Source organism: Xyrauchen texanus, chromosome 37 (genome assembly GCF_025860055.1).
Source record: "Xyrauchen texanus isolate HMW12.3.18 chromosome 37, RBS_HiC_50CHRs, whole genome shotgun sequence".
Taxonomy (NCBI): domain Eukaryota; kingdom Metazoa; phylum Chordata; class Actinopteri; order Cypriniformes; family Catostomidae; genus Xyrauchen; species Xyrauchen texanus.
The window spans coordinates 4,789,500-4,861,588 of record NC_068312.1 but is presented as its reverse complement, the minus strand read 5'-3'; the positions used below and the strand labels follow the sequence as shown (position 1 = coordinate 4,861,588).

Sequence of the window (72,089 nt, the reverse complement as noted above, 5' to 3'; positions counted from 1 at the left end):
ATACGTTAGGATTGATCAGCCCATCCCTACTTTCTTTAGACATATGTTTCATGTTTGTGTAAGTTTTTGTGGCGTGTTTCAGAAAGATATTCAGCTTAGACAAAGAGCACCACGGTTTATTTTCTTTATTTTACAACAAATAAAAGTACAACTTTCATAGTTTGTGACGATGTATTAAATGTATCTGTATGTGCAAAAATAACGCAGTATTTTGTTTAAGCTGTTAGCAGCTGTTTGAGAGAAAAATCTTAACAGGACACCACAGCGGCATCCGTGTTGTTCACAATAATTCATAATTAAATATATTGATACCCAATTTCTTTATCAACTGTTTGTTCACTTGATACATAACAGACACCCCAATATATCATGTATTTTGGTGTATGAAATTGTCCGTTCAAACGCATGAAGCTGTGGCGAACTCTCATCGGCGTCTGGCGTTAGTCGCTGACGCGGCTCGCTTCGCTGTGTCACACAAACTGCTCGAAAACATTTATTTGAGTTGTTTTGCCTTTGTTGAGTTGAATAGTGTAAAATCGGCTTGAATGTTCAAGCAGGCAACCATTGTACACAACCAACAAACCTTCGTGAAGATCGCGAGCAAAAATGATCTGCGCCTCGAGGATTGCGTGTTGTCAGAGACAATTAAACAACATCATACTCGGAAGTTTTGATACGTTAGCAGCTGTCTCGATAGAGAAAAATCTAACAGGACATCACAGCGGCATCACTAGACCCCTTCAATAATTCATAATTCAATATATTGATACCCGATTTCTTTATCAACTGTTTGTTCACTTGAGATATAGCAGACACCCCAATATATCATGTATTTTGGTTTATGAAATTGTCCGTTGAAGCGCAAGAAGGAAGCGAACTCTCATCGGCGTCGCGAGCGTTAGGCAGCGGCTTTCGCTTCGCTGTGTCACACAAACTGCTTCGAAAACATTTATTTGAGTTGTTTTGCCTTTGTTGAGTTGAATAGTGTAAAATCGGCTTGAATGTTCAAACTGGAAAGCATTAAGACACACAATTGATTTGACATACCTCCATGCAGGCATAAAATGTCTTCTGTAGTCTAAGTCTGGAGCTCCACCCACTAGGAGACCGAAATGCTTCATTAGAGATTGCTACAGAAGAGCTGCATGTGGTAGACAGAGTTACTCCAGTAGAGGAGCCTCTTTGCTCAGCCAATGTAAGTGAATGGGATTTTACATGTGGACCATATTTGTCCAGTAGAGGGAGCACTTTTGCTCAGCCATTGTAAATCAATGGGATTTTAAAAATTTTGATCATCTTTTGTGTGTACATTTACATAAACACGTCCATTTCAGCCATTTTGTATTGTATTCATTTTTGCTAAGTAGCGTTTGGAAAGACATACATACTACACCGTGTGCCAAATTCCAAGTCAATTGGAGCTGAGGTTCAGGAGAAGAAGAGTTTTGTAGGTTTTCCAAAATTTTCACTGTACAGGAAAATCCATAATGGCAGAAGTATGGGTCCTTGAGGCTTTTTGTTCCCCATGAGAAATGAGGCATGTTTACAAAGTTTCAGAAGATTTGGACAAATGGGGTGGAAATTATATCACTTTGAATTTTTGTTTTTGGGCGTGGCCTGTAGCGCCACCTATGGGCGAATGTTGACCATTCTTGGTTTGGGGGTACCCGTTGGCATGGAGTATCAATGTGCCAATTTAGAAAATTTTGACCAGTGACTTTTTGAGCTATTGGGGCTCAAGGAGAATAATAATAATAATAATAATAATAATAATAATAAATATAGCTGCAAGCAGCAATGCTGATTCCTCCTCAAAATGGCAAATCATTTCAAATTGATCAGTAGAGGGTTGGGGTTAAACCCTCTCAATGGATGAATCCAAAAAACATGTATTTCTGTCTGAATCCTAAGCGAAACATTTTCAGTCTACAGGAAAATCCATCATACCTTATGGATCCTTGAGGCGTTTTGTTCCCAATGAGAAATGAGGCATGTACACCAAGATTCAAAAGAATTGGTTAAATGGCGTGGAAATGGTATCACTTTGAAAATATTTTTTGGGAGCGTGGCCTGTAAGCGCCTCCTATGGGCAAATGTGGGTCATTCTTGGTTTGTGGGTTCCTGTTGGCCTGTAGTATCAATGTACATAATTAGAAAATATTTGACCAGAAAATGGGACTTTTGGGAATTACCTGTAAGCGCCCCTAGGGGTGAATGTTGGCCATTCTTGGTTTGAGGGTTCCTGTTGACCTGTAGTATCAATGTACCAAATTAGAACATTTTTGACCATAAAATGGGAATTTCAGGTGGCCTCTAGTGCCCCCTAAGGGCGAATGTTAGCCATTCTTTGTTTGTGGGTTCCTGTTGGCCAGTAGTATCAATGTACCATATTAGAAAATTTTTGACCAGAAAGCGAAATTTTGGGAGTGGCCTGTAAGCCCCCTAATGGCGAATGTGGGCCATACTTGGTTTGTGGGTTCCTGTTGGCCTGTAGTATCAATGTACCAAATTATAACTTTTTGACCAGAAAATGGGAATTTCGACTTGGCCTCTAAGCGCCACCTAGTGGTGAATGTCGGTCATTCTTGGTTTGTGGATTCCTTTTGGCCTGTACTATTAATGTACCAAATTAGAACATTTTTGACCAGAAAATGGGAATTTCGGCATGGCCTGTAGTGCCCCTAAGGGCGAATGTTAGCCATTCTTGGTTTGAGGGTTCCTGTTGACCTGCAGTATCAATGTACCAAATTAGAGCGTTTTTGACCAGAAAGCGAAATTTTGGAGTAGCCTGTAAGCGCCCCTAAGGGCGAATGTGGGCCACACTTGGTATGTGGGTTCCTGTTGGCCTGTAGTATCAAAGTACCAAATTAGAAAATTTTTGACCAGAAAATGGGAATTTTGGCATGTCCTGTAGTGCCCCTAGTGGCGAATGTCGGTCATTCTTGGTTTGTGGATTCCTGTTGGCCTGTACTATTCTTGTACCGAATTAGAACATTTTTGACCAGAAAATGGGAATTTTGGCTTGTCCTGTAGTGCCCCTAGTGGCGTATGTCGGTCATTCTTGGTTTGTGGATTCCTGTTGGCCTGTACTATTAATTTACCAAATTAGAACATTTTTGACCAGAAAATGGGAATTTTGGCATGGCCATTCTTTGCACAGTACTTCAGAGTGATGTCATCTTTAAGCATGTTAGGTTTGAAAAACCATCAGTCAAAATTACATTTGATTTATTGACACGTATATATTGTTAAAATTTGGACATTTACATAAACACGCCCCTTTCAGCCATTTTGTATCGTATTCATTTTTCCTAAGTAACGTTTTCAAGGATGTCCATTCTACACATGTGTACCAAATTTCAAGTCAATTGGAGCTCACGGTTCAGGAGAAGAAGAGTTTTGTAGGTTTTAGCAAATTTTCAGCGTCACGGGAAAATCCATCATGGCGGAAGTTATGGGTTCTTGAGGCTTTTTGTTCCCCATGAGGAATGAGGCATGTACACCAAATTTCAGAAGATTTGGACAAATGGCGTGAAATTGTATCACTTTGAATTTTGTTTTTTTGGGCGTGGCCTGTAGCGCCACCTATGGGCGAATGTGGGCCATTCTTGGTTTGGGGGTACCCGTTGGCATGGAGTATCAATGTGCCAATTTAGAAAATTTTTGACCAGTGACTTTTTGAGCTATTGGGGCTCAAGGAGAAGAATAATAATAATAATAATAATAATAATAATAATAATAATAATAATAAAACCATCAATTACAATAGATTCCCTCCTACGGAGGAATCTAATAATAATAATAATAATAAAACCGACAAATACAATAGATTCCCTCCTTATGGAGGAATCTAATAATAATAATAATAATAATAATAATAATAAATATAGCTGCAAGCAGCAATGCGGATTCCTCCTCAAAATGGCAAATCATTTAAAATTGATCAGTAGATGGTTGGGGATAAACCCTCCCAATTAAGGAATTCAAAAAAACATGTCTTTGTCTGAATCCTAAGCGAAACATTTTCAATGTACAGGAAAATCCATACCGGACCTTATGGATCCTTGAGGCTTTTTGTTCCCAATGAGAAATGAGGCATGTACACCAAGTTTCAGAAGAATTGGACAAATGGCGTGGAAATGGTTATCACTTTGAAAATATTTTTTTGGAGCGTGGCCTGTAGCACCACCTATGGTCGAATGTGGGCCATTCTTGGTTTGTGGGTTCCTGTTGGCCTGTAGTATCAATGTACAAAATTAGAAAATATTTGACCAGAAAATGGGAATTTTGGAGTGGCCTGTAGCGCCCCCTAGTGGAGAATTTGGGCCATTCTTGGTTTGTGGGTTCCTTTTGGCCTGTAGAATCAATGTACCAAATTAGAAAATGTTTGACCAGAAAATGGGACTTTTGGGAATTACCTGTAGCGCCCCTAATGGCGAATGTTGGCCATTCTTGGTTTGTGGGTTCCTGTTGGCCTGTAGTATCAATGTACCAAATTAGAACATTTTTGACCAGAAAACGGGAATTTTGGCGTGGCCTTTAAGCGCTCCCTAGTGGCTGAATGTCGGCCATTCTTGGTTTGTGGGTTCCTGTTGGCCTGTAGTACCATTGTACCAAATTAGAACATTTTAGACCAGAAAATGGGAATTTCGGCATGGCCTGTAAGCCCCCTAAGGGCGAATGTTAGCCATTCTTTGCGTAGTACTTCAGAGTGATGTCATCTTGAAGCATGTTAGGTTTGAAAAACCATCAGTCAAAATTACATTTGATTTATTGACACGTATATATTGTTAAAATTTGGACATTTACATAAACACGCCCCTTTCAGCCATTTTGTATCAGTATTCATTTTTCCTAAGTAGCGTTTTCAAAGACTTCAATTCTACACATGTGTACCAAATTTCAAGTCAATTGGAGCTACGGTTCAGGAGAAGAAGAGTTTTGTAGGTTTTAGCAAATTTTCAACGTCATGGAAAAATCCATCATGGCGGAAGTTATGGGTTCTTGAGGCTTTTTGTTCCCCATGAGAAATGAGGCATGTACACCAAGTTTCAGAAGATTTGGACAAATGGCATGGAAATGGTATCACTTTGAATTTTGTTTTTTGGGCGTGGCCTGTAGCGCCACCTATGGGCGAATGTTGACCATTCTTGGTTTGGGGGTACCCGTTGGCATGGACTATCAATGTGCCAATTTAGAAAACTTTTGACCAGTGACTTTTTGAGCTATTGGGGCTCAAGGAGAAGAATAATAATAATAATAATAAATATAGCTGCAAGCAGCAATGCGGATTCCTCCTCAAAATGGCAAATCATTTCAAATTGATCAGTAGAGGGTTGGGGTTAAACCCTCTCAATGGATGAATCCAAAAAACATGTATTTCTGTCTGAATCCTAAACGAAACATTTTCAGTCTACAGGAAAATCCATCATACCTTATGGATCCTTGAGGCGTTTTGTTCCCAATGAGAAATGAGGCATGTACACCAAGATTCAAAAGAATTGGTTAAATGGCGAAATGGTATCACTTTGAAAATATTTTTTGGGGCGTGGCCTGTAAGCGCCTCCTATGGGCAAATGTGGGTCATTCTTGGTTTGTGGGTTCCTGTTGGCCTGTAGTATCAATGTACATAATTAGAAAATATTTGACCAGAAAATGGGACTTTTGGGAATTACCTGTAGCGCCCCTAGGGGTGAATGTTGGCCATTCTTGGTTTGAGGGTTCCTGTTGACCTGTAGTATCAATGTACCAAATTAGAACATTTTTGACCATAAAATGGGAATTTCGAGTGGCCTCTAGTGCCCCCTAAGGGCTGAATGTTAGCCATTCTTTGTTTGTGGGTTCCTGTTGGCCAGTAGTATCAATGTACCATATTAGAAAATTTTTGACCAGAAAACGAAATTTTGGGAGTGGCCTGTAAGCCCCCTAATGGCGAATGGTGGCCATACTTGGTTTGTGGGTTCCTGTTGGCCTGTAGTATCAATGTACCAAATTATAACTTTTTGACCAGAAAATGGGAATTTCGGCTTGGCCTCTAAGCGCCACCTAGTGGTGAATGTCGGTCATTCTTGGTTTGTGGATTCCTTTTGGCCTGTACTATTAATGTACCAAATTAGAACATTTTTGACCAGAAAATGGGAATTTCGGCATGGCCTGTAGTGCCCCCTAGGGCGAATGTTAGCCATTCTTGGTTTGAGGGTTCCTGTTGACCTGCAGTATCAATGTACCAAATTAGAACGTTTTTGACCAGAAAGCGAAATTTTGGAGTAGCCTGTAAGCCCCCTAAGGGCTGAATGTGGACCACACTTGGTATGTGGGTTCCTGTTGGCCTGTAGTATCAAAGTACCAAATTAGAAAATTTTTGACCAGAAAATGGGAATTTTGGCTTGTCCTGTAGTGCCCCCTAGTGGCGAATGTCGGTCATTCTTGGTTTGTGGATTTCTGTTGGCCTGTACTATTCTTGTACCGAATTAGAACATTTTTGACCAGAAAATGGGAATTTTGGCTTGTCCTGTAGTGCCCCCTAGTGGCGTATGTCGGTCATTCTTGGTTTGTGGATTCCTGTTGGCCTGTACTATTAATTTACCAAATTAGAACATTTTAGACCAGAAAATGGGAATTTTGGCATGGCCATTCTTTGCACAGTACTTCAGAGTGATGTCATCTTTAAGCATGTTAGGTTTGAAAAACCATCAGTCAAAATTACATTTGATTTATTGACACGTATATATTGTTAAAATTTGGACATTTACATAAACACGCCCCTTTCAGCCATTTTGTATCGTATTCATTTTTCCTAAGTAACGTTTTCAAGGATGTCCATTCTACACATGTGTACCAAATTTCAAGTCAATTGGAGCTACGGTTCAGGAGAAGAAGAGTTTTGTAGGTTTTCGCAAATTTTCAACGTACGGGAAAATCCATCATGGCGGAAGTTATGGGTTCTTGAGGCTTTTTGTTCCCCATGAGGAATGAGGCATGTACACCAAATTTCAGAAGATTTGGACAAATGGCGTGGAAATTGTATCACTTTGAATTTTGTTTTTTGGGCGTGGCCTGTAGCGCCACCTATGGGCGAATGTGGGCCATTCTTGGTTTGGGGGTACCCGTTGGCATGGAGTATCAATGTGCCAATTTAGAAAATTTTTGACCAGTGACTTTTTGAGCTATTGGGGCTCAAGGAGAAGAATAATAATAATAATAATAATAATAATAATAATAATAATAATAATAAAACCATCAATTACAATAGATTCCCTCCTACGGAGGAATCTAATAATAAAACCATCAATTACAATAGATTCCCTCCTACGGAGGAATCTAATAATAATAAAACCATCAATTACAATAGATTCCCTCCTACGGAGGAATCTAATAATAATAATAATAATAATAAAACCATCAATTACAATAGATTCCCTCCTACGGAGGAATCTAATAATAATAATAATAATAATAATAATAATAAAACCATCAATTACAATAGATTCCCTCCTACGGAGGAATCTAATAATAATAATAATAATAATAATAATAATAATAATAATAATAATAATAATAATAAAACCATCAATTACAATAGATTCCCTCCTACGGAGGAATCTAATAATAATAATAATAAAACCGTCAAATACAATAGATTCCCTCCTTACGGAGGAATCTAATAAAACCGTCAAATACAATAGATTCCCTCCTTACGGAGGAATCTAATAATAATAATAATAATAATAATAATAATAAAACCGACAAATACAATAGATTCCCTCCTTACGGAGGAATCTAATAATAATAATAATAATAATAAAACCATCAAATACAATAGATTCCCTCCTTACGGAGGAATCTAATAATAATAATAATAATAATAATAATAATAAAACCGACAAATACAATAGATTCCCTCCTTATGGAGGAATCTAATAATAATAATAATAATAATAATAAAACCATCAAATACAATAGATTCCCTCCTTACGGAGGAATCTAATAAAACCGTCAAATACAATAGATTCCCTCCTTACGGAGGAATCTAATAATAATAAAACCATCAAATACAATAGATTCCCTCCTTACGGAGGAATCTAATAATAATAATAATAATAAAACCGACAAATACAATAGATTCCCTCCTTACGGAGGAATCTAATAATAAAACCATCAAATACAATAGATTCCCTCCTTACGGAGGAATCTAATAAAACCGTCAAATACAATAGATTCCCTCCTTACGGAGGAATCTAATAATAACTTGAGGCAATCTTTTCACTTCACAGGTGGAGAATCAGGAGAGTGGACACCAGTAGTGTGTGTAATGTGTACACACACTTATATACTGTTACTCTTAATGTTATAAAATACACACACATTTATATTTGTTCCTTTTTTTATATCATTAAACCATTTTGTTTTTTAAATGTTTTGAAAATTAAAAATCTGTTGTGAAAAGTTTTAATAAATGTTTCATATAACATAATTGTACATGATTTCTTTATGACATAGAATGCAGTTTGTAGGGTTGTTTTTTTATTTATTCTTTTTTTTTTTTTTAGCAGGAATGCTATCCTTCAAATGTTCTATTCATGGTAGGAAGTACTTGGAATATTACAAAGAAACATTCCAAGAATTATATTGTGAGGGATATAAAGTTTGCAAAATGTAAAAAAAACATTACTCTAACCTTTCAATGACATTCTAAGCACAACAAGAACAATGTAACATTGTTTAAATGTTTATTTAAACATTATATTAGTGTTATATTGTGAGGGAAAATAAAGTTTGAAAAGTTTTTTTTTACCTTTTAATAATGTTCTAATCACAATAAGAAAAACTGACATTTTAATGCTCATAGAATATTAAAAATAAACGTTCAACGTACGTTTTATTTTGGGTGAAATTAAAGTTAGGAGAACGTTGTTAGAAACGTTTTTGTAACCTTTAAATAACGTTATAATGTAAAAAAAAATGGACATTTTAATGTTCTTAGAATATTAAAAATAAACGTTCAAAGAACTTTTTTTTTGGGGTGAAATTAAAGTTAGGAAAACGTTGTAAGAAACGTTTTTTAACCTTTAAATAACGTTATAATCACGACAAGAAAACTGGACATTTTAAAGTTTTAGAACCTAAAATTGTTACCTGGGTTATTGCTTGTCCTCTGCTTTGTTTGTATTCTGACGGCATTTTTAATACATTAGACATGACACATACCTCCATAGCGGTAAAGAATATCTTTAATTGGTGTGCAGCAAAACTAACAGGTTGACTGCAGATAGGTGACAATGAATTATAAGAATAAATGGAAGTGCAGCGTAGTTCTAGCGGGAAGACTAGCAGTTGTACATAATCACATCATTAGCTGGGTAATTCAGCAAATAGACATGTTTCAACCTCTCCAGGCCACAGGAGAACCAGTGCACAGAACATCTCTGGAAGCCCGCCTTCCCTTTCCAACGACGTCATTGCTTCATCTCAACTTCTGCCAACAACAAACCCATGGGGAGTAAACAACCAGCAAACCTTATCTTCACCCATATCTCATTCATTTAGGAGATCTCTCTCAATCGGATTGCACGACCCGAAGGAGCACGCACCACGCCAAGTCCGTTAAAATCATCGGCTCAGGCAGCAGCTGGTTTCCATCAGAAATGAGCTAAGTCATTTTCATATCCATCAAATGCATTCAGATTTAGTCATGGGTCTAGGCCTTCCGTTGCCATGCTGCCTGTTTATTCAAGACATTCTCACACCCCAACTCGTCACATACGGACGCTCGGGCAGGACCCCTTGGTGTCACTTATCGACGCGCTGGGTGTACCTTTGGCGTCATTTTACGACGCGTCCGGTTTTGAAACATAAGAATGTGTTGGTTTATTATAAAGTGGCAATGCTGTCTGTTCATCATAACGCATCCGCATCAATATCAAAAGCCAGTATTTCATGTCAACCGCGCATTCACTCACATAGTAATGGCAGGCAATCGCGCAATCTCATGAGGGCAACTCAGTCAAGGTTCATTCACATGCCATTCAACATGCGCATGCCCGAGCATTCCACATCGGGGAATTAAGATAATAATTCAGGCATATCATCATGTACAGTCAGTGTTTATTGTACGGGGTCCCATTACTCCATTCAGTAAGATATCCCCGTTTTGCTGGTCGCCTTCGACCAAATCACGTAATGGGTGCTTTCCAATACAATTTATCATCCCTATGCCCTACTTACTAGGAAAGACCAAGCCCATGATGTGGGCATTCCGAGGGAGCATGGCATCACAGTTTAACCCTTTTTCAGTACAAAAAAGGTATGAAAATGACATACCTGAACTTAAATGGTTGTATTTACTGAAGCCTTTGGAGTATGGACACAGTTGTAGTATCATTTGAAAGAAGACACTTTGGGCTTCACTTCTCAAGTTTCAGAATTAATATATGTTGTTAATTTAAAGCAAAAAACTACAATCTCAAAAAAAAAACGTTTTGGACTTTGAGATGGGCTCATTCTGTTTAGAAGACTTCATATATAAGATAATATACAGTTTTACAACAGGAATGCTGCTCAGATTGCATAGTCTGTCGAAGAACGACGATGAAGTGTAATTCTTCCAGGTGAGATCTCATGTAAACATGGAGAACATATCAAGATGTATAATTACGTACAAAAGTGCTACTGGACGTTATAGAATGAACTGTCACGGACAATTGACCCAAGCAGGCTGAACTGGATTCATCTGGCGATCGCGATTTCATAATAAGGTATGAAGTCCCGTTTTTGATATTGCATGCTGTCATCCGCACTTCCGGCACAAATAAACAAATTGCTGTTTCTGGAGGACTGCTATCATGCAACAGAGATCGGATATCAACGTCGAACACTTAGACCTTCGAAAAGACGTATAATCTGTTAACCTTAATCGCATATCCATGCATGCATATATCAGAATGCTAATATATTAAATGTAAGCAGAGTGACGTCACTCCCGAGTGCAAACAAATACATATCAACGGGTTAATATAGCCTTCACCAAGCCTTGCAAAAGAATTTACTTTGTTTGGTACAACATTCTGTGAGGTTCCCAGTGCGCCTCCAAGGGCGCATTTTCGTGATCCATAATACGCAGCACTTTCTTACTCCAGATGTACTTCAATGTTCTCATCGCTAGCACCACTGTTGCGGCGCGCCTCTGACACCTAGCAGTAGGCTCCGCACCGCTTCCCCTATTCATCAGATTATCTACCACCAGCGTAAGGCATTTCGCTATGATCAGGTCATACAGCGAGCAATTCCCATCTCATGGCGTACTTCCATTTTATTATCATTCAGGCATCATCAAAGAGCAGAAATTTGTTGGCATGTCTTCACAAATCATTCACTCATCGTGGTCAGAGCACTACAGCAACAACTAATCAGAACCAATATGATAAAAATGCCGGAATTCAGCCATACATGTTTAGGCGTGCGTGTATCTGGTCTCCGGAATATGTCAGAGACAATGGTAACTTGGCACATCAGCTGTCGAATCAGCTATCAAGCACATTCGGAAGGAGATTTGCAAATATTCACAAAATATAAAGTGCGATACTGCATCTTCAGGTCGTAAAGGTGGGACATGAACAGCCGGAACTGATCCATGCTCGAGAATCACATTCTTGAAGATCCCGATTCAAGCTGTCTCGTGCAAGATGATTTGCACAAAAATGCACACATTTTTGTATGTTTTGGGGCACACCTCCTTCAAAAACGAAACTGTCCACTGTATCTTTAGGGCTCTATGTCGGGAGTACAAAAAATAAAATAAAAAAACGAGCCACGTCTCTAGAATTCAAGACATCACACACATTCTCTAACCATGCAAGCTTCCCCCCTAAAGAAACATGACAGGATCAGGTCTATTTTCACGTCGTTCCCTGGTCAGTTTGGGTCTCCAACGCAATCTCCAGCCCCATCAGGCCATCAATTTTGCCATGCTTATCATTCCTCAAGGCCACTCCGCCATTTATCTGCCTCCTCACACTAGCTCATTCCATAGACAGCCAATCGATGATGGCTGGCGAGAATCTCCGGATGACATGCCCCTATTTCTCGGACATGGCTCCCTCCATAGGATTGCCGTCTAGAACCATGGTTCACAGGGGAATGGCCAGAATTATACTTTCTTCAATATAGCTTCCTACACTCCAGACGCTCTCTTCGTAAGTAATCCCATTGCTAGATATTTCATAATTGAATGTATTTAACAAATGTTCTCAATCTACAATCCCAGTCTCGATGCGGCTTAGCGGAGTGAAGAAAGAAATGACACCGAGACCCAAGCTTCAAATCCTTCCTCGCAATTCGTACAGCACTTCATCATACAGTCCAGCAAACAACCTTCCCCTCTACCCTCCAATGAAATGGTTCTTTAACCTATATGGGGTAAAATACGTTTGAGTTCAGAAATAGGAAAATAAATTTCCAGAACCACTGCATCCGTGATGACACAGCATGCTACATCTACAAAAGAAGTTTAAAATAGGCCTTTCTTATTCCACACCCATCATCACAGCCAGCGTTGGTTCCCTCCAGAAACTCAAATGCATCGTAGTCATGTGACAATTCCGCAGTCGTTACTACAATCAATATAGTCTGGCCCTCCTCGAACCATCATGTCCCCTATGAGACGTCTGGCATGGCAGAACATTTCCTGTAACTTCATCATCCCAGCCAGACACATTCCCGGGTTTTTCAACGTAGTCTCTGACCCCCTTCCTCGCTTCGCAGGAGTTCCACAGACCAGCTCGACGGGCACCCTTCAAGGTATACTGGAATCTACAATGAAGATGCTTGGCCCCTGCTCTCCCCAATTGTACCTGAAATAGTCAACTTGACTCAAATCATCAAACAAGCTCAACTCTCCATCAGCCATAAGTTCTCATGCATATCTGGTGGTGGTTGGTGGCTCTTCCCCAGCTCATCCTTACCTACACAATAATTCAATTCAAGCAAGCTCACCGTTCGCAAGGACAGCACATAACTATGTCAACCCCGCCCCCTTTCCGGGCTTCCATAATCTCAAGCACAGTTCCTTCGCATAGGTATTGCTCAAACAAGCCGCCCTAGCCAGAAGCTCGCACCATAACAAGATGGCTTTCAACAAGGTATGGCATCGCCATTATCGTATGGCGTTATGTATGCTGTTCACTCTGGCAAAGATAACCATCAAACAACTTTCCCTCATCAGAGGGTTTTCATACCAAATGTCTTTCAACGAAGGGACTGCACGCAATGTCGCCATTATCGTATGGCTCTACACACGTTGTCCCCTACGGCAAAGATACCTCAAACATCTTTCCCTCGCCGGAGGGTTTTCATATCAAATGCCGACACTGCACAGCAATGCCGGCCTAAAGCAAAGATTCTGATCAACCAGGGGCTCTCGTCGGAGTGCCCAAAATCACACTCAAGGACAAAGAGGAAATGCACAGGGATGAAATCAAACTCGGGGAAAAAAATTTAAAAAATCTTTCCCATCGCAAAGGCTTCACACAACCACGCCAGAGGTATTACAAATTTCACGTCAATCTGACGGTCGCATCTCTTAATTCCTCCTCCAGAATGAACGCCCAACACAAGACCTGGTTCGTACCAAACTGGATCATCTCTTTTGGGGGTACTATACTACTTTCTCTCTTTTTGGGGGTAAGCTCCTCGCCCCTGCCTCCTATCTCCGGCAGGACATGACGGTTCCGGGTACAACTCCCTCGGACTGCCGGACGGATCCTACGCCAAAGAGAGAGACATCACCTCCCATTTTACATCTATCAAATAAATGGCATCTCAAACTTCACTCAAGCCTGCGTGTCTTCCCGATAGAAATGGAAGTGGAGCGTAGTTCTAGCGGGAAGACCAGCAGGTGTACATCACATCATTTGCTGGGTAACTCCTAGCCAATCGCACGTAAGCCAATGCTTTATAAGTCCGCTCACAATCTATCACATTGCTGTTTCGGTGTGCTAACACTGCAACCTCCACCTCCCCACCACCACCAGTTGAGCCCTGTCCCGCAGAATTTAACAGCCCATGCTGCAGACTGAAACGAGTATAAGAGAGGAGGGGAGCAAAAACGATCACCTGTTGCTTGTAACCGTTCTCGTTAATTGCCAGAATTATGTTCTACTCTTGCTTCTCCTCGAAGAGGCCTATCAACGGCTCAACATTTTGGACCATAATAAACATAAATTATATAATAAACGTCTCTCAGAGGGCTGATGGATCATCCACGATAGGTCAGTTTTTTATTTAAACCACAGGATTAAAGTTAACTCAGATTTACTGTGAAATTTAAATGAGGATTAAATCGATGATTAAAATGTAACCCTGATTATTTTTAAACAAGGTTTAAGGTTTGGTGCACTAAAATTATCAGATGAACCTTGATTTAATCTAAATTTAAGATTAATCTTTGTTGGCGCAACCCATCCCTAGTCCAATATTCTATCAATATTTCATACCCACATCGACATGCTAAATCTTTCCTAGCATTATCACCCTTCTTGACTTGTCTACTGCCTTCGATACAGTGAACCACAAGATCCTCCTGTCCACCCTCTCTGACCTGGGCATCACAGGAACAGCGCTTGGATGATTTGAGTCATACCTCACTGGCAGATTGTTCAAGGTCTCCTTGAGAGTAGACAATTAAGAGAAACTCATTCTGCGGTACAAATGGGTTGAGAACAGCATTCGACATGAGGGCATAGGTAGGCTATGTTTGAATGAAACTGATTGGTGCGAAGATGCAGGCTTATGGTGAGATGTTTCAGGGAAGACCTGAAACAACCACAAGATATTTCAGGGAAGACCTGAAACAATTCAATTCAATTCAATTCAATTCAATTTTATTTGTATAGCGCCTTTCACAACACACATCGTTTCAAAGCAGCTTCACAGAACATCAGCATTAACAGACGACAAAAACTGCAACGTCCATAAAGTCGATTAATCATCATTGTGTAATTTAGACAAAATTTGATTTTAATGGTTTAAAAATAATTAAATGATAATTATATTAACTCTTTCCCTTCCAAACACGGAATTTTCCGGGTTTTATGAAAAAAGCTTCCCGCCAAACACGGAATTTTCCTGGTATCAACCACATTGTTGTCAGTTGCTAGGTGGGTGATGGTTTGTTTGGTATGAGTGGCATAATATGGGTAACGTAGCCATGGAGGCTGAGACACATGGTCTGAATGACGCGCTACGGTTGTGCGACGTGAACAGTTGTGGTGTTTGGAAAGGGAATGTGTGAAATTATGTCAGGAAACATGCTTGCATATGCATACAAACAATATCATTTAAAGTTGGTTTGTCATGAAATTAGAAGGTACCTGAAACTGAGTGTCCAGTAAAATACTGTTGTCTGTGGGCTATGTAGATTTGTTTTCCAATGTAATGTGAGTCATTTCATGACTCTGCATAAATAGCATAGGATGACTCATCTCGTTTTGGCAAGGATGTATGAAATCATGGGAGTTTGTGCCTGAGAGTTGGATTTATGGCAGATGTTGAACTCTTTTAAAATCATGCAGCAATTAAGTTGTATGGTCAAGCTTGTAAATAAGAGTTTGTAATCCAATGATTATGAATGGGTTGGGACGTGGCGCATGATCCGCCTCTTACAGAGCCAACTTTGACTTGTGTCTGCTCGGATAGAGGCTGTGTTGTGTGTACTGTGGAATGGACAGAGCGAGTGTTGTGTGCAGCGAGCTCACGTTAAAATGTCTGCGTTGGTTTGAAAAGAAGTTGTAATTAGTATATCGGTCGATTGGATGGAGTTCATTGTGCATTATTGCCCCCATTTTCCGAAGGGGATGAATCGCATTCCAGATGGCATTTTTGAAGTGAGAACGATCGTGATATTCATGTTAGAAGTTGACAAACAGAATCGCTGAATGGATCAAGCCCTAAATGAGCTGCGCGGTGAGGTAATGAGGCTGACAGGAATCAGCTGTGTGGGAGAACCAGATTGAAATGATGGGGAGCATTAGAATGGTGATTGAATTAAATAGTTAATCTTTGTTTCCCTCGTGTTCAAATGGAGCTGGGATAGAATTTGAGTAGCCAGATCAGCACCCGTTCGAGGAGGCAGCTTGTGCAATGGTCCGCTCCAGGTGGAAAGTTTAGATAAGAGAACATATAGCAGTCATTGAGAACTGTTTCACATTTATTCAGTGCCGAATCAGCTAGTTTGCTGAAGCAGCTTCATACTATGCTTCATAGAAGGAAAGACAGAGTAAAATTATAACACTTAACTTGATATCAGTCAATCCTGTAAAAACAATTGATCTGCTGTGGTAGCTTCTGTTAAATAACGAGATTGTTTGGATGGAAGAGCTGTTCTGATGAAAGTGAATGCCTTGCAATGTGATTGGTCGGATTAAATGACCTTGCTCCTCCCGAACCTTGTTTATAAAAAACATTGCATTTCTGATCTTGTGTTTTCTTATTGCAATTTTTTGTAGCTACTTACTGTAACTTACTGTAGGTTTGTCCTTTCATATAACTTTTACTCTTTTTATTAGTGTTTCTAAAGGTAAAGTCAGAGACTGGAAAATTTACTTCACAATGGCACAAACATTTCATGAGGTCTACAAACAAAAGATGAGGACTACAACTGTCAACGTCCGGACAGAAATTGCTTGTGTTCTGGACATTGTTCTATGTTCTGGAAATTGCTCCATAATAGTCTCAAAATAATTATTAGGCACTCATCTTAATTGTTTGAGAGAAAGCTATTCCTAATTCTGACTTATTATTATTTTATATTATAGTAATTTTATATTTTTAAATGATCCCTTGGGCCCACCACCCTTTGGAGAAACCGCAGGAGTCGGGTGCACTGCCATATGGGTAGCAGTGAAGGCCGGGGGTCTCGACGGACCAGACCCGGGCAGCAAAGGCTATCTCTGGGGACGTGGAGGGGACATCACTAGGGGGATAGGAGCCGGAACTGGTGATGGAGGTGGAGCGCTACCAGTTGGATCTGGTGGGGCTTACCTTGACGCACAGTCTTGTCACTGGATCCGTAATCCTGGATAGGGGATGGACTCTATTCTTCTCTGGAGTTTCCTAGGGTGTGAGGCAACAGGCGGGTGTGGGGATATTCACAGGAGTCCCTGGCTGAGTGCTGCTACGTTGGAGTTTTCCCTGGTGGACTAGAGGGTCACTGCCAGCCAACCATACATGGTCTGTGGGGTGATCTGAAGAGAGCTGTGCACAGGAGATTTTCTCACAATCTGACAGATTTGGAGCGCTTTTGCAAAGATGAGTGGGCAAATATTGCCACGTCAAGATGTGCCATGCTAATAGACTCCTTCCCAAAAAGACTGAGTGCTGTAATAAAATCAAAAAGTGCTTCAACAAAGTATCAGTTTAAGGGTGTGCACACTTATGCAACCAGGTTATTGTGGGGTTTTTTTGGGGTTTTTTTCCACTCAAAGATTTCAGTTTGTTTTTCAATTGAATTGTTCACGTTATAGGTCATATTAAAGGTGGAACAAGTTCTAATTCCAGTGCTGATTCTGTAACCAGTTCTTATGGCATAGGCACATAGCACTTACTAAGAACATAAATGTAATAAAATGTAAATGCTTTTGTAAAATGTTTCATTGAAAAATTGTAGAGACAACACATGTTCCATCTGTTTTATTCCAAAGCAAACAGAACAGTACACAGAGACATGAAGCGATATCATGTTTTCTACTATGGCACTGATTTATTTATTTATTTTTGGAAAGAAAGAAAGCTACACAAACAATATTACAGCTGTCGACAATGAAAGGCCAGCCCAAATAAACATTGGGACACATTAGGAAAGAACTTTGTTTTGGTTACTGGGTCACAGCAGTCTATAAATGATTCACTACACTGTCACATGACCACAATTTTAACATTTATCAGCCTCTTTGCTGGCAACTCTGCATAGTATACAGTATTTTCCCCTTGCCAGCCAATAATACAGATATTTTTTTTTATGAAATTGTTCTTATCCCACCATTTTAAACATTGTAAGGGAGGCAAAAAAAGATTTTGGTTTCCAGCTAAGCAATGAGAAATAGGGCAAAACATATATAAATCACTTCCCTTTCATGTCACACTATAACATTATTTAAGATGTTTACCTATTGTATTGTACACAAATCTGGAAAATCCAAGTCTACTTTCAGTCCTTATTCCATCAGGACCAGAATATTCTTACAATAGGGAAGACTGTCATTTACAGTAAATGCAATTCATTATCAGAATATCTCCTTATTTACAAACAACAAAAATATAGAATTTACATTGTCTTATTTTTTATACTCACAGCTTGAATTATTGCTCTGGACAGGAATAATTATACTGTTTTGGATAAAGTAGTGGTGCGGGAGCATCCAGCTGTGTTGAAATCTTGACCATACTTCTGAATGATAACTGCTATGGTAATATTTTGATCTGTTTCAGGTATACTGTATTTCAGGAATGATTGGAAGTACAATAAACAATGTGTTCCTCTTCCTTAAAATTCCAAAACACTTTAATTATGCTCTGCAGCTAGTAGCAACTAAGCCCTTAAATTAAGGAAACCCTTAGTAATAATATCCTTACAATTAACTTAAGGGGTTAGTTGCATCTTGTCGCTGTTTAACTCAGATTTTTATGGAATATGTGCCACAACAAACAACTTCAAAGTTCAATAATGTCACTACTGTAGCTGGCCAAGTCATCCTGATGACTGACTTTCAGGTAACTGCACCGACTTCTGCTATTCGATTGTGAACTGTCAAGGTCAGGGGTTAGAAACGGCCTAGTGTTTTCCGTGCTTGGCACCAGGGCATGGCCAGTGCTTGGAGATGGATGCAGTGAGACAGGGCAGGACATTGAGGAGGGTACTGGTGCCTCCGAGACCCAACGGAAGCCCTGATGGGTGGGTGTAGGGGGGGCTGTGACCTGTCGGCTAGGCACAGCACTAGGTATGGAGCGATCCAGACCTACGTAGGACTCTGTGAGCAGTGTGTGTTCATCACTACTCAATGACATTGTGATCTGTGGTTCACTATTCCGTCGCATCCACACATCTGGAGATGGAGGAGGTGATAGTGGTTGCAGTGGCTGGAACAGGCTTCCGCCCCTTAACAGATGCTCACGATGAAGCGCCTCATCAATACTGCGGCTCAGGTCAATAGGGGTTGGAGGGCGCAGGTCAAAGTCATAGAGCGAGATGGCTGACTCCTTGTCCCTGTCCAAGCTACTACTTTCAGATCGCTGAGGTGGCAGCACAAGTGCCTGCAGCCTTAACCCTGCTGAACCCCCTGCAAAGATCTTTAGATTGCTGTCTTTGATTAAGCCATGATTTCGTATCATGCTGTTGCTAATATCTGCCCCTGATCGCTCCTGTCCTGCCCAGTTATTGGACAACTCTCCATTCCCATTGCTATCAGATTTCGTTTGTTGCCTGACCTTCAGACTCTGCACAATCTTTGCCCAGCAGGTATGTCTGCCAGTAGAGTTTGATGGGTGCGAGGATGAGGGCTGGTTTTCTGAGGCAGCTTCTTCCTGTCTTGGTGCTCCACATATTTGGCCTCCACTGGGTTTCCAGAAGACCCAGGAGGACACCAAAAGCAGGCAGAAAGCCCAAGCAAGCTCCAACAATCTTGCCCAAAACTGGCAGAGCCACCATATCCAACAAAAGCGCCTCCAGTCTCCTAGAAGCCCATATAACCACAGGCAGGAGTATATGTGCAACAGACAGCACACTGCCCCAAGAAGAGCACAAACTGCCACTACCCATACCAAAACTCGCACCCTCCCTTCACCCAGGACCTTATTTCCAGCCCGAGGTGCATGTGTTTGTGAGAGGCATGGCAAAGCCAGGAAGAGGTACCCTAAACACAGTGCCAGGCCTGCAGTCAGTGTGAGGCTCTGTAGGACGATGGGAACAGCTGGCGAGAGCGCAGGTGAAAGTAAGTCAGCAGCAAGTAGCAGAGTGCATTGTAAAACAGCCAACACTCCCAACAAAGGGGGGCTCTGAAGTGCTGGAGGTAGCAAAGTTGCTCCTGTTTCATTTAGTGCAAGTATAACCAATGCAGCCTGTGCCAAAATAAACAGCGGCAAGGGGAGCGTGTATAAAGCTATTATGACAGGAGGTGGTAGAAGGAGTCGTGTCCCATAAGGGTCGATCAAGAAGTGTCCAGCCCTAACTGTACCTGCAACTAGCAAGAGGCTGTTGGCAAGCACCAGTTCACCATGGTGAGGGCAGTGCATGCTGGGAACTAATGCTAAGCCAAAGACAGCGCCGGCACACAAAAGAATGAAGAGGGCAGCAGAACCAAATACATGCAGCTCCCATGCAAATGACAGTGTGCGACGCAGGTCCGCCCACACTAAAACACTCCCATTTGTGGCACCAAATGTATTAGGATCATTGAGATCTTTCGAAAAAACACAGGGGTCTGCACCAGTAGAACAGGGGGCCTTGGGTAGGGCAGGCGTTGGGGAGGCAGTGCTTGACTTCACAGGTAGGACTACTCTCTGCGAGACTGATGGGTCCATCTCTGTGTATTTTGCATAGTTTTCAGAGAATATGAAGCGGCCACGTCCAATCGGGCGAGAAGATGTAGTCCTCAGAAATGTGTTTGTACCTGTAGAGAGCAGCAGATGGAAAAAATATCTGAGGTAACTGTGTTAAATGTATAGTAAGATCAAAAACATAAATTCTTTAACATATAAAAATATACAATTGTTTTTATATCATTTTCAGTGAATCACTATACAATTGAATGATTCTGACTCAACATTCTGGATGACTGAACAACTTTCAAAGCTTTTGTAAAATACCTGCCTGTGAATGTGTTTAAGTAGAATTCGATATTAGTGCAGCAAGCTGAATTGTCATTGCTTTGCAAATGAAAACAGCCAACCTAACTTTATTACTTTGTGGAAGAATTGTCTATTATACTTTTTCTTAATAATAAATGTAATTATTTATTTAAGACTGGTGGGTTTTACCATACTGCTGTTGTTGCTGCTTTAAACTACCATTTATCTGATCCAAAGCATCCTGCCATACCTCATCTGCTGTACTCCCTCCTAGCTCTTTTTGCCAATCTGCCTTTATCTATATAAATGTGTTTCAATTTAGTTAGTCCCACCATATGCAATTAATATAAGTTATATTAAAATGTCTCCCTGGCTAAAAAAGATAGTTATGATATATGTTTTCGACAATAGATAAATCATTGAACTTAAAATGCGATTGAAACTGATTCCTTAAAGTAGAAATAACCATAGCATTTCTAGTAAAATGGGATAGAGATGAATGGAGTTTTGAAGAAACTAAAGCTGAGAACCAAGCAGTTTAATGGAGTTTAACCCAATGAATTATTTTCTGTATATTTGCTGCCCAAAAACAGAACTGTAAGTTTGGTAGCGCAAGCCCACCCTCGCTTCTACTTCTTTGAAGAATTTCTTTCCGGATTCTTGGTTTCCTACCTCCCCACACAAATGCTGTTATAAGCCTATCCATGGAATAGAAAAAATACTTTGGAAGGAGAACTGGAAGGCACTGGAAAGATACAAAAAACATGGTAAAATATTTATTTTAATATAACTAACTTTACCAGCCATCATCTGCATATAAAGAAAGCTAGTATTCAGTATACCAACAAGTTATGCCCTGTATATCTATAGATGTTTTAAGTGCAATTAAGAGAGGCTCAATTAAATAGGGCAAATAATAATGGACTCAGTGGTCAACCCTGACTTGTCCCTCTTGTTAACATAAAGTATTGAGAACTCACTCTAAACTCAGCAAAAAAGAAACGTCCTCTCATTTTCATCAAACTTTTTTTTTATTTTCGTCAAACTTAACATGTGTAAATATTTGTATGAACATAAAAAGATTCAACAACTAAGACATAAACTGAACAATTTTGACAGACATGTGACTAACAGAAATAGAATAATGTGTCCCTGAACAAAGGGGAGGTCAAAATCAAAAGTACCCATCAGTATCTGGTGTGGGTAACAGCTGCATTAAGATTTGCCAGTTCTTGCTGTTAGATGTTACCCTACTCTTCCACTAAGGCACTTGCAAGTTCCCAGACATTTCTGGGGGGAATGGCCCTAGCCCTCACCCTCCGATCCAACAGGTCCCAGACGTGCTCAATGGGATTGAGATCCAGGCTCTTTGCTGGCCATGGCAGAACATGACATTCAGGTCTTGCAGGAAATCAAGCACAGAACGAGCAGTATGGCATTGTCTTGCTGGAGGGACATGTCAGGATGAGCCTGCAGGAAGGGTAACGCACAGCGTTGAGATTGCCTGCAATGACAACATGCTCAGTCCGATGATGCTGTAAGTCCGACCATCACCCCTGGTAAGACAAAACTGCGACTTGTCAGTGAAGAGCACTTTTTGCCAGTCCTGTCTCATCCAGTGAATGTGGGTTTATGTCCATAGGCGACGTTGTTGCCGGTGATGTCTGGTTAGGACCTGCCTTACAACAGGCCAACAAGTCCTCGGTCCAGCCTCTCTCAGCCTATTGCAGACAGTCTGAGCACTGATGGATGGATTGTGCATTCCTGGTGTAACTTGGGCAGTTGTTGTTGCCATCCTGTACCTGTCCCACATATGTTATATTTGGATATACAGATCCTATGCAGGTGTTGTTACATGTGATCTGCCACTGTGAGGACAATCAGCTGTCCTTCTTGTCTCCCTGTAGCCCTGTCTTAGGCGTCTCACAGTACGGACATTGCAATTTATTGCCCTGGCCACATCTGCAGCCCTCATGCCTCCATGCAGCTTGCCAAAGGCACGTTCAGGGACCCTGGGAATCTTTCTTTTGGTGTTTTTCAGAGTCAGTAGAAAATTCTCTTTAGTGTCCAAAGTTTTTATAACTGTGACCTTAATAGCCTACCGTCTTAAAGCTGTTATTGCCTAAATGACGTTCCACAGGTTCATGTTTGTAAGGTATGGCGGAGGATCAGTGGCTTAACAGATTCACGAACAAACAAGAACTTACTGTTAAAAACTCCCCTAATTACTGAAATAGTGCCAACCAGTCTCCACAAGCACAATAAATGTATTGACAAAGAGACAATGAACTATTGACAGAGAACCGCATGTGACATCTGCATGCTCACCACGTGCTTATCGTGTGGACAGGAAGGGGGAAACTTTGAACGCAACAATGTGTGTGTGTGTGTTTTTCAGTTAAACACAGAACTGCATATTGCTAATGAAATACGTGTAATCCCTGTATGTTGTGTATTTCTGAGGTATATCAAACTCGTTAGAACTGTTTCGTTGTGTGTTTTAAACTCTGAGGCCTCATATTTAATAGCCTCAGAGTGTATATTCCCTTTTAAGTGTACTAAACACACGTTTCTTGGTATCAAATTAAACCTTACGATTTGTCCGAGCTGAATTCGAATATAAGATCTCTGTAGAATGATATTACGCGATGTTTTACTATCTTTTGAGTCATTCAGCCCAAAATCTCTTACTGTCATAAACATGCAAATGAGCCTTGACAAAGGAACTCTCTCATGCCCAGAGTAAGGGAGACTTTTACGACCTCCAAAGGAATGTTCAGAGAAGTGCTGACCCTCACTTCATTCTCTTACTGAGAAAGAGAAATGAACCCTGTTAATCCTATATATATATTCTATATATCCATGTGATAAATTCATTGACATGTATCTAATGTTCCATCTCATAATTTTCCTAAGTGTTGTTGATCTATATTTTCTTTCAAACTCTAATGGGTTAATGTTTCAGACTTTGCATACTATGGTTAACCGAAATCATATGTGTGGCATATTTGGTCTCTATAACTTGGTATTTTGAAGATCGAAATGACTGTGTACATGATATGTCGATAACAACAACATATTAGTATTACAAGTATATTTCCTAGTTTCTTTCTTGCTCATGCAATGAGAAATGTGAGAACAAAGAGCAATAAACCAAATTCCCGCCTGGAACCCAAACCCTTCTCATTGGTCGAGCCAATGAGAGGTGGGACATGTTTTCTAAGGTTATAAATGCTCTCTTAGCCCTCTCTTAGCCCTCTCTTAGTCCTCTCGTCTCTTCGCTCTCTTAGCCTCTCTTGCTTCCTGCCTCTCTTGTTTTCTGGTCCTCTGAGCCTTGTGCTCTCTCACTCTCTTGCTGAATGATGCCAAACTAGAAGGCCCCAAGGACTCCCAAGCGTGCACCAGGCTACGGCCTTGTCTCTGACTCCCACTGGTTCTCTCTCTCATCAAGACAACATCATCAAAGATCAACTCAAGCCATCAACAAATTGCATCAGGACAGTTTAATTCAAATGGGACATGCAAGTATCAAACTTAGTCTCATTATTTGATACATTAAGTATCCTTAACCCCTTTCTAAAAGGGCGTGTCAGAACTAATATGATGGTTTGCTCAGGCTGTTGATCTGCTGAACTTCAAACAATGCTATAACTTCTTGCCTTCCTGTATTCTGCTTCAGCCCTCTTTCCCTTGGTAAACTGTATGAATGTATGTATATGTATGTTAGAGTAGTTTAAATGTTTAGTCTAGTTAATAAAGTCTTGTTCATGTCACATGTAAAGTTGTCTGTGTCTCAAGCTCATATCTAAAGTCACTAATCATAGATTTTGACTACTTGCTCTTAATACTTAGTAAGAAAGACATTTCCCCTGCCCCGGAAATGTACATTTCTATTAATTAATTAATTAATTAATAACCAATATTGAGTGTTCACGGGATGAACCGAGTATTTGGTTGTAATGTTAATGTAGCTACATCAAGTTAACCGATTAACTGATCCAAATATTCATGATCGATTATAACAAGTTATGATTGATTATTAATATTTCATAGAGCTGATTCGCTACATGTTCATTCATTGTTTATGGTTCATTGAACAAGCATGGAACACATTGTTTAAACCTTTTACATTAAAGATCTGTAAAATTATTTGGATTTTTACAAAATTACCTTTAAATTACAGTGTCCTGAAAATGGGACGTTTCTCTTTTTGCTTTTGTTGAGTTTCAAACAAATACTCCCACTCCACCCATTCAAAAGCCTTCTCAGAGTCCAACTAAATAACTTCAGGAACATCAATAGATTGAGTGGATAATCTCTTAATTTCAAGGGGTTTTCAGACTGCTTTCTGCAGTGTTCAGTAATTCTTGGTAAGTGAAGATTTTTTAAGAAATCAAACATGGATACAAAAGCTTTAGGTAACTCTGACATACAGTATATCATTCTGAATAGTAGGATTTAAAAAATGACTTAATTTGCATAGGGTCAGTAGTAAAATCCTGGGAAATATTTGTAATTCTAGATATAATATGTGATGAGGATATACATTTCATTTGGTGTGATAAGAATCAACCTGGTTTTTCTCCATGTTCATAAACCATGCCATTTGACAAAAAAACATGGTACTTCAGTTAATACAGTTAATAATCATCTGAAGAAGTGAAATTGATGCTGCTGCAGGTGTTTTCTCTTTCTCTTGTCAGCAATGTTTGAAATGGTTTAATTGCACCAAAGTGCTTTAAAAGCAAAAATTCTCATGTAGAATTCAAATGTGTTGCATGCGCCGCCACCATTTAGATGGAAGCCAGATTTGATTGTGTATGTGAGTGGCTCAGCACTATCCTGTCACTGGAGCTCGCAGCCCTGTTGATGAGCATGCACAAATAGAGCAGAGCGCAACTTCAATCACTTCAGTCACACCGTGCACATCCATGTCCCACATAATAGTATTTTAGGGGTGCTATGGCGCTAAATGTGCTCCTTAAGCCAACATGATTTTGTTGGCTTAATCTTCATCTTGGCCCATGCCAAAAGCTCTTCCAGCCTTTTCAAGAGTCTGTTCGTATATGCAGCAGTCTTGAGGATTCTCGTTCTGTCATCTATATAGCTGCGCAGAACTGGCAATCTCACTCCAGACTGTGCACGGAACACTAAGGTCATCTGTCTGACACCAATTAGGATGATCTCAAATGCAGCTCTAAAGAAGATGGGAGAGATTGCACATCCCGTTACAATTCCTTTTTCCAGTTGTGTACTCCTGTGTTAAATTACATATTTTAAGGTCCACATAGTAAATGTCTTCCAAGCTTCTAATACACTCAGGTACATGAATAAACTGCAAAGCATAGCTGATGAGATGGTATGGAACCAATCCATAGGCATTTACCAGGTCCAGCCAGAATACATGGAGGTCTTTCTTGTCTCTCTTGGCAGACTGGATCTGTTCCCATATTTCTGAAGCATGCTCCACACACCCCGGAAAACCTGGTATGCCTGCCTTATGGCAGCTTGTCTATGTATCCATTTTTTTAGGAAGCAGTTAAACAAACTCCTTGCTACCACTGAAAAGAAAATATTTCCCCCACATTCAGTACAGCAACACTACTAAACCGACTAATGTTTTATATATATATATATATATATATATATATATATATATATATATATATATATATATATATATTTTTTTTTTTTTATATATATAGATGGCCACTGACCTTCACCATTCCAAGGGTTTGCTTCTTCCAAACTTACAGTAGTCTCCATAACAATTTAGAACTGTCAGGCACCTCCTATACAACCTATACGGTATTCTATTTGGGCCCGGGGCTGAAATTGGCCTGGATTTTTCTAACCCCTGCCTAATCTCACTCAATTTGGGTGGAGCTACATGAAATCCCACTATTTGCTCTGCTGGTCGTAGGACATATCCAGGGGAGCTGAGCGAGCTGTGTTTCTGGGGATCACCAAGTTTTTGTTTCAAAAGGTCTTCTAGTTCTTGCTTTGCTATTACTAGTTTTCTGTGCCTCTTCTCTTCCAAAAGCTTTTTGGCAAATTTAAAAGGATCCTTGATTAACTTTCTCTCTGCCCTCCTCTTAATCTCTAACCTAGCCCTTATTACATCCCACAACACCTTCAGGCCCTCATTCTCATACTCCTCTGCTCTCCTCCATGCCTTGTGGAGCTGCCTCCGGTCTTTCCCCAGCTGCTACCAATCTCTATGGGACCACTCTTTCTCACTAATGCTTTACCAAATGTACCTGTGCATTCATCATAAACAATATCACTAAATATGTTAAGCTTGGCCTCCACCCTTCCACTGAGTGTATTTTTCAAATTTGTGTTAAAAAATAAACATAACAAAATAATTGTGGAAAAAAACGTCCGGACACAATTAATTAATTAATATTAATGCTCATTAGTCAGGTATAACATAAGTCAAGACGTCATTTTTATTTGTATAGCGCTTTTCACAACATGGCAGATTTACAGGAAATCATGTATTAACAAAAATTAAACTAATATTTATAATGTCTTACAGTGATCCTGGTGTAGTTTGATTAAATATGATTGTAAAATGTGTATAGAAATTAAATAATAATTGTATTTAGAACCCCTGTGAACAAGCAGAAGGCGACTGTGGCAAGGAACACAAAACTCCATAAGATGTTGGTTAATGGACATAAATAACCTTGGGAGAAACCAGGCTCTCAGTTCCTCTCTGGCTTAACAACATGAATATAATGCCAATATTAGTTATTTTTGTGCAGTGCAAGTCATGGTTTTAAATCCATAAATGAATTAAGAGTTAAGGTCAGGTGTTATAAAAAGAAAAAGAAAAGAGTTTTTATGAACTTTAAGAGTAATGACTAATGTTTTTGAAGTCCATCTTGGAATAACTGGAGAATTTCAAATAGATGCATTTCAAACCAAATGACAGTATGTATTCCATTTCAAGAGTGTAGTCCATAAATAGACAAAGGGTAATGCAGGCAGAGATAAATGATGAGGTGCATTACATTTCAACCTGCAGGGCATTTTGGTGATGTTTGGTGGGGTCCATCTTAAGTCCAAGGTTCAGGCAGTGGCATATGAATATATGATATGATTCCCGAGGTTGAGACAGGGAAACAAACAGAACTAGATAGGTACATTTCCTGAAGAAAATGTGAGTGGTGCTTGCTATGGCAAAATTTCTCACCACAATGTCCCACCAACTGTCTCAAGTTGAAATAGGCCACCCCCATGACGGTAGGATATTCTTGTCAGATATATTGGTGGTGTTCCATGGTTAATAAGGTAACCCATCTGGTTAGTAGGCAGATACCAGAGTGAATGCCATTCTGAATGAAATAATTCAACCTTGAAGTCTCTACAATGTTCTGTTGCTGAAATATGTGATTTGTTACTTGGTTGCTAGAGTAACCCCATGTGGTTGCTAGGCTGTTACCAGGGCGATACTTATCAAGAGTACATTCCATCCTGAGTGAAATAAGTCAATCCGGAATTCTCTATGATTTTCTGGTGTATAGATATGGGATTTGTTGCTATGGTAACCCCACATCATTGCTAGGGAGTTAACAGAGGGATACTTAATGAGGCTATCCTAAGTGAAATAATTGAACTCAGAAGTCTCTACAATTTTTTGGTGCAGAGTTATTTGATATTTGGTTGCTATGGTAACCCCATCTGGTTGCTATGCAGTTATGAGGGTGATGCGTACCAATGCTCCTTGCCATCCTAAGTGAAATAAGTCAACCTGGAAGTCTCTAAGATGATCTGGTGCAGAGATATGTGAGACTATTCCATAGTTTAGCAGAAAATATGAAAAGGATCTTCCTCTTTTAGTGGATTTTGGTGTTCTTGGAATTATTTACAGGCCAGAATTTTGTGAACATGATGTAATATAGCGTGTCAGAAGGTCACTTGAGTTCTTTGGAGCTAGATCTTTCAACGCTTTGTATGTAGTTAACAGAATTATAAAATTATACATAATTAAACGGTAGTCAATGTAATGGCTATAAAATTGGGCTGATATGATCATATATTTCGGTTCTAGTCAGCACACTCTCAGCTGCATTTTGAACCAATTGAAGTTTATTTATTGATCTTGCTGGACATCCTCCCAGTAATGCATTACAATAATCGCATATACATGCTTCCCCTGTAATGATGTAAAGGAGAGGTCCTAAAACTGAGCCTTGTGGCACTCCATAATTAACTTTTGTTTGATTTGACAATTCCTTGTTTACACACACAAAGTGGTAGCGGTCTGATAAATAGGACCTAAACCATGCAAGTCCACTAATGCCAAGATAATTCTCCAGCCTATTCAAGAGAATGTTGTGATCTATCGTGTCGAAGGCAGCACTACGATTTAAAAGCACTAGAACACAAATGCAGCCATGATCAGATGACAAGAGCAAGTCATTTGTAACTCTGATAAGTGCAGCCTCTGTACTGTGATGGGGCCTAAATCCTGACAGAAATTCTTCATGTATTCAATTTCTCTATAGAAATGAATATAGTTGGGAGAACACTACCTTTTCTAGTATTTTTGGCATAAATGGTAGATTTGAAATTGGTCTGTAATTAGCCTATTCTCTAGGATCAAGCTTTGGCTTCTTAATAAACTGTTTGATAACTGCCATTTTAAAGTTTCTTGAGACATGTCCTAAGGATAGCGAGGAGTTAATAATAATGAAGATTTTTTTAATACGTTTTGTTAGCTCTTCATGACCTATGGCAGTGAACGATTGAAGTTGCTTTTGAACAAAATTATGAGACCCTGTTTTCTGAGTTTCTGTGACAGTTGATTGTGTAGTTAAAATTTTTTTTCTGATTATTTCAATTTTATTAGTAAAGAAATTACTGAAGTCTACACTAATGTGCGACAATGGAATGTCTGGTTCAGTCGATGATTTATTCCTAACTAATTTAGCCACAGTACTGAATAAACACCTAGGTTTGTTGTGGTCATTTATTATGAGTTTGCTAAAATATGCTGACCTGGTAGCTTTTAGTAGCTACAGACATTATCCTTCCATGAAGTGAGAAATACCTCTAATTTTGTTTTCTTCCACTTCTGCTCAATTTTCCAAGCTGCTCTCTCAGAGCATAAGTGTGATCATTGTACAAGTTCTTCTAGGCTTTTTGGCTTACTGAGTATGAGACAATTCTGGAAGATTAATTGTGAAGCTATATTTAGTGGTTCAAAGAATAGTTCTACCTACACCATAGTATGGTGTAGATTGAGTGACATTAGCTGATCACTACAAACAAGAGATGAGGTTATCTGTCATCGCTCTGCGGTAGAATTTCTACAGCATCAACATCAGTAGTTATAACCTATACTATGTGTCAAAATGTCAAATGTATTGATTTATGTCATGTGATTTGTGACCCCCCTGTCACCCTTGAATAACAGATGACATGTTATTTATGAGCCCCCTCTGTCAGCCCTGATTGTCAGGTAGAAGGTAGTTTGGACATGATCTTCCAGGGATGTGTTGGCCAGTCGTCAGATGTCAATGATTGTTTATGGTGTGTTCATGTTAATGATTAAGTGTGAACCATGCTTTTCACAGTTTATCCCCCCAATGCATACATGTGGTGTTTAAAACAGAGTCAGTCACAGCAGTCAGTACCAAACCATGCAGTTGTTTTAGTGTCTGTGAGGTATAAGTGAATCTTCATTCTCAAATTACTTTTTACAGCAAGTTTTGTTATTTTGAAAATTAATTGTACTGCAAGAGATGTCTGTCTATCTTAAAAGTATGTTTTATTATCTTGTATTATTATTATTATTATTAAAAACATTTATATGTGTGTCACGGCTCTGATGCTATGCTACACAGGATCTCTAACGCTCTGCTGTGGATGATGTAAACTTTTCCAACATTGAGGAAATTAAATTCCTGAACCATGCGAGTGGTGCGTATATCTAAATATATACTTCCATGTCTACGTATAGTGTGTAGAATGATCATATTAATTATATTTACCAGCAGGTCAGAATCTGGGGCATAGTTCAACATCAGAGCGTGCATCTCCGCGAGACAGTACGAACATCCATGATCATATTTCTTATATTTACCAGCAGGTCAGAATCTGGGGCATAGTTCAACATCAGAGCGTGAATCTTCGCGAGACAGTACGAACATCCATGTAAGTGTTTGAAATGCAGCATTATTTACATGATTTGTTGGTTTTGTTTAAAATGTTTTTATGTGTTTTTTAATGAGAATGTTTTAGTTTGATGTAATGGAATTTATGGCCGCTTTACACATCCTGAAAGACTGAAACCACGCAATGCTCTATTTGGTGGTCGTACTAACAAGCTGTATCATGAAGCTGAAACTGGTGAAAAAATATGCAATTTTGTACCCCTTTTGCCAGGCCAAGAAATGCTATCCCATAGGAAACCCCCAAATACTTTTCAAGGATTTTGAACCTCTTGAAAATTATTATGGATTTGTCAAAGCCACAGTACTGCCCCTATGAAAAAAGCTTATAAAAAAAAAAAAACCTATAGGACTGGTGGCAAGCTTATGTTCCCACTCTGCCGCACATGTGCGGAACAGCAGAATCGGACCACCCTGTGTAGACACACTGAGGAGGAAAGGGCTATTTCAGGCTGCTGGGTCAGTATCGAGCTATTAAAGGCTGTGGAGAAGGGATATGATGTAACAAAGGTGGACAAGGTAGGGCATTTCTCTCAACGATCAGAAACCTTGTTTTGTGATTTGTTAAAACATTTTTACAGCACAAACAAGAGGCCAGTGGATTCCCTGTGCACGTTGTGGCAGATAGGGGATTAAGCTGAATCTTGACAAGATAAGCCTTAACCCCGCACACCGGTCTATTAATAAACTTCTGCTGAACTCACTTTGGGGGCGGTTCTCTATGCATGAAAATTTGCCGTGTATGGAACCACTTTCAGACCTTGAACAGTTTGCCCAACACGTTTTTGGCAATGTTATGATATTATACACTTCTCGTTCGTGTCAGACACTGTTGCGCTAATACAGTGGTGTTACGCGGATGGGAAAAGCGGTCAGACCGGTGACAATAATGTTTGTCTTAGTGCGTTTACAACTGCACATGTGCGTCTAGAGCTGTATGAACTAATGGGTAAGCTGGGGGATAGGCTGTTGTACAGTGACACAGACAGTGTCACCTTTACTTCTAGAGATGGTGCCTGGGAGCCTCCATTGGGGCCTTACCTCGGTAATCTGACTGATGAGGTTGGGGATGAGGATCACATTGTAGAGTTTTGTTCAGGGGGCTCTAAAACATATGGCTACCGCACTGCTATATGTAAGGTATTGTAAGGATCTCCTCTTTGAGTTGCTGTTCTCCTCCAGACCAGCAGAGGGCGTTCGCACTGGTCCTCCCGTGCAATGCTCCTCTCCACTCCTGCAGATGGCACCAACACCCCTAACCTGCTTCAACCATCTGCTCATCAACCCTCATTCCCTTCACCTGTGTTTTGCCCTATACAAGTCTGTTTGTTTCTCCTCTTTGTGTTCAGTCTTGAGCCTTTGTTCTGTGTTTTTCCTGTTTCCAGATCTCTAGTTGAGTCTCATCCTTGTTGTACCTTTTTGACCCTTGTGTCTCTTTTGTTTCTCGGTTTTGGCGAAGCTCGGCTCTCCCAGTTTATTTTGTACTTTAAACCCTTGTGTCTATTTTTGTTTCTCTGTTTTATGGAAGCTCGGCTTTCCTGTTTTATTTGTGCTTAGTTTTTTTCTTCAATTCAAAGATAATTTATTTTTTGGTAGAAACGCAAGTTTCCAGACTCTCTTCTGCTCTCGGGTTCAACAATCGGGGCGTTAGCTCAGTGGTAAAACACCATACACTTGAGTGCTACAGACCAGGGTTCAATCCCCGCCTACGGCAGCCTCGCCACAGGTATACTTGAAAGTGAAGGGTATCACTTCATGCTGTAAACTCAAAAGCCATTAGGTTTGACACTCTGATTGAACTTGTTGATCGCTATGTCATGGGGGAAGATAATAGTTGGCATATACTTACTGACACTATTGTGAGAAATAAAAAACACTTCACACTACACAACAGGTCAGTTGTTAAAAAGTTTAAGATGTTGTACAACAAATGTGTGCTGCTCCCTGATTTCACCACACTCCCATTTGGATTCTGAAAATCTTTTTTAACACAGGGGTGTGTGAGACGCAGACGGTTTTCAGATTACAGCAATCATTTTCTTGCGCAATAAACTTAGGAGTGGTGGTGGCGTAGTGGGCTAAAGCACATAACTGTTAATCACAAGGTTGCTGGTTCAATCCCCACAGCCACCACCATTGTGTCCTTGAGCAAGACACACTCCAGGTTGCTCCAGGGGGATTGTCCCTGTAATAAGTGCACTGTAAGTCTCTTTGGATAAAAGTGTCTGCCAAATGCATAAATGTAAATGTAAACTTGGGAAAGTCATATTTTGTAAAAATGTTGTTGCAAAATACTGTATGGTTGATTTCTAAAAAAAAATTATTGTTTGCAAACATTGTATGAAAATTTACTAAATTAAATTTGTTGATGGACTACCAGAGACTCTGAATGATGATGATTTATTCTGTGTCAACAAAACTAATTTGCTGGTCCTTGATGACCTGATGAAAGAGGCCCTTAAACACAAATTATCTGCTGTTGTTTAAATATCCCAGAGACACCAATAAGGTCAATGTACTAGGAAGGCAAATGTATCCCGGAAACACAATTTTTTATGGAATGTTATCAAGATGCAAGCAACAAACCTTTCGGTTACCTGATGATTGATTATAAAACAAAAACATCCTACCACTATCAGCTCAGAACTGATTTACTTTAACCACATCCTGTTGTATACCTCCAGAAAAGAAATTAGTGAAATAAATGTTGGACGGTGAAAATGTCAGCTAGACTTTTTGTAGAAACATGCCTCTTTTAAAAATATGATTAAAAGCAACACCCAAACAGAGACAGGATATTTTACAGTCTACCACAGATGAGTTCATTGTGTCATTGTGTGAAGTAGCTCTTAAATGTACACTACGGCAATATACCACTCATGTTACAACAATACCAGAAGCTAAGGAGGAGGAAAAGCGAGATCAAATTCGGTGTAGATAAGAAGATTGGTGTTAAAAGAAAGAGACGGCTGACAAACCAACAGGGTGGATTTCTTCTTCCCCTTTTAAGCATCACAATCCCTTATATCTCCAGCTTGGTTGCTTCTAGATAACTTTGGGGATGGAGTATGCAGAGATGTTTTTTAGTTCCACAGGATCAATTGGATAAACTAAAGACTGGTACCCCAGTGAGTTTATTCCACAGGTTGTGGAGAATGATTTGGACATGACTATAAGAAGTATTTTGCACAAATCTGATTTGGACAATTATCAAAAGGCAAAACTGTACAGAAATACTATGCGATTTTTAACACTTGCTAGACAAGGGGACAAGGAGACCAACATATTAACCCTTCCACAGCCTGACCATGTAGAAAAAGAAGACCCACCCGTGATGGTCGGTGTAAGTGTCCAGGATGTTTTAGATTATGTTGTGGATGACATTTTGAAGAATGTTCCACAGAGGAGTGTAAAAAACATCTGTTACATTTTAGATAAAATGTCTAAAACTAAAGATGTCACTTCTTGGGATGAGTCGGACGAGTTTGTTTAAAGGTAGAACAATCCCTGGTTCACACATGCTCGATTTAGTTAAAGGTATCACGGCTCCACAAAAGATTGCTGATGCACGGAGATCTGTTGAATGGAACGAGTTTCTGGAGGCTTTTGCTACTTTAAACATACCATACTCAACGGTGCCAAATCATTATGTCAAACTCTTTCAAAACCAAATCGACACGGTCTATATCCAGCCCATCTAAGAAGAGTAAAAAACAGAAAGTGCACCTGAGTTTGCCATCAACGCATTCAAATTATTCAGATGGATATATACTCAGCCATGGACTCTAGTGAGTGACTTAAGTTTTTATTCTCAGAGATTTGTATGTTCTATGTTCTCAGCCTGTTCTGTTTTGATCTTTGTTATTATCTGTATTGTTGCATGTGACGTGTAATAAAGAGTCAAAAAGAAGAAATTTCTGTTCTTTAGTTGTTTATTGAATTAAGCATAAGACATCAACATTTCACCTGTCTGAACACACTTAAACTAAAACATTCTCATTGTAATGAATATGATTTTGAGTTTTTTCACAAAAGCTGACACCTTTTTGACATTTTTAATAAAATCATTGGTATACAGATTCAACACAAGCATAGTCATACCCTTTTGCCATGTGGTAGAGAAAGAACACACAATGCTGGCCACAAGTCTCTGATGAAAAATCTTGGACTTGCATGAATGCTGTACCACACTAGAATTACACTTTAGAATGTTTTTGATAATCTGAGAACAGAGCGTGAAATTGCGATGCTACTGCCCGGATTAGGCAAAACTGAATGGAATCAGACTAATCCGGGCAGTAGCATCGCAATTTCGCACTCTGTTCTCAGAAGTCCTTGGAAGGCGCGTATGTGCAAACCTAGTTGTCATGGCAACTGAATAAACAAAACCTCGCCTGGTCAATATTTACTCGTCGAGTGCAAGTCAGACAGAAACTAGAAGGAAAGACATTTATTTTTATTCAAATTTAACGAAAGTACATTTCATTTTTGTGCAATCTACCAGCGTTGCCTTTGCAATGGACTGGTAGATCGCGATCAACGTATTGGGCACCCCTGATCTAGATAAACGAGCAAAAATTCTAGGTCATAGTTTTTAAATGCAAATGTGTTTTTATTATAGGTTCCTGTAAAGGCAGCATTATCAACCATCGCTAGAACCATAGATTTTGGTAGAGTTCCTAAGAATAGGTTTTCTTGATTACAGACATGTGAGCCTGCAGGAATTGAGAAGTTTTTCAGGCACACCCTGTCGATGGGGTACTTGGCAGTTAAGAGCAGTGCTTGTGCATGGCCCAATCTCACAGCTGGTGATACAGACATCTTTTTCACAAATAGTGAGGCTGACAGGATGTTTAGTTTATAGGCTATAGCGTTGCTCCTCATCAAGCAAATGCGAATTTTAATGTCCACCCAGTTAAGCATCAGTTTTTCTTGAAGGAAAATATCACTGTTAATGGGTGTGAGTAGCTCAACCACATTACTGGTGTTGGTCGCTCACTTTGTCAGACCACGATTACTCCCAGCGGAGTCTGCCACATCCATATGTCCAGCCGTGTCTTTGTAAAAGAGACCTAAAGCGGTTTCAATAGCGGTTTGAGTCAATGGCACTGTGAACAGATCCAGTTCGGTTTTTAAACACTCTTCTGACATGTAGTAAAGCCATTAGCTAAAATATTGTTTTAACAGAGCTCTTTGGTCTTTTTGATGCATCACATTTTGTTTTCTTCTTGCACTTGTGTTTTATGACTGATGCATTCTTAGGGGCATGTTTTGTTTTCTTCTGTGTTTGGCCACTCCTCCGCACACCTGGTGGCCTAGATGCTCTTTTGCGAGCCATCACAATTAGACTGGATCCGTCTTGAGCACAGTTGTTATTAAAAGACCATGATAATGTGTTGCGAACAACGTCACTTAGTATGTTTTTGCAGCTGATTTAAGATGTGGCTTGGCTATTCCTCGTTTTAGCCATTCTAAAGAGTCCTCTAAACACCCCCCCCCCCCCAAAACCAGCTCCATACATAACCCCGGCATAGCCTAGGAGCCCATTGCCAGCCTGCTTCTGGTAATAGGTCACATAACGCATGGGATTGGCATTGTGATTGTTGAAATATGCCATTTTTAAACAAACTGTTTCACAGGTCTAAAGTGTAGCTTAGCACAAATCTTCCCGTAACTGAAACATATGTCTTGATTTTGATCGTCTTTCACTTGTATGGTTATTTCGGTGATGTACGATTTATTAACTGATACGTAAAGTGGTCTGTCGTATATAACACTAACAATCTTGTTATTCTCACCATCTATACGTACACACCTTAGTAGCGGAACATGATCACCAACTGATTGATATCTATTATATCCGTGTAGATGTACATGGTGTAGATCCCACCATTTATGTCTGCTTGATAGGGCGCATACGTCACAGGCTTGTACCCAACACGAGTTTCTATAGCAACCCCTGGTTTTAATACTAAAATATTAGTCAACTTTCCGTAAAATGTCAATGACGTTTTCGGAGGGGCTTTCAGAAATATGTTTTTAACATGGTCATAACCAAGACTTACCCACGATGGCAGGTTTCAGTTGATCTCCCTGATCAAAAAAACTGTGTCATCATAATATCCAGTCTTTAACCTGTAAGGTATATTTGATATCTTTTGATCGCTCTTTGCCTTCAACAGGATATTCTGTGGATAACTATCTGTCACCGTTGTTTCACCATAGTTGAGAATGAATGCTGCATCTTCCTCATTAGAGGGGATAGAGTCTTGTATAATCAGGCCAGGAACACACTGAATAAGGAAATCAGAGTGGCTAAAAGAAGCTACTCTGAGAAGCTGAAAAGCAAGTTTTCAGCTAACGACCCTGCATCAGTGTGGAGTGGCCTGAAACAACTTACTAATTACAGGACTCCTACCCCCAACCCTGTGGCGGACCAACGACTGGCTGACCTGAATGTGTTTTACTGCAGATTTGAAAGGCCCGATTTCACACCCCACATGCACTCGGACCTTCATTTCACACAACCATTAACACCTCCTGCAACCCCCCTCCTCCCCCCTCCTGCTACACTACCTGCACTCAAGATCTGTGAGGACGATGTGTGCCGTGTCTTTCGGAAGCAAAGGACAAGGAAGGCTCCAGGACCAGATGGCATCTCACCAGCTTGCCTTCGTTCCTGTGCTAACCAACTGGCCCCCATCTTCACTCAGATCTTCAATAGATCACTGGAGCAGTGTGAAGTCCCATGCTGCTTCAAGCGCTCAGTTATTATCCCCGTCCCTAAGAAACCTAAAATCACAGGACTTAATGACTACAGACCTGTCAGCCCTGACATCTGTGGTCATGAAGTCATTTGAGAGACTGGTGTTGGCCCACCTGAAGGACATCACTGGACCCTTTCTGGACCCCCTTCAATTTGCTTATCGAGCAAACAGGTCTGTGGATGATGCAGTCAACATGGGTTTGCATCATATCCTGCAACATCTGGACAGACCGGGGACATACGTAAGGATCCTTTTTGTGGACTTCAGCTCGGCTTTCAACACAATCATACCAGATATACTCCGGACTAAGTTAAGCCAACTCCCTGTTCCCACCTCTACCTGTCAGTGGATTACCAGCTTTCTGACGGACAGGCAGCAGCTTGTGAGGCAGGGAAAATTCACTTCCACCACCTGTACCATCAGCACTGGTGCCCCCCAGGGATGTGTGCTCTCCCACTACTCTTCTCCCTGTACACCAATGACTGCACCACCAAGGACCCCTCTGTCAGGCTCCTGAAGTTTGCAGACGACACCACTGTCATCGGCCTCATCCGAGATGATGATGAGTCTGCATATAGAAAGGAGGTTGAGCGGCTGGCTTTCTGGTGCAGTCAAAACAACCTGGAGCTGAACACGCTCAAAACAGTGGAGATGATTGTGGACTTTAGGAGGAACACCCCAACATTGTCCCCCTCACCATTCTAAACAGCACTGTGGCAGCAGTGGAGTCATTCAGGTTCCTGGGCACTACCATCTCACAGGACCTGAAGTGGGAGATACACATCGATTCCATTGTGAAAAAGGCCCAGCAGAGGTTGTACTTCCTTCGCCAGCTGAGGAAGTTCAACCTGCCACCAGTGCTGCTGAAACAGTTCTACTCAGCAGTCATTGAGTCTGTCCTCTGCACTTCAATAACTGTCTGGTTTGGTGCAGCTACGAAATCAGACATCAGAAGACTACAAAGGACAGTTCGGTCTGCTGAGAGGATTATTGGTTGCCCCCTGCCCCCCTTCAAGATCTATACACTTCCAGAGTGAGGCTGGCACTTCAGAGCTCTGAACACCAGAACCGTCAGACACAGGAACAGTTTTTTCCCTCAGGCCATCCATCTAATGAACAATTAAATTGCCCCATTGAGCACTAATTATGTGCAATACACAGTTTAATTTTAATTGTAATTTATATTATCCAACATATCCACTTCTGCCATTACTTACATTGCTCTGTACATAATATACAGGTTTTTGTTCTTTATATAACAGATTGTATTAGATTTGCACTACGTGTGTGTATGTGGGTATGTATGAAGGTGAGTGTCTGTACGTATATGTATAATTATTTATTTTGTGTTCTTTTTTGTTTTTAATTACCTATGTCTTGCTGCTGTTTTTGGTATTGTTTGTATTGTTGTTGACTGGAAGCTCCTGTCACCTAGACAAATTCCTTGTATGTGTAAGCATGCTTGGCAATAAAGCTGATTCTGATTAAATGTGTACCATGACACAGGATATTCAAATTCGATCAATCCAACTTGCCATTCTCCTTTTAGGTTTATAGTTCTCGCTAACCTGGTTGTATAACTAGATATGCGGTTTTCCAGATAAACAGATAACGAGGTGTTGCAGGGCAGCGTGACGTAATATCCACCCTTGATGATTGGTTTTTACATGAATGTGTGTGACCTCTGTAGGTCTTTTGTTTTTATGGCTTCTGTACATCAACCAATTCTTTCTGGTCGATCCATGACACCCGTTTTGCAGGCCATCCAAGCCAGCGAACCAACACTAAAATTTTCCGGCCTTGTTTCTTCTGGTCTAAATTTTTTAAATATGCCTGGAACTGCATATCAATACCATAGACAAAAACCTGATTCCTCTTGTATTTTAGAGGGGCAGTTCTGTGTAGTGTGTGAGCATCTTCACCGGCGAGCCAGTCCGAAACTTGTTTATCGGTTAAATGAACATCAGTTTCTTTTAAAATAGCATCTTTAAAATGTTATTTACCTCCTAAAGAACCCGGGTTAGAAGGTGTGTAATAAATATTCGTAATTTCTTCTGACATAGTCACTTCAGTCTCCACAAACGAATAATGCAGATGATTGAAGTAACAGCATCGAGGTACTGAAGAAATGTTATACACATGACAATGTTTTTTTCAAGAATGTAATCAACTAGTTCAATAATTTCACAAACATCAGTCTCATCATTTCTTGACAATGTCATTACACATAAATCAGCCACACATAAATCAGCCACATATGTACACACACATTATGTCAGCAATTCTAATCGAACTGCCACATTCAGTCACCAGGTCTAGTTTTTTTATGATAGTTGCACAAATTGGATCATATTAATACACATATGCATCATATCTGTCCACTCATTTGACATGCCTCTTACAACATCATTTGCTTCTTGAGGTTTGTTAAACGTTTGGGATCAACCCCACATCCGTATACAGCAACGGGTACATCAACACAGTCATTAATGATCTTGTACATAAAGTTGGTCATCTCACATCTAATACGTATATTTAAGTAGACACTTTGTCAGTCCTGTTGCACAGCATGTGTTCCCCATTTCAGTATCACACTCAGTCAACTTGTGCGCCACCTTTCCAGTTGTCCATGGCATCATAGACAATATTTTTGCTGCTGACATCCACAACTTTCTCTCTGACTTCATGAAGCTTTTCCACAATGTAAACTCCATGCAGTTCATGCATAGTGTCCACTGCCCCCTGAATCCTCTGGGGGAGAATTCTCAAACCACATCGGATCAATGCTTGAGCTACTATGTGTGCAAGTCCAGGTTTAATCAGATAACGAGACAGTTCCTCCAAGTATGCGTCAAAGAAATAGGCGTCAGGTTCAAACAAGCAAGAATGTCTAATCGGATTCAGATGGTCCACCTCGCAGCCAAAACACAGTTCTTTCAGCTTTTTGTTGACGAGATGTCTTGGTATAGCAGTAGACCGTCTTAGATTCTTGAGACATGGTGAATGTATGTAGCGAATGTACTGAACTGCTGCCGTTTTTAATGGCTGTAATATGGGCCGGACTTAAGAGGTGGTCTTCGGGGTTGGTAATGCCCTGCTCAGGGTGAAACAAGATCGTCTTTACAGAACTGTACCGATCATACATGTCACACCATCTAAACATCTTGTCAATACAGGTAAAACTGTTGTCAAGCATACGAACATCTCTCCGCTGAAACAAAATTTTCATATCATATTACATGTGATGCTCAGACTCCGGAATAGGCCATGCATGTTTGCGGAGCATTTTCTTGTCGTTGCAGCTGAAAATATAAGGGGTCATGCCGTCCCACTCACGTGTACAACGGCTCATTGACACTCATTCAAATCTCTCTAAACCTAATTGTAAAACATAAACCAGTCTTTGGCAGGGAAAATCAGGCAGGGTTCCTGTGATGTAAAATCATCTCCAATATCCACAGCATAGAGTTCTATAGTGTGCATCACTTTGTCGAACACACATTTTCCTACACGATTACCAGATAATGAGAAATCACATTTTGTTTTTTCCTTGGTGCAAGGGCAGTGGTGGCTCAGTGGTTAAGGCTCTGGGTTACTGACCAGAAGGCCAGGGGTTCAAGCCCCAACACCACCAAGACACCCCTGTTGGGCCCTTGAGCAAGGCCCTTGAACCTATCTGCTCCAGGGGCGCTGTATCATGGCTGACCCTGCACTCTGACCCCAGCTTAGTTGGGATATGTGAAAAATAAATAATTTCACTATGTATATGCAGAAATGTATGTATAATGTGTGACAATTGACCAATTTATTATTTTATTATACAAAAGTCAGTTCCTCTCTCATTTCAATAAGTCCTCTTGTTGGTGAAATACACATCACTCTTCAAGGAGTTTTAGGAGATCTCAGAGCAAGTATTTTAGCAGAAAGTTGTCTTCTGTGTTTAAACTATGGCATCTTAAACCATTATTTAAACAACAAATTTAGGATGTAGGTAGTGAAAAGCAGGGCTCACACTTAAAATCATTAATATAAACACACCATAAACAATCATTGACATCTGATGACTGGCCAACACATCCCTGGAAGATCATGTCCAAACATGTTCTTTAACATGTCCAGACTACCTTCTACCTGACCATCAGGGCTGACAGAGGGGGTCAATCAATTTTACATTTTGACACATAGTTTAGGTTATAACTACTAACATCAACTCCATATGACAGAATTAAATCTAGCGTACAATTATGTCGATGAGTTGGTCCTGTCACATTTAGTCTGACTCCAAGAGAGTTGAGAATATCGATAAATGCTAATCCCAATGTGTCATTTTCATTATCTATGTGAATGTTTAAGTCACCAAGAATTATAGCTCTATCTACATTAACTTCTAGATCTGAAAGAAAATTAGCAAATTCACCAAGGAAACCAGAGTAAGGCCTGGGTAATCTATATACTGTGGGAAGGACAAAAGACGATTACGGTGTCATATTAAGCATTATTAGTTCAAAAGATTTAAACTTCTATCCTGTCCTCTGAGTAACACCAAAAACACTAAATTATAGTTCTTCGACCCTTCAGATGAGGCTCATGTTTATAACAATAACCTGTGGGAGTAGATTCATTTAAACTAAAATATAAGTCAGGTTTCAGTCAAACAGAGCGTATCCAAACTATGATCTGTAATAATTTCATTTACAATTAATGCTTTGTTAGAAAGAGAACTAATGTTTAGTAGATCTACATTTTTATATGATGTTTATCATCAATTTTATAATTTGTTTTTAAGTTTGACCTGCATTCAATTTTTTCTAAATGATTTAGTGAGTTTTGTGTTTGGTAGTTCGGGAACAGACACAGTCTCTATATTATATCTAGGTGATAGTCTCTTTGTGTTGTAGTTTATGTGACCTATGTGACGTCTCAAGGCATCTAGCAGATGTTCAGAATAACCAGTTTGTCTGTTTCCTTACCTGGACCCCAGTTAGTCAAATACTATCATTAAGATTATGAGCCAAATAACTAGAGGAGAGCGCCACCTTCCCTGGAGGGATGGAGTCAGTCTCTCTTTAACAGGTCAGGTCGACTGTTGTGTGTTACAATCTTAATCAGTATATATGTGTGTGACAAATCTTAATGTATGCCTGCTAACAAATGATGAATGATGTGTGTAACTAACTAGAAAATATATGTTCAAACCAAAAACGCTAAAAGGATAATTGAATGTGAAGGTGTGATAAACTGCGGCATAAACGAACCAACGGAATGATTGAAACTTATCTTAGAATATTGGAGATGCCCCTACGGCAAAAATAAGCCAATCAAAAGAGTAAAAATATGAGAACAAAAAGGAATACACCCTGGGTCAGAAATGTAGAAAAGAAGGGAACACAGGAGAAACGGGGTCTTTCGAACAAAGCTTACGAGTGAAGCAGACAAGATCCCCAGCTGGGCGAATGATTTTTGTACTTAATCATGTTAATAAATAAAAAATTTACATTGAAAACTTGACTTCGTCTCCTCAAAAATGAACACGACAGAATTTGGTGACCCCGACGTGATGCGGAGCGATTGAAACCGACATCAGGAGGCAGTGGCTGATCGATACTCATACATTTAAAAAGGTAAGCAGATCCTGTTAAATCAAAATCTGCATAGCTTAGATGAAATTTTTGTTAAGTGTGGGTGTCAACCAACACCGCCCCCTGTAAATAACTACATTTAATCAAGAATACAGTAAACTAATGATCATTATGTTATATGTATAAGAATGCAAATTGTTACATATGAAAGAATAAGTACATTAAATTATTTGTATGAATGCTACGTGTTATGTGAGATGTTTTATAAGACCTCTGGGAGGCCCAGTTTTACTGGAATAAATTTATAGTGTAACTAAGACCTGGGAGGCCTGCTTTAAAGGGCAGAGTGGTTCACGGAGACAAAGACCTTGGAGGCCTGTTTGAAACAGTGGAGCCAGGACCGTATTATGGGTGGAGTGTCTGACGAGTGCCACTTAGTCCCGGGACACTGAGTTTCAGTCTCCTTGAACGCACTTAGTAATAAAATATATTAAATTGATAGGGACATTGTGTTGTTTGCGGTTGAAGAGTGAGTGGAACGCTCACTAAGCAGTGTGTTTTAAACTTAGGGTGTCTGTCACAATAAATCCCGGGAGCAGTAACCTAACGGTGTAAACAAACTCAAGGGTTGCGACAGATTGAGTCAGTTGCTCGGGTGTACTCCATACAAACTGACTGGCCACAAGTAGTGAAGGGAAATGTGGGAGGAATTATAAAAAGATTCTAACAGAAGAGTGTGGTTGAGGTAAATAATCCCAATTTATGACTGTCCGCTCACTTGCGATTAGAAGCTTGGCTGCTTAAAGAGGGATTTAAATACATGAAACAAACACATGCTTGGAATCTACTGATTTACGGGGAGGGAATACTCAAATAGTGTGAATCTGGGGACACCAGATAGAAGTTACCTTCTGGCTCCCCCCATATTATCTGAGGATTTTTCCTCACAACTGATACTCAAAAACCTTCAAACTCACTTAGATTAAATTCCCCAGCTGAATTAAAATATTGAGCCTCCAGAGCAACAAAACCCCCCCCCCCACAAAACAATACAATAAAAAAAAAAATATATAAAAAATGGCGGAGAAGGTGAATGAGAACAAGAGTGCCAAACAACTTACCATGGCTGAAGTAAAAGGCAAAACACTGGATAGAATGGCAACAATGACAGACCCCAAAAACAGGAAAAAGATTATAACAAAAATGCTTAAAATCATGAATGACTGGCAACTAAATGAGCTCTTACCCAAAGACTCTGAAGACTCTGAAGACGCGCCCGCTGGGGAAGTGCGAGTGAAAATTATACAATTTGGAAGAGCAGAACTAACCAAAGCTAGAAACTTATGGGAACAGGGTGGTCAAAGGAAAGTGGGAAGAACAAAGAAAAACTAGGAAAGGTAGAGAAAAGGATGGCAAGAGAGACTAATATCCTGACAAATATGAAAACAGTGACACCAGCACCAGTTTCATCCCCCGAGAAAAAGGACTACATACAAAAGAAACAACAAAGTGAGAAAGAGACAGTTACAAGCGCAACCCTCTATTCCTGTTAACCCTCTGCACCCCCAGTTTATGAGCTTAATCAAGCAGCTAACATCACACAAGCACAGATATTCAAAATAAAAGGAGGACTTGTGGAAACACCCAGGAAATGATGAAAGGTGGTGGTGAACTTCTCACAGAAGTGAAGGGCATAGAGGAAGCATACCCGATGGAAAGGGGTCACAGATAACCAGCTTAATGCCTTAACAAAATGTGGAGAGGGTAACCATAGAGAACAGGATATCAGGAAGAAAACCTAATCGCTCATGGGAGGAAATTAGAACAGGATATAAAAGCAAAAGCATACAAAAAGAGAAAACGACCAGCAACTGTGAAGGCAGGGAAGAAGAAGAAAGTGAATCCGGAGAAGTAACGCCAAGTGAATCTGATGAGGATAGAGCAGACACCCCAATGTTGGTGAAAGTGTTACAGGGGAATTTAACCTTGAAAATGGCTGATGGAGTGGCAAGTAGAACCAGAAGGAAATTAAGGGAAAGGAGGGGTTATAGTCAAATGCCTCTGATACCTGCACAAAATGGACGTTCTATCTATCAGCCCTGGGGACACCAGGACCTGGAAGCGCTGGTGGGAAAGCTGACTCCCTTAGCGAATGGAGGACAGAAGTGGATAATAGATGTAGAAAAATTTACATCTGGAGACCGATTGTGTCTGGGAGATTTAAGGGCATTACTGGGAAGAGTCGAGGGACAATTAAAGATGCAAAGAATTGAAATTATGGCAGCATGCACCAAACTGGCTGATGACATCCCTTTTAATAACGTAAGGAGAGCATATAGGAATACTGTGAGAACCACATTTCCCACCACATGCTCAATGACTGCTTTAAACAGCTTGAAGAAGGGACTAGATGAAGAAATGCATGCGTTTCTGAAACACTGTGAAGCATGGCTAGAAAGCACTGGTGAATTGCACAACAAGAGCAAAAGCAATGGTATGCTTTGGAGGGCTGCCTTTGTGAAGGCGCTGCCCCAAGCTGTCCAACAAAAACTGGAAGATATAGTTGGGCTGAATGAAATGGATTAGAAAGTATGGCAGGTGTGAGACGAGGAACTAAAAACCCTTACCAAAAGGTTACTGAAGATGAAGAAAAGCCAGGTGGCAATGAACACGCCCCAGAGCTATAACCAAGGACCCGGTGCCCAAATACAAACTTCACCCCCTATACTGCAACAGGATGAATGGCAAACATGGCAAGGGCTGCCTGCTGGAAGTGGGCCCCCTTACCTACCCCAACCAATAACTCCCAGCAATCTACATGTCTATAGAGGGCAATACAGAACAAGAAGAGGGAGTATAATGCAAAATGCCTGTTTCAATTGTGGGGACCCTGGACATTGGGCCAGAGAATGCCCGGGAGGAAACCAGCAGTTCAATAGACATCAAAGAGGTGGTTTTAGGGGAAGAGGAAGGAGAAGCCCTAACCTTAAATGGTTATGCTTACCCACTGCAGGAACACATCCCTTCACATACTCATCAAATGATTGTGGAAGAGTGGACGCAGAGCCCAGGGACGGCCCAGGGACAATGAGGAGGCCCAGAGAATTTAAACACAGGTGCAGCAATACCAGCAGAACAAGAACCAATGGTCACCTGTGAAATAGAGGGGGAGAGAATGCAACTTATGGCAGATACAGGTGCAATGGCATCATGCATTACAGATTTGAGAGGAAACATTCTCCCCCTCTCCAGGGAAAGAAAGGATTCTCTGGGAAAATTGAAGAGCAAAAATATACAAAACCATTGGGAATGAATATTGGCAACCAGAATTCATTTTTATATGCACCCAAATGCCCTGTGAACTTGATGGGAAGAGATTTATTGATTAAAATAGGAGCTAAAATAATATGCTCCCCTGAAGGGCTTATTCTAACGCTCCCAGGACAGGAGATGGTGAGAAAGGAGGGACAGCGGATAATGTATATGGGAACAGATATGACACAAGGAAATAAATCTGAGAGCACTAGAGTGTTTGCCACAATTACTGTTCCCAGAAGTGAATAGTGCAAAAGTGCAACAAGTGTTTTTATCATGGAAAAAATGGCTGCAGTCACTAAATGCCTATGGCCCTCATATAGATCCCTTGCATTGCATGTACAACTACCTTAGAGCTCCCAATGAGCAATACGAAGAGGCATGGGAAGAGAAGAAACAAGAACACAATGAAACACTCAAAGTTGGTGACATATTCGCAGGACCCCAAGGGGTAGCAGCACATGTGAAAGTGGGACATGAAGCACGGACATTGGGGCCAATGATTAAAAAAAGCTCTGGGAATACAATGGCAGCAAACTGCATCACCTGCATTACAAATTTCAACAGACGGAACCATGTGGAAAATCATTCACGCCAGTACATGCATAGGTCACCTTGAGAGTGTGGACCTGAACCGGGACCATGGAAGGGAACTAACTTATCACCCTAACACAGAAGAATGGCTCAAGTGTGTGCCTCACCACCTGTGGACAACCGGTCCATACGATGTGGGCTGTGTGACCTCTAAACCTGTTACTGTAATACTGAAAAAAGGAGCTGTACCCTGCTGGAGGCCACAATACCACCTTAAACATGAACAAGTAGAGGGAATATCTGAAACCATTGAAGGACTTCTGAAAGCAGGGGTGTTAAGAACAACAAGCTCGTCATGGAACACACCCATCCTCCCTGTACCAAAAGCTGAAAACAAAGGATGGCGCATGGTACATGACCTAAGGGCAAAAAATGATGAGACCGTGACAGAGAAGGTGCCAGGGCCAGACCCATACATAGCACTACAGAACCTTAACCCTGAGCATAAATATTTCACCGTGATTGACTTGGCAAATGCGTTTTTCTGCCTGCCCCTGCACCCATCTGTACAAGATATTTTTGCATTTACCTATAACGGCACCCAATACACATACAACTGACTGCCACAAGGGTATAAAGATAGCCCCAGAATATTCAACCAGACGCTCAAGAAAGAGCTGGAGAGATTACAACTACCAGAAGGGTGCGTACTTATACAATACGTAGATGATTGCTGCTGGCTGCTCCCTCGGCGGATGATTGCATAAAAGTGACCCGTGAACTCCTCCTTTTACTTGCAGATATTGGATACAAAGTTAAAAATGAAAAAACACAAGTGGCACGAAGAACAGTTACCTTCCTGGGAAGGCTAATTTCTGCAAACTCACTAACCCTCACTGCAGTGCATACCTAAACTCAGCAGCCTTCACATTTTCAACAGTAAGAAAACTAAAGATCCCTGAAATGTTGAAACATGACAACAGGAATGAACTCTTAAGGACAAGAGCCACATGACTGTGAATTCAGGGCAGCAAAAGATCTGAAGATAAGAATGGAACTACACACAGAACCCCTGGAGGAACCAGACTTAACCCTGTACAGCGACGGATGTTGCTATAAGGGAAATCATGGGAATATGGCCTCCTATGCAGTGGTTAAACAAGGGGAAAATATCACCATAGTGGACGTTCAGATTACCCCACAAACGGCCTCAGGTCAGCTGGCTGAAATCACCGCACTCACCAAAGCACTAGAAATAAGTGAGGGCAAAAGAGTAAATATCTACACCTAGATATGGAGTTCCCAGGTGTATAAGGTCTGACAATGGCTCCATTTTTACGGCACAGAAACTAGATGTAGAAAAGCATTTAGGGATTGAACACCGATAGCAAAACATGCCATTGAATTGGGTAGATGCATTACCGTTAGCTTTGAAGTCTATGCGCTCTTCAAAGAGTGGAAAGACACACCTCTCACCGCATGAATTGTTGACTGGAAGGCCCATGCCTGGGCCACCCAGAGAAGGGGGTCACGGATCTGTGGCAAATAGAGGAAGATGGATATATCGGGGCACATTACACGAGTACTGTCTTCACAGGTGAGAAACACAGAGGAACCTGAGGAAGAGACCACGGAGCCTCCTGTCAAGCCTGGTGACTGGGTACGGGTGAAGGTCCACAAGAGAATGTGGTCTGAACCCAGGTGGACAGGGCCGTGGGAAGTGGTGGAGTGCACCCCCCATAACCTAAAAGTAAGGGGTAAGACAGGAGCTAATTGGCACAACCTGACACATTGTGTACCCTCACAGGCCCCCTCACGCACAACTGCGGAGGTTAGAACTGATTTGGCTGGGCTTCATGAAAAGATAGATTTGCCTAAATACCTTAGAAAAAATAGAAGCAGCAATAGGGGATGATTCAGAGCCCCCATTTACTATAGTAAGTAAGAGCACATCCACATCACCACCTACAAACTGAAAACTAAAAAAGGGACTGGGGCTAGGAGTATCATCTGCTGCGTGTTCTGGGTGGGAATCAGCTTAGCGGTAGTGTTAATACTTGCATTCGCCGGAACAGCTTTGGGAAATTGTTAAGCTTATAAAATGACCCAACTATTTGTACAACTGCTGATCCTAGTGTCCCTGCACTAAGCTACAGGGCTCTAGGAACTGGTCAGCAAAGAATATAGTTTAAAAGGAACAACAGTGTCATTAAAATGTGGGCCCTTTATAGGATGGGGCAACAATGTCACTTACATGGAAGCATACAAAAATACATATGTAAAGAGCCATGTAACTGGGATATGTGTCTACCTCACCCCCCTCAGGGGGAAGATATTCACTGATTCCTGCACGCACAGACAAAACTGCAACCTGGGTAATCCGACAAGTTACAATAAAAGATGCGGGACAGTACCAGTGCGCCATCGAGCATAGGGGCAAAGATACATACCAGCAGGTGAAGGTTAAGGTAAACAGGAAAACAACTCCCCAAAACTCACCTGAAAAAGCTCCCGTGTATCAAATACCTACATCACACACAAACCAAATGAAAATCTATACTAATCGCACTAGCATCAGAGAAGTAATGGTGGTAGAGACAGGTTTTGATGACAAAAATAAGTGGCTAGAATGGATGCTCTATATGACTAAACAACACAGAGCGTCATGATGTGTGGCATATGTTATGGCAAGACCAGCTCTGGGAACCACCCCGTTCCCCTTGAATACTAACAATGACCCAGAAGGTGAAAAGGGCTTGCTAAAATTATATGTAAAAACGTCCCCACCCAACTGCACCTCTCTCAGCCTCCTATTCCCGAACACTATGGCCTATATTTTGCCCCCACCCTTTGTTTTTAACCCCGGAAATTACTCGTGCATTACAAGCAACCACCCTACAGGCCCCAAGGTAGGAAGCCTTACTAGCTGCCACACAAGCAGAACTATAGGACAAACCCAGATAACCGGTCTCCTTAATATGAAACACCAAGAGCAGATGTTTGGTGGTTCTGTGGAGAAAAAGTAATATACCCTAAACTACCCCTGAACTGGACAGGAAGTTGTGCCCCCATACAGCTAATGATGCCATTTTTTTCATTGCCCTTCACAAGTGACTAATTATTATCAGAAGCAAAGGTGGCAGGTAAACCTCCACAAGAGAAGACAAAAGAAAAGTTATCCCTGGTGAAGCCTTTGATAGAACGGTGTACATTGACGCTATAGGGGTCCTTAGAGGAGTTACGAGTGAATTTAAAGCTCGTTGCCAAATAGGTGCAGGATTTGAATACATTTTTGTAGGGCCCACGATCAACAAAAACATAGATTGGATTAATTACATCTATACAACCAGCAAAGATTAGTTAATTATACCCGAGACACTGTGGAAGGACTGAGTGAACAATTAGATAAAACCAGCATCGTGGCAAAATAGGATAGCAATAGATATGCTCCTAGCTGAAAAAGGATGTTTGGTAAGATGTTTGGATCAGCATGTTGTACATTTATTCCAAACAATACTTTCCCAGATGGTACAGTGACAAAAGCACTGAAAGGATTGACCGCCCTCAGTGCCGAATTAGCAGAAAACAGTGGGGTGGAGGATATGTTAATTCAGGGGTGGGGAACCCTGCTCCTGGAGGGCCACTGTCCTGCAGAGTTTAGCTCCAACCCTAATCAGACAAACCTGAGGACACTTATCATTATTACTTCAAAAATTTAAGGGCAGGTGTGTTTGCTTAGGGTTGGAGCTAAACTCTGCAGGACAGTGGCCCTCCAGGAGCAGGGTTCCCCACCCTTGTGTTAGATGAATGATTTTTGTACTTCTACTGTCTTGTTAATAAATAAAAAAATTTACCTTGAAAGAACACGACACAACCCCAAAAGCTCTTCCTATTATATATAAATCTTATGCTATTCTCCAGACACCACTTAGCCTTCCATTATTCAGTGACACTAATCTATTATAAACCTCATCACTACAACGAATGCGAGGGGGCCAGTGCATATTACAGTCCCTCCAGAACAGCAGGACCCAGACAAATGTCTTTGTCTTTATTTGTTATTTCCTCAAATCCTTATTTTGCCTTTCTTTTCCATTTGTCCTGAACTAAACATTCTTATTCCCATCTTCTCATGCATATTCTTTACTTCTGGTCTGTCATCTCTCCTTTCCAAACATATACCTACAATTTCCATCTTGTTTCTTTTCCTGTCTCTCTCTCTAAAGGCCCTCATTCTTTGAGCTTTCTCCTACGTTGTTTTGAAACAGACCAGCTTCAAAAATAACTGAATTTTGTGTTAGACTCATTTGTCATTAGCAAAGCTAACCCTGTACAAAACCCTGTTCAGCCAAACCTTGACTCCTTTGGTTTACTAAGGAGGTGTTGTTGGTTAAGCTAGTTATGAATCCTTTTGGGTATCGGATAAACATAAAAAACACAACATATCCTAGTGAATAGCTTTACTTGTCTTTTTAACAGGGAATGTCTCCCAAAAAGCAGAAATTATTCCTTCAGGCATATAAATAACTCATACCGTTAATGTTTTGTTGATCCATTTTTCCTGACAGCTTTGCAGTTAAGGTTGTAGTTTCTCTTGTCCTATTGGTTGCACTTGTCACTGTTCCTGTAGTTCCTGTCCCCGTTGACAGGTCGATGGGTATTGTTGTTGAAGTTGACTGTGTTGTGCTAATTGGTTGTGAATTGTTGTAAATAATGGTGTGCACCCCTGGTAATGGTGTCTTTAGTTGAAGATTGACTGTGCTTGTGCTAGCAGTGGTGGTTTCGCTGTACGATAGTAAAGTGGAGAACTGAATTTCTGACTGGGTTGCAGTTGGAGTTGGAGTAGTTGTTCCAAATCTACCTGATAAATGAATAATAAAAAAAAAAGTATATTAACATGAAAATCAAAGATTTTGTCTTATGCTGCATTCAAATAATGTCAGAATTACAGAACATATTAGAAACCATTTATATTTGGGTCTAAAGATGTTTTATGTATGATGGAAAACACCCTGCACCCCATCACACCCTGTGTGCATCAACAATCAACTCTATTGGCACCAGCACACCTGAGAGCGATCAAGAGAAAGAGGGAGAAAAAGAGAAAGGCTACACAAAAACCACAGAGAAGGTCGTCACAACAGAATTGTATCTTACCTATTTCCAATCGAGTCCCATTTGCATCCCAATGGCTAGTTCTATTGGAAGTGCCCTGAAAGTCAGATCTGGATGCAGTTTTTTCATTTGCTGGTGCAGTTAAAAGCGGTCTGATCTGACGTGAAGGGTTAACTGTTGGCTCTGTATGTGCTGTGATCACACTAGCAAGCACACTGTAAGCATTCAGAACTTGTGGTCCATACTGGGCATTCTCTTTACCAGTTGATCTTACAGTTTCTGTCGATGACCCTATGAAACCAACTTCTGCAGCTATCAAAACGTCACCTGACCCAACTGTTGACAAATCAGTCTCTTTGAATTCAGTAACTGGGTTGTCTTTCATTGACTCGCTTCCTTGAAAGATTGAAATGTCAGCACTTTGATTGGCGATTAGCCATTCAGTTGAATTACTTTTGGGGTCTGCATTATTTGCAGCATCTTTTGGTAGCATGTCAGTGTGGTTGGGTTGTCTTTGGACTCTGTTTTTGGGTGATACTAACAACTGAACTCTTGACTCATTTGGACTTCCACTTTGTTTAATGAAACTTTTCCCATAGAGAAGGTGTTTGGTATTTCCAATACCAAGAAATGGTCTGAAAATTTCAAACGCAGCATTCCCAGCAAATCCATGATATTTCTTTTTTACAGGCGAATCTGTCCAACTCTTTAATTTATATGAAACTGATTTTGAGGTAACAGTTGGAGGAGAAAGAGTGTTTCCATGAACATGATTTGTGATTGGCTGAATCAAAGGCAGAAGCAGAAAGAGTTGGAGTAGAGGGACCATAGTGACGTTCTGCCCTGTTGTGAAGCTGCTTATGGTTGTGTTTGATAGCTGAAATCATACGCTTTCTTGTTCTTCTCATTTCATCTCCTGCAGAGATAAACAATACATAAAACTGAAATTATAAGAGAGACATAAAACTGAAATTAAAACCAAAAACACTGTTGAAAACAATTCCTATTGTCAGTAAGCGTTTGAGAGACTTTCTGACTTTCATTCTTTGTGTTTCTCCTGAAGAACAAGGTGGTTCTGGGCCGGAAAATTGGCCAAGCACAATTCTCTTAAACCTGTTGGTCATCAAGTTTACAGTTCAACATGATCACATGAGAAGTTGGCATAATATTTCAGAGAGTTCCTGCATCCTAGGATTGGCAACATTATTCTGACGCATCAACCTGTTCTATCTCCTATCAGACAGTTTTGCATCAGCTCCAGTGTTTTTACTTTCCCCTGTGTCATGCTCCAGATGTGCACTGTATTAGCAGCGTTGGAGACCCGGGTTCCGATTCCAAGATAAAAACCAGGAACCACAACATTTGCATAATTAATGATGAGCACGATTCTGAGGTTGTATTTTTACCTCCAAGATTACATTTTTACTCCCCTGATGGTTAGGAGTAGGTTCGGGATGAGGAGTACAGTTTATAAAACATGCATATCTCTTCACTGTATTACATCCTGTACAACTGAAAACAACTAGATTCACAACATGCTTTTGGTGCCCCTGCATACATAATTCACACGGAAAATGAATCAACCTATTGATTCCAATTTCACTGTGAAATCAGTAAGTACAGTCCTACTAGCTTACTTTTTCAGTTAATTGCTGAAGAGTCAGAAATTCACTGCTTAAACTTCTGACTCTTCACACTTTTTATATCAGTCCACTGTTTAGCTTTATGTCTACAATGCTGGACCTATACAAAGTGCTTGGGATCTCATTCACAATCCTATGGACTATCAATAACAGCTCGGCGCTTGAACCAAAGGCTAGCGGCTACAGACCACTTACCTATAGCTGGGAGGACCTTCTACAACTACAGTCCTTTATCCTCTGCAGTCAGAAGCCAGCAGTTATACTTCCATTAGAGATCCGACCAATGAAAAGAGGTAGGGGAGGTATGCAAACCAGATTGAGAGAGTCTCTTTAGACCCTCTCTTCCCTCGATTATACTGGCAAATGTCCACTTCCTCCAGAATAAAATTGACTTATTGCATGCCAAGTGCATAGTGGAGAGGGCCTTTAAAGATGCCTATGTCATCCCCCTGACTGAAACCTGGCTCAACGAGGACATCCCAGACACTGAGGTCAGTCTTGAACATTTTTCATCATAAGTGCTAATAGGACTAGCCAGTCGAGCAAGGAGAGGGGCGGTGGGGTCTGCATCTACATTAACATCAGGTGGTTTAATAACATCAGGTAAAATTTATTTTGATGGTCCCAAGTAGATATTTAACGGACTAAAAGTGACTATTTAACTGACTATAAGTGACTTATCAAGTGGCTTGCTATAGCTAGTAAACAATGTTTCAACAAACATTCATTAGACTATCAATAGCCTGTATAACAGCAGCAAAATAACAGCTTATCGACTGACCTGACTTGACTTGTAATGTAATGTGGGTATCTGTATGTTTTGTGTTTGTGGTGCAGACTGGTGAAAACAAATTTCCCTCTGGGACAATAAAGACCATCCCTCCATCCATAACTCGTTACCTCGTTCTGTTTCTTCTCTTTTAACACATTTTATGGTTTCAGAAGTATGAAAAGTGTTTCAAAATTATCCTAAACTATGCACATTGATTCTTGTCTCACACTTTGTTGAACATGTCGTTTGACATTTCAGAAACGGCATAATTTTATTAATGCAATGCCTAGAATAATTGTACCAAGTAATGATATATTGATAATACAGTAAACCACACCAGAGAATCTCATAAGCACATAAAGGTACATTCAACAAAGACCATCAACAATTACACTCCCTTCTAGCTTGCATAGCTTTCCTCAATGATGCACCTAGATACAGGGTATCTGTGACCTGCACAATGTTGCACAGTTTAAAAATAATTTTTCAAAAGATTATACGAGTAAGGATAATTGATGACAGACTGTTGAATAATTGAAAAATACTTCAACGGCCGAAGTCAATTATTTTGCTTATACCACGGTGACCAAACATTCAGACATCGTTTGAAAAATAATATTTTGTTTAGGTTTTCTTCCACCATGGATTCAGTGTCTTGCATTCATACAGTCCAAGCCTTTGTTGCTAATTAGATAATTTAACTTTAGAACTAGCAACAGAGGCTTGTGCTGCTTTACTGGAGTACTTCCAGTAACATGTGTGAATGTGTGTGTGTGTGTGTGAGTGTGCATTTATCACTTTGTGGGGACCAAATGTCCCCATAAGGATAGTAAAACCCGACATTTTTGACCTTGTGGGGACATTTTGTCGGTCCCCATGAGGAAAACAGCTTATAAATCATACTAAATTATGTTTTTTGTAAAAATGCAGAAACTTTTCTGTGAGGGTTAGGTTTAGGGGTAGGGTTAGGTTTAGGGCAGTGGTTCCCAAACTTTTAACAGGCATGTACCCCCTGAGACATTATAGATCTTCCGGAGTACCCCCAACACCACCAATTGTCAACAACAAGGTTTTTTTTATTTAATAATATTTATTTTTATCAATTTTGTCGAGAATAGTGAATAGAATCATAAAAATATGATACAAATCTCATCAAAAGTCAACATATGATACAAATGTGCTGAATATAATGATTTTAAACAGATATGCACCCAATCTCACACACAATAGGCCTACAACACATATCCAACATCTCATTAAAGATTTTGTTAACTTTTCACATAACTGATAAGTATTGCTTTTCACATATGATGACATTGTATATATTCTTAACTTCTCTGTTGTAAAATAATAATAAAAAGAGAACACATTAACAATAGTAAACTAAATAGTAAACAGTAAACTAAATTGTAGTAAACCACACAGAATAGGCCTACCACCTCTCCATCCACATCACCAGTTTAATCAATGTGAGGGATGTGCCTGGATGTTCTTACATAATGCAGGGATGTTAGGCCGAATTGGGGACAGTTTCAGTCTTAGATCATTTTCCACAAACAGTCTGTACCTATACTTGGTCTTAAATTAAATTACTATTAGTAGAAGTTAATATAATAAAATACGTAGACCTACGCCAAAAAACTAGTTGAGGATAAATTCTTTAAAATTGGGCAATTCCAGCGTTATGGACGTGACATTTGCAGTCAAAACTTGAAATATAAATTCTCTGTTTATATATCCATACTCCCTTAATAAAGCTCCAGACATTAGAAAAATATCAGTCTACACATGCATTTTATATTTAATATGAGAGAAATACACATGTGACGTGTGAAGGGTGAGGGTCAAAATCCCTTGGCTCTTCAGATATATCAATACATATATATATATATATATATATATCCTTTTATATCAATATCTATCTGTATTCTGTTGCTTAACTTCTTTAATAAAGTGATGAATTAACTATATGCATGATCACATAATCAATTCTATTTTCTTATGCATAATTGAAATATACTTTGAATCATATGTGTGTTGAATGTTAATTAGTCTCTTTTAGGAACATTCCAGAGTCTCTCTGTCCTGCACGTCAGCTGAAGGTCTTTTGGGGATAAGCTTATTTGTGATGCTCTCCAGCCTCTCAGGGGAGGGGTCAGGGGAATGCGTTAAACATGTGTTCCAGATGTATTCTGTGTTTGATTGTTACCTTTCCATGACTAATTATATGGTTTAAAGTCCTATGTAATAATACCTGAATAGTAGAAGTGTGATTTTCTCTTATTATTTCTTTAGGGAAGAAATGTATGTTATTTCAACCCTCTCCTCTGCCCGAGGAGTGAATATTTTATCTCTCTGTTTTGGTTCAAATGGCCTGATAATGTGTGCTCTGGCTCTCTTGTGCCCAGAGAAGAACTGTCGTTCGTCAGTGTTTTGTGTGTGCGTTTGACCTTCTACCCAGTTTTCGAACCCAGGGATGCACAACAGGCCGACTCGAAGATGCCCCGTGACCATCTGCGAGGTCACTTCAGATGTAAATCTCGGGCTCGGTCGACAAGTGCGCTGATTAATGTTGATAGGCCGCATAGCTGTCTATATGTTGTGACTGTATGTTCTTTTAGCCAGTCAGGAGTAAAATAATGGAATGTACTTCCTTGCAAATGGTATAATTGATGTAAGATTTTGTGTAAGGTACGAGTTGGCTTTCGATCTCCTCGTGAGACTTTGCCGCTGGCTCTACCAATTTCACTGCAGACTATACTTCAGTAAATTTTTGATTCTTTAATTGAACTTCTCGACTCCTGGTCTTCTTTCTCCATATCTGGTCCGGGTCAAAACTGTTATACCCCTAACATTTTGGTGGAGGATTCGGCGGGCAATCACTCCATGGTGACATCTCTGGCAAATCAGCAAACAAGGTAGGAAGCTTTTATTAATTGTTAGGGCTGTCTGACTGGAAGAGATTTTGAAGGGGAGCGGGAGAGTGAAGAGTAATTTAATTATACTATTGAAAGTATAAGAAGTCGCTGAGAGAGCTGTTAAGGGTTAAATCAGCAAACAGCGCAAGTGAAGCGTGCTCTGTGGGGGGCCCAGGTGGGCATTGGTGTAGCACCACCCCGGCAGAGTGCGTCCCTGGACGGGAGGTCCAGTGGCACCGTAAACCTGCTCAATCTCTTCCACCTCAGATAGGGGTACCCCGAGCTTAGTGAATCAGGCAGTTAGGGATTCAGATATTAGGTATAAAATAAAATAATACAATAGGGATTGTTTTGCCAGGGATGCATCAGGAGTGGTCCCAAGTAAATAAATAAATTATGACCCGAATTGGTATGGATCAGTATATGTGACCAGGATGTTTGTGAAGAATACTTTGTGGTGTATTGTGTAGAAATCCAGTATTGTTGCTGCTATAGTTAATTTATCCGCATAAAATATTTGCTGCTAAAATCTTTTCGGTAGTGATTTTCAACTGTGACCAAGAAAAAATGACTGATAAAGGGAATTTTCTGAGGAGTTCTGACCAAAACGAGGAGGGCACACGCTGTAAACAGCTCTGCTCTGACGAGCTCAAATCAAAGAAATGTGCACAGCTCATTAAGAAAATGGTCAGTCAGGGGTTTAATTCTGATTGGAACGTCATGCAGCAGATTGACTGGCTGCAGAACAAAAAAGACGCTGATAGGGCCAAATATCTATCCGTGTTTGCCTATTCATAGATTTGTAAACTGGGTGGTATACCTTTAAGCCATGAAAAGGCAATTCCAAATATGATGGACGGATGGTCGTTTGATTGCCCAGCGTGATAGAGTGGCAAAAATTATTGGGCAGGAAGTCGGCTGTGATCTGTGTAGTTTGAGTAAGGGTTTCGAGGCTGTTTGTGAGAAGGCAGAAAATGCTGTGAAAAATGAGGTATGTTGTTGAACAGTGCCATTGACATCAGATATTGGGAGGATTTGCTTCGTTGGTGCTCTGTAAGCTGGAGCCGTTTGCAAACACGTGATGATGATGTTAATGTGGGTAAAGTATCTGCTGTATCAGTTGAAGTGGAAATGAGTCCCCGCAATAACATAACCTGCTATAATTGTGACGAGAGAGGTCATACCTCTAGAGATTGTACCAAGCCCGTTGCCAGATGCAGAAATTGTAACAGAGAGGGCCACATTGCTAGACATTGTCGTAGCGGTAAACCACAAATGTATATCATAAATCTGTTCCTATCCCTCTAACCATTTCTAACTCTGAAAATGTCTATTGGACTGAATTTTGGGTAGGGAGAAATACTGTAGGGACTCTAATCGGTGTTGACATTCCGAAAGAACTCGAAGCTGATGTTTTGCTTTCTCAAGATAAGCTAGTGCTTGGCTGCAATGAAACAATTTGCTTATCTCAGTGTGGCCCCCACCATGAGCAGAGATGTGCAGTGGCCCAACCTGCTATTCGAACTGAAACTCGCCCTGAGTGGAAGTTTATAATTTCCAAATTTCCTGATGTATGGGCAAAAGATAAATATGATTGTGGTTTAGCACAGATTCAGCCACTGAGCATCCCAGGTCTTTTGCATGAAGCCAGAAGGCAATATCCTTTGAAAAATTAGGCTCGAGATGGAGCTGACACTGTTGTAGATGAACTATGCAAACGGGGGATTGTGATTCCCTGTTCCTCTCCCACTAACTCTCCCATGTGGCCTGTCAAAAAGCCGGATGGGAGCTGGCGTTTGACCATTGATTACACTTCTCTGAATTCAGTGTCTGAGAAAATGCACCCTCTGGTGGCCAACCCCGCAACTATCCTACACGAGATAGGATCTGAACATTGTTTTTTTTACTGCTTTAGACATTTCTAACGGTTTTTGGACTTGTCCCCTAGCCAAGGAGGACCAAAGCAGATTTGCTTTCACCAGCAGGGGTCGCCAATGGACATGGAGTCGTTTGCCACAAGGTTTCTGCAACTCACCCACACTGTTTCATCAGGTACTAGCATCCTTCATCGATCCGGTAAGAAAACAAATTGAATATGACGGATCTGTTGTCCTACAATATGTGGATGACATTTTAATTGCTAGTGCAACCAAGTTCAAACATTTGACTGCTGTACAGACTTTTTTGAATGCCCTCCAAAACGGGGGATTCAAAGTGAACTTGAAGAAAGCACAGCTAGCACTGCCTGAAGTGACTTATTTGGGGCAAATTGTGGGTGTGCACGGCAGACGCATCACTCCTGAACGAGTTAAAGCTATCATTGAACTTCCAAAACCAAACACGGTTACTGGTCTAAGGCAAGTAATGGGTCTTTTGAATTACTGCCGCCAGTATGTTTCTGAATACACTGAACTTTCTAAACCACTCACAGAGGCGCTGAAAGGAGGAAAATCTGGATCGGAGCTGATCGACTGGACTGAGGAGATGGAGGAGGCGTTTGTGAGTATCAAAGAAACTCTTGCTTCCTCCCCAGCATTACGTCATGCCGATGCCAGCAGGCCGTTCCATCTATGGACATGGGTGGGAACTCGATCCTATTCAGCAGCCCTGGGTCAAAGGGTTCCAGGAAGAAACTCCTATGGGATGGTAGGATATTATTCTGCTCCTATTCCTGTTTCAATGGCAGGACAGCATCCGTGCCTGTTGATATGCGACTGTGCAGAGTGGGCTGTAAAGATTACCGAGGACATTGTGACTCATCAGAAGGTGATACTGCACACTAGACACCAGATTCTGAAATTGTTAACAAACACTCATTTAAGCTCTATCTCTAATCAAAGATGAGCTAAATGGGAGGCCACTCTCGAGTAAAAATGTGGATATAAATATTGACATTGAAACTGCTATCAACCCTGCCTCCTTACTTCCAGAAGAAGGAACTGCACACAACTGTGCCCGACTGATCGAGACGGACAGCCAGAGCCCTCTTCAATCTGAACCACTTTCTGATGCCATGAAGTTGTTCGTGGATGGTTCCAGCTTTCATGAACAGGGAAAACGCTTCACTGGCTGGGCTGTTGTAAATGAACATGGTGAAACTGTTGACTGTGGTTCTCTTTCAGGAGGAGGGGCTCAAGTGGCCGAGCTGGTCGCATTGACACGAGCATTGCAGTATGGCCAGGGGAAACGAGTCAATGTTTACACTGACAGCCGTTATGCATATGGTGCTGTTCATGACTTCGGCCCTGTGTGGAGACGCAGAGGATTTCTAACCACTGCCGGTCTGCCGATCTCTCATCAACAGCAGGTAAAAGAACTTATGAATGCCTGTGATCTTCCTGCGACAGGAGCAGTTATCAAAGTCACTGGACATGCAACGGACAATTCTCCTGAGGCCACAGGAAACCGAGCTGCTGACACAGCTGCCAGAGAGACTGCAACACAGACTGAGTCTTGCGTGAGTGTTATGGCTCTTGCTCCTCAGGAGAGTGAGACCCCCAGAGACCTTTTTAAACTCTATGATGAGGATGACCCTGAAGAGATAGAACAATGGACAAAATTAGGAGCTCAGAAAAATGCAGAAGGACTGTGGAAATTTAATGAGCGTTTTGTTTGTCCTGTTTCTGCTAGAACTGAACTAATGTCTTTGTATCATGGTTTGGCACATGCAGGTCCTGATAAACTACATGCAATGATTTCCAAAACCTGGTGGTGGCCCCGACTGAGGGCTTCTTGCAATGATTTTTGTAAGAGATGTCTAGTATGCCTTAAGGTTAATTCTTCTTCTAAGCTGAAAATTCCCTTAGGACATGCCCCTCGAACTCGAGGGCGTGGACACACCTCCAAATTGATTTCATAGGTCCACTGCCCCCTAGTGGAGGTTTTACATACATTCTAATGATTGTTGATCTGTTTTCCAGATGGGTTGAGGCATTTCCACTGAGAAACTGCACCGCAGATGCAACCGCCAAGATTATGTTGAATGAAGTTTTCCCAAGATGGGGTTTGCCCTTACAAATTGATTCAGATCAGGGCACACATTTTACTGGGAAGGTGATGAAAAATGTCATGAAATTGATGGGGGTGAGGCAACACTTTCACATTCCATTTAGGCCCCAATCTAGCGGATCTATTGAACGCACTAATCGTACGCTTAAAACTTCATTGAGAAAGAGATTGTTGGAGTGGGGGAAAGGGTGGCATGCGGCTGTCCCAGCGATTTTGTTAAGCATGAGAGCCAGCCCTAACAAGACTACACAGCTCAGCCCTTTTGAGGTAATGACAGGTCGCTACATGCGGCTGCCCTGGGATGCCCCCTTGCAACATGAGGGACCATCCGGGCCTTTGAAAGACGCTTTACAAAATTATCTGAAAGCTTTGGATGACAGTCTGCGAGACACACGGGTTAGTGTTAGCACACGACAAGCAGATCGAGATAATGTTGAGCAAAAGACATACCTGCTTTGCCTGAAATAGGTGACAATGTAATGTTACAGCGGGAGATAGTTTCCCCCTTAGGTCCGAAATTTGATGGGCCTTATCAGGTGGTATTGACCACTAACACCTCTGTTCTACTGGACAGGGGGGTTTTGGGTACCGTATGGAGACATTGGTCACAGGTGAAACCACTTGAAAAGTGTAACAACTTACTACCTCGGAATCATTAAATGTCTGTCGTGTATGTTAAAATTCTAGAATTCTAGAACAAATGTTTTATCATTACAGATGGCTGAATCCGACAACATACTGAAGCTGCTAATTCTTCAAGAAGAAGTGCGTAGTGAGAGACGACTGAAAGTGAAACGAGCTTTCATCCGATTGGTACTTCCGCTCTCGTTGGTATTTTTAATTCTGATCGCTTTATCATTTTTGATGTGGATTCAAATTTCAATTTGGACAGGGAGATTCCATGCGTTTTCAACTCATTGGGATTGCGAGGAGATCGATAACCGTCCATCATGGGTACAATACCCATGTCTAAATTCAACTGAGGGTCTAAATTTAATTCCGACCATGTACCAAAAGGTAAATGATCGTTGTTATCGTCTGGACGGAAATGAGACAGTGACCTATTGGCTTGGTCACTACCCAAATTATCCCGATACTACCCTCATTATGCAAAAAGGTCGGTGGATGAGGAGTGGAGGCGTTGACCTGTTTGAAGGAGATTTCATTTCAATGAGCTGGATCCCTGACCACATAGCTCGTGAAAACATGAGTGCATGCTCTATACGAATGGATATGGTTAATCGATATTTGTTAAAATCTAGAAAAGGTGAGAGTAGAGCAGAACGAAGGAGGCGTCAGGTAGCAGATGGGAATGACTCCCACATGATTTTATGTGGAAAAGCAGTGAAACTTCCGTTATACCCAAGTGCTCCTGATCCTCGCCACATCATGTCATACTATTTTCCCAAAGCTAAGAATGAACTTGGTTACAAAAAAGTCGTTAAACATCTAGCCCAAAGCTATATATACAGCAATATTGTGATTAGAGAAGAACCGGGGTCTGATGAGTATCAAACAGCAATAAATGATAAGGATTTGATGAGATGGGGAGTGTTAGTCCCAACTAAATGCCACATGATCTGATGGGACACTAATAGGGCTTACGGTGCAGTCTGTGATAGGTTAGGACGGATAGATAAAACTGACAAGGACAAGTTCGATCTGAATGGCAGTAAAAATGGTTTGCCTGCTATTAATGCTTTGTCCCTCTCTTGGCCCAGGTACACTAGATTCGATGACCCTTGGAAGGAGACTGCACATGTTGAGCGTTGTTTAGGTAAAGAAATTCAACAGTGGTTTGTTAAGATGTTTCCTCCTGGAGATGTTGATAAATGTAGAGAAATTTCTGAGAAGCTCACCGGTGTGAAGATGATGGAGATACCCAGGGAGGTGTGTAATGCTTCTTTTGTTAAGTCAGGTTACACTTGGGCTAGTTTTTCTGATGTGTTGCACCTGTATGAGTTTGCTAGAAACCTTGCTAACAGAACTGTTTTCAACATGGATCACTTGCATGATTACCTTGAAGATAAATGTTATAATCCTACATCGATGGCTTATAATGTGACAGCATGGATGCATTTGCAAGTGTTTAAACTGAATATTGAAATGATGTACACTCGAATAAAGACTAGTCTAGTACCTTTAAAGTATGTGGAGCTGTTGTGGGACAATTATAAATCATTTCAGGTGAGGATGTGGCCTCAGTTGTCTGATATAGCTACTGGAGATGAGTGGTTTGACAGGGCAAAACAATTTAGACAATTTCTGAGTCCAATTCCTTCAGTACAGGAAATCAGAGATCTAGAGTCTAAGACTCCATCAGAGGTCTGTGCTAAACACAGGTTGACACACCCCATGGGTCCTGCATGGCGTCCAGTTGATAAGAGTAAGAAGGCTAACGAAGCAGAGCTGTCTCTTTGTGTTGCAGAGTTGAAGCAGAAGACTGAATATTTTCCTCGGTTGAAGGCGCAAACAGCTCGGCAGAAATTTATCACTGCATTTCTGGAACAGATAAAAACTAATGAGCCATTTGCAGGTTATGAGTATTTGAATTCTGTATGGCTTAAATCTAAGGGCACTCCATGGTATACTGATTCGGAACCTCCGTCTGCTATAGCAGTAGCATTGGTTTTGGCTTTTTCGGTAGGAGCAATATTTACTGACATGACGGAAACAGTGGAGGAATATGTGGAGGAAGCTTGGGAGGAGTTTGTGGCTAGCGTCAGAGGATTTGGTCATGGGAGCTGTTAAATATGTGTTATATGCTTTTGGAGCTCTTTTGGGAGTGGGTGTCCTCTGTCTGTGTGTGTGGATGTGTGTTCGGTTCTGTTTTTCTTATGTATGCAGGTCTGCTCGCAGTAACTTGAACCCTTCCGAGGAGGAGAACCGACTGAGAAAACTGACGACACGCTTGGAAGAGAAACTTAAGAAGGATAACATCCATGCCCTGTTGTGAGTGGAAGGTGGGAGAGCCTTCGCGTGGGGACTGGGAATTTTTAGTATCCAGCATGTCCGCAATGAGGCGAAGAGACAAGTGTGACCCGTCAGGGAAGCATGCGTTACCACTCCACCTTCCGTAGTAGGGGTATTGGACCCCAATCTAAAACGGGGGACTGAAGGGTGAGGGTCAAAATCCCTTGGCTCTTCAGATATATCAATACATATATATATATATATATATATATATATATATATCCTTTTATATCAATATCTATCTGTATTCTGTTGCTTAACTTCTTTAATAAAGTGATGAATTAACTATATGCATGATCACATAATCAATTCTATTTTCTTATGCATAATTGAAATATACTTTGAATCATATGTGTGTTGAATGTTAATTAGTCTCTTTTAGGAACATTCCAGAGTCTCTCTGTCCTGCACGTCGGCTGAAGGTCTTTTGGGGGATAAGCTTATTTGTGATGCTCTCCAGCCTCTCAGGGGAGGGGGTCAGGGGGAATGCGTTAAACATGTGTTCCAGATGTATTCTGTGTTTGATTGTTACCTTTCCATGACTAATTATATGGTTTAAAGTCCTATGTAATAATACCTGAATAGTAGAAGTGTGATTTTCTCTTATTATTTCTTTAGGGAAGAAATGTATGTTACTTCAACCCTCTCCTCTGCCCGAGGAGTGAATATTTTATCTCTGTGTTTTGGTTCAAATGGCCTGATAATGTGTGCTCTGGCTCTCTTGTGCCCAGAGAAGAACTGTCGTTTGTCAGTGTTTTGTGTGTGCGTTTGACCTTCTACCCAGTTTTCGAACCCAGGGATGCACACCAGGCCGACTCGAAGATGCCCCGCGACCATCTGCGAGGTCACTTCAGATGTAAATCTCGGGCTCGGACAACAAGTGCGCTGATTAATGTTGATAGACCGCATAGCTGTCTATGTGTTGTGACTGTATGTTCTTTTAGCCAATCAGGAGTAAAATAATGGAATGTACGTCCTTGCAAATGGTATAATTGATGTAAGATTTTGTGTAAGGTACGAGTTGGCTTTCGATCTCCTCGTGAGACTTTGCCGCTGGCTCTACCAATTTCACTGCAGACTATACTTCAGTAAATTTTTGATTCTTTTAATTGAACTTCTCGACTCCTGGTTTTCTTTCTCCATATCTGGTCCGGGTCAAAACTGTTATACCCCTAACACGTGACACAAAAAATCTTTAACTTTTAGGTGGCAAAATATGTTTTAGTAATTCTATGAACTACACTGCGCAAAACAAAAGTAATACTACCCACCGGATGAGGGTCGGCCTCCACAGAACTTAAAATATTATTTTTATTTAATTTTTCGTGTTCGCATTTATGAGGAAAAAAACAATATTACGGACGTGACAGTTCTCCGTTACGGACATGATCGCTCTGAAAGTGACTTTAAAACTTTCTTTAAAGTGAATTTCGTTTTTTATTAATTGTATCTTAATTTTAATCAATGTTTCATCAACCAATTGCCTGGATTTAATAAATAAGAAGTAAATATAGTAGAAAATAGATCATCATGACACGGAGGCGCCGGCGCGTGAACTGGACTCTCGTCTAATAAATGAACTGAAACTTGAAATGTCTACTTTTTAACAGAACAATTCAAAACGAAAGAAATCAGACTCTCTGCTTATGTAATCCGTATGAAATGTGCATTTCTCTCTGGCGCGTTCACTACTGAAGATCGCGAGTCAACATCGCCAACTTCATCTTTGCAGTCGACACTGACAAACACTTGTTTATTAATAAACAATTAAAATGTCTCCTTGCTATATTTGACATATTCATAATCATTACTTTTGCCGGTTCTTTGTGGCATCTTTTAGATACTTTATTGGCAGCGCCACCCTTGCATGTTACATGGACGCGTCACCACTGCATCAGCACCGAAAACATGATTTTTTTCAAATCTAAAATCAAAAATCGTGATACGAACTGAATTGTAGGTTTGGTCTATCGTTACAGCCCTAGTAAGATGAGAAAGCAGGAGTTTAGTCGTTTGGTTGTAAAAAAAACAATGGCTGAACATCTTTGCCAAGCGCAAACCAGTACAGAAGTAATCAATAAATTATCGTGGAGGGTCATGCCTTTTTTCACAATCATTTTGGAGGGTTATAGAAAAAATTATTGCTGGCGAAGGGAGGGTCAAGTCTTTTTTGACTACAGATCTCAAAACTCCTCCGGTAACCCCTTAAATAAAAAACGAACAGTCCCTTAGATCTTTTTTCGCGTACCCCCTGAAATCAGTCCACGTACCCCTGGGGTAATCAGTCCACGTACCCCCAGTTTGACAACCGTGGGTTTAGGGGATAGAATATAAAGTTTGTACAGTATAAAAACCATTATGTCTATGGAAAGTCCCCATAAAACATGGAAACACTACGTGTGTGTGTGTGTGTGTGTGTGTGTGTGTGTGTGTGTGTGTGTGTGTGTGTGTGTGTGTGTGTGTGTGTGTGTGTGTGTGTGAGTGAGTGAGTGAGTGAGTGATAGTAAAACTTGAGATCACCTACCTTGTGGGGCCCAGCCAGCAACCCCCTAGAGGGAAATGGCTTATTGAACATACTAAACTATTCTTTGAAGATGTAAAAATGAAAATAGGTTTCTGTGAGGTTTAGGGGTAGGGTTAGGGGATAGAAATTATTGTTAGATCTGTATAAAATCAAAAAAAAATGCATGGAAGTCTATGGAGAGTCCCCACAATGATATAAAAATGTGTGTGTGTGTGTGAGCAAGAGAAACTGAGATCGCATACGGGAATTACCTCAGCAGTAACATCGCTTCAAATTGTCAAGATGTAATTTTAAGTAGACTTCTCCGCAGCAGTGAGTGTAGCCATTCTTGTTGCTTAACAACTGTTTACAAACCCACTGAGTCGCAGGGGTGCACTGGCATGAAGGCTCTGATTATTTCTCGCGTGTGAGAGTGTGTCCGTGTGTAAGAGCAAAAGCGATGGAGAGGGGTAGCACAAGGGTGCTTTCCACAGATTTTAAAATATGTTTTAGGGAGGGCCTGTGTAGCTAAGCGAGTATTGAAGCTGACTAGAAGCTGACTACCACCCCTGGGGTCGCGAGTTTGAATCCAGGGTGTGCTGAGTGACTCCAGCCAGGTCTCCTCAGCAACCAAATCACATGCAGTAACCTCCTCGTGGTCACGATTAGTGGTTCTCGCTCAAAATGGAGAACGTGGTAATTTGTGCATGAATTGCAGAGATTAGCATGAGCCTCCACATGCTGAGTCTCCGCTGTGTCATGTACAACTAGCCATGTGAAAAGATGTGTAGATTGACTGTCTCAGAAGCGGAGGCAACTGAGACTTGTCCTCCACCACCCGGATTGAGGTGAGTAACTGCGCCACCATGAGGACCTACTAAGTAGTGGGAATAGGGCAATACAAAATGGGAGAAAATGGGAGAAAAAAAATAGATAAATAAAAAGTTGTTTTGGATAATATAGAAACTGTTGTATTGACCAAGTTCCAGGGGGTGCATTTACATCAAGGCACTGTTTATTGGTTGTGACTCAGTGTGTGCACATATATATGTGTGCTAGTGTGTGTGTGTGTGAGTGAGATCACAAGGGCACTTTTCAACTGAAATTGAAATATTTTTAGGAAATTATAGACATTGTTTGTCCTTCAAATCCGATGTACTTGTTTTAATTGGTTATTTTGCCATGGTAGCCTGTATTGCACTTTGAAATAACTGAAATAATGTAGCAAAGTGATATGGAACTGTTATGGGGTCAAGACCTGGAATTACTTCATGCATTTTCTGAAAAATAATTGCACACCTTAGAAAATCTATCAAACAATCAGAATCAAACATTCAACAGACCCGTGGTATTATCCCGTATTATATTATATTTACGGCTGTGAATCAATGAAAATTTGTAAACCAATTAATCAAAATCTTCTGTAATTAATTATAATTAAATTATGGTACACGATTGTGGCAGGGCGGAGGGCGGGCCAGGGTCGTGATCCTACACACCCGGTCCCGTATTAGGCTAATCAAGCCTTCAAGAGGGATAAAGGTCGAATGCAGAGGATAGACGCGGGAGAGAGAGATCGTTAACGGACATGTCCGTCATGTGTGTGTTTGTCTTTGTTTACGTTTTATATTAAACTATTATTTATATTGACAAGCCGGTTCTCGCCTCCTCCTTTCCATTGATCCCTTTACAACGATACATTATGGTACGGTAATCAGAGATTACATCTGCTCTGTGCTGCTCACCTCAATGGATCCATTGCAGTTTGCCTACCGCAACAACCGCTCCACTGATGATGCCATTGCATCTACAATACACACTGCTCTCTCCCACCTGGAAAAAAGGAACACATATGTGAGAATGCTGTTTGTAGACTACAGCTCAGCATTCAACACCATAGTGCCCTCCAAGCTTGATCTCACGATCAATATACATCAGCACTCACTTTATTAATCTTATTATCTCACACTGGACTGTCATAAATTATATTCTCTTCACAATAAAACTACTGTATCTCTCTCTCTCTCTCTCTCTCTCTCTCTTTTTATTTATTTTTTTATATACACTTTAGATACTTTTTTATTACTGTATGTGTATTCTATATTGTGTGTATTGTTTACCATACATTGTATATTATTATTAGTATTATTGTGTCTAAATATGTTGTTTATTGTAAATTGGTATGTCTCGTCACCGTCATGACTGCTATGTTGCTCAGAACTGCACACAAGACTTTCACCCACTGTTGCACTTGTGTAATGGTCGTGTTACAAAGTGATTTGATTTTGATAACAACAAATATAAAAAAAAATCATAAATATATTTACTTTATACTTTGTCTCAAAGAACTTGCAAGAAATTGATTAGTCATTATTTTAACGCAAACTTTAATGGCAAGGTAAACTTAGATATACATTTCCAATTCATTATTAGACACTATACATACAGATACACATTGAATGCTGAGGTTTAATTTGCTGATTCAAAATCTCAAAACTATTATTTCCTCTGGCTGCCGTTCAGTCTCTCTACAAGTATACTTGGTTGTAACTTGCTGAACGGCCAAATCTTTCCGTCTATCATGCAATGCTGGGTCTCGCTTTGGGATGGTTTGGCTTTTGAAACTGGGTCAGATGAAAGTGAATGAGTGTTTTCAGCCGATGCGAAGAGATACAGTAGCTTGCTCATGAAGTCTTCATTCTCCATACAATAAATTTGCTCCTGTGTTTATTCGGTACATGCATTATGCATAATGAATAAGCCCACACTGCTCCACACAATCAGTTTCTGTGCTAGTGTCACGATTCACTGTCGTCTGCCCTGTGCCTCTGTCATCTGTTCCCCATGGACTACACTTCCCATAATTCCCTGCTCTCATCACTGCCAGCTGTCTTTCATTGTCTTCATCTGTGTTTCATTAAGTCATTACCTACTGTGTATATAATGCTCTGTTGTTTGCTTGTTCTTGGTCAGTTGTTGTATGTACTTGTATGTATCTAGGCCTACTGTGTTTTGCCTGTGCCCTTCATGGATGTTTTTCCTGTTTATGTTCTTGTTTCCCATCGTGGATGTTTTCTTTGTTCCGGTGTCTACCCGTTATTTTGTACTTGTTTATTTTTTCATTAAATTCTGTTGCCACACCTAGATCCAGCTCCTGAACTTTCTTCCCAGCGTTACAGAACAACTGACCACAAAATGGATCTAGCGGTGTACTACACCAACACGCCGATGGGGGGAATTGCTGGAGACCGGTCCTTACACATGGAAGGAGTATGTGGAGCTCGTTTTGGAGACATTCGCTGCAGAGGAACCACCTCTCTCAATCCCAGGTTCAGCTTCTGAACATTCCACGCCTGCTACGGCCAACGAGCCAACGCACACGCCTGCCAAGGCCAACGAGCCAACGCCCACGCCTGCCACGGCCAATGAGCTGGAAGTTTTGTCCGCCCCAGAGGACAGCCTTGTCCGTCCGGAGGAGGAGGAGAAGAATGGCTTCTGTTCCCCAGTCTCCGCCTTCCACGGCTCCACCTCCCGAGTCTTCCACAGCTCCGCCTTCCATGGCTCCTCCTACCATGGCTCTGCCCCCGAAGTCCGCCCTGGATCCGCCCTCGGAGTTCTCCATGGGTGTGGTCCTCTGGCCACCTCCCGGGCCTCCTGACCCAGTCCCTGTCCTGTGGCCGCCTCCCAGGCCTCCTGACCCAGTCCCTGTCCTGTGGCCGCCTCCCAGGCCTCCTGACCCAGTCCCTGTCCTGTGGCCGCCGGCCAGGCCTCCTGACCCGGTTCCTGTCCTGCGGCAGTCACCCAGGCCTCCTGACCCGGTCCCTGTCCTGCGGCAGTCGCCCAGGCCTCCTGACCCGGTCCCCGTCCTGGGACTGCCAGTTTGCCCCTTGTGCCCCCCTTGGACTGCCTGTTTGCCCCTTTCGCTCTCCTTGGACTGCCTGCCCCCCCGAGCCTCCCCTTCACTCCATGGACGATTTGTTTTTGTGGGTTTTTTTTATGGAGCATCTAGAATCCGTTCCTTAGAGGGGGGCTATGTCACGATTCACTGTTGTCTGCCCTGTGTTTTGCCTCTGTCATCTGTTCCCCATGGACTACACTTCCCATAATTCCCTGCTCTCATCACTGCCAGCTTTCTTTCATTGTCTTCATCTGTCTTTCATTAAGTCATTACGCACTGTGTATATAATGCTCTGTTGTTTGCTTGTTCTTGGTCCGTTGTTGTATGTACTTGTATGTATCTAGACCTACCGTGTTTTGCCTGTGCCCTTCATTTTTTCATTAAATTCTGTTGCCGCACCTAGATCCAGCTCCTGAACTTTCTTCCCAGCGTTACAGCTAGGATGTGTGGAGTTGAGGCAAACGTGTACCTCCTCAATTTACAATATATAAGACAATGTTAGCCTCAGAAAGTGGGGAAAAAAACATTGGGGAAATGTTCACCCATTGTACAAGGGACACCTTTCTCCATAAAGATCGCTTGAAATTTGGAATTTAAAAAAACGGATACTTCATTAATTGTGTTAAAGAATATTAATCGCAGAAATGAACGCATTACATTTTCCAGCCCTAATTATATTTGTTCTGTTGGTATATTTGTAATAGTAAAATATTAATCACAGATTTTGAAAGTGCTGAAATTTGTCAAAATGCATTTATTTCCTTCTTAGGAAAGAAAGGAAAAAAAAATGCCTTCCACATTATAAAAAAAGAAAAGAACAAAAAATTCAAGTAAAATTTAACTTTTCCCAAAGTCCAATTGGGAGGTTGATTAATAAAAGAACTAGTCCCCATAGGTTGTGTATTAATTGCTATGCTCATTAAATCTCTTAAACTCTCATCATTCACAATATTAATATTCCAGCAGACTGTTTCTATCCACTTTGCTATAACAATTGCCATTGTCAAGGACCGCTTTGAACTCCACATGAAAAGTGCTGAAGAGA

General features: G+C 40.8%; 1 protein-coding gene across 1 annotated transcript; it reads right to left on the bottom strand.

Moving 5' to 3' along the window:
* Positions 1-17,609: 17,609 nt before the first annotated feature.
* LOC127631088 (proline-rich transmembrane protein 3) lies at positions 17,610-68,982 on the bottom strand. The gene is made up of 4 exons (XM_052109063.1): positions 68,892-68,982; positions 52,372-53,245; positions 51,749-52,075; positions 17,610-20,657 (listed from the first exon to the last, which is right to left on the bottom strand). The coding sequence occupies exons 2-4, from the start codon at positions 53,156-53,158 to the stop codon at positions 18,703-18,705; spliced, it is 3,069 nt and encodes a 1,022-aa protein (XP_051965023.1). The 5' UTR covers positions 53,159-53,245; positions 68,892-68,982; the 3' UTR covers positions 17,610-18,702.
* Between the last annotated feature and the right edge of the window lie 3,107 nt (positions 68,983-72,089).

Bases quoted from the DNA above. Each gene is read 5' to 3' on its own strand.
- LOC127631088 (XM_052109063.1), bottom strand. From the start codon at position 53,158: ATGGTCCCTCTACTCCAACTCTTTCTGCTTCTGCCTTTGATTCAGCCA. The intron at 52,076-52,371 runs GTAAGATACAAT...TTCATTTATCAG, and splicing joins TGGGACTCGATTGGAAATAG to GTAGATTTGGAACAACTACT. The intron at 20,658-51,748 runs GTATGAGTTATT...TGCTCTCTACAG, and splicing joins GGATCAACAAAACATTAACG to GTACAAACACATTTCTGAGG.